This window comes from Lissotriton vulgaris, chromosome 8, assembly GCF_964263255.1.
Source record: "Lissotriton vulgaris chromosome 8, aLisVul1.2, whole genome shotgun sequence".
In the NCBI taxonomy this organism is placed as follows: domain Eukaryota; kingdom Metazoa; phylum Chordata; class Amphibia; order Caudata; family Salamandridae; genus Lissotriton; species Lissotriton vulgaris.
The window spans coordinates 974,949,914-975,022,002 of NC_141696.1; the positions used below are offsets into that span (position 1 = coordinate 974,949,914).

Below are 72,089 nucleotides of genomic sequence, written 5' to 3' on the forward strand. Positions count from 1 at the left end.
GGCGCTGGTGCGCAGCGGGACCCGCGAAGCGGGTTCCGCAAGTTGTAATCCTGGCAGAAGGAAGAAAGGGGTCCAAGCAAAGTCCTCGCCCCACGACAAACGATCTGCTACAAGTGCTGAGGTATCCCACGACGGTCAGCCCTCTCGAGCCTTTTGAGGGTTAGAGGCGGGGCGTGTTGTCCAGGGAGAGCGGCCTGGTGACGAGAGGCGCGGTGTGCAGGGGCTTCTGGGATTCGAAGTCCTGCCCCGCACGCTCGCTGCCCTGGACCTTCACACGCTGCTCCAAAGAAGCTCCCCTGTGGCGCTGGTGCGCAGCGGGACCCGCGAAGCGGGTTCCACAAGTTGTAATCCTGGCAGAAGGAAGAAAGGGGTCCAAGCAAAGTCCTCGCCCCACGACAAACGATCTGCTACAAGTGCTGAGGTATCCCACGACGGTCAGCCCTCTCGAGCCTTTTGAGGGTTAGAGGCGGGGCGTGTTGTCCAGGGAGAGCGGCCTGGTGACGAGAGGCGCGAGGTGCAGGGGCTTCTGGGATTCGAAGTCCTGCCCCGCACGCTCACAGCCCTGGACCTTCACACGCTGCTCCAAAGAAGCTCCCCTGTGGCGCTGGTGCGCAGCGGGACCCGCGAAGCGTGTTCCGCAAGTTGTAATCCTGGCAGAAGGAAGAAAGGGGTCCAAGCAAAGTCCTCGCCCCACGACAAATGATCTGCTACAAGTGCTGAGGTATCCCACGACGGTCAGCCCTCTCGAGCCTTTTGAGGGTTAGAGGCGGGGCGTGTTGTCCAGGCAGAGCGGCCTGGTGATGAGAGGCGCGGTGTGCAGGGGCTTCTGGGATTCGAAGTCCTGCCCCGCACGCTCGCAGCCCTGGACCTTCACACGCTGCTCCAAAGAAGCTCCCCTGTGGCGCTGGTGCGCAGCGGGACCCGCGAAGCGGGTTCCGCAAGTTGTAATCCTGGCAGAAGGAAGAAAGGGGTCCAAGCAAAGTCCTCGCCCCACGACAAACGATCTGCTACAAGTGCTGAGGTATCCCACAACGGTCAGCCCTCTCGAGCCTTTTGAGGGTTAGAGGCGGGGCGTGTTGTCCAGGGAGAGCGGCCTGGTGACGAGAGGCGCGGTGTGCAGGGGCTTCTGGGATTCGAAGTCCTGCCCCGCACGCTCGCAGCCCTGGACCTTCACACGCTGCTCCAAAGAAGCTCCCCTGTGGCGCTGGTGCGCAGCGGGACCCGCGAAGCGGGTTCCGCAAGTTGTAATCCTGGCAGAAGGAAGAAAGGGGTCCAAGCAAAGTCCTCGCCCCACGACAAACGATCTGCTACAAGTGCTGAGGTATCCCACGACGGTCAGCCCTCTCGAGCCTTTTGAGGGTTAGAGGCGGGGCGTGTTGTCCAGGGAGAGCGGCCTGGTGACGAGAGGCGCGGTGTGCAGGGGCTTCTGGGATTCGAAGTCCTGCCCCGCACGCTCGCAGCCCTGGACCTTCACACGCTGCTCCAAAGATGCTCCCCTGTGGCGCTGGTGCGCAGCAGGACCCGTGAAGCGGGTTCCGCAAGTTGTAATCCTGGCAGAAGGAAGAAAGGGGTCCAAGCAAAGTCCTCGCCCCACGACAAACGATCTGCTACAAGATCTGCTACAAGTGCTGAGGTAGACATTTCCTATTGTTTTCTGCATGTGTGGAATTAGCCTGACATGAAGGTGCTTTGCTTCTTTTTTTCCTTATGTCCATTGTGTTGCATTGGTGGCACTTGGCTCTTTGTATCTGATTGGCATACATGCAATTTGAAGGCATTGAGCTATTTGCAGGGGCAGACATATTTTGGTACTTCGTCATCAGACCTTACCTGGGCTAATGTCTGTGAGGAAAGCTTACTGTGATACAGCTAGACAAACTTATAAAGATGCTCTTACGATCTATAAAAAGGCGATCCTGGCCCGAAAAACAGTCTTTTACTCAGCACAAATTGAGACTGCTGCCAACTCTGCCAGAGAACTTTTCGCCGTTGTCACTACCCTGTCCACCCCTTCCACTGGACCCGGAGTGGAGCCCTCACAGACTTTTTGCAATGAATTGGCTATCTTTTTCACTACTAAGGTTGCAGATATCTACGCGTCATTTGGAAACGATATTAGAGCTGAACATAGAGGTGACAGCAGGAAAGAAATACTGTCACACCCTAATCCCAACTCCTTCTCCTGTTTCTCACCTGTCTCACATCAGGATGTGATCAAAATCATTTCAACCATTAAATCAGGCTCTCCTTTGGACCCCTGTCCCCCGTCCGTGATGCAGAAACTCACAGAAGTAATCTCACTCCCATTGATGGAAATCTGCAATAACATATTCCTAACAGGCCAATTCCCCAGTATATGGAAGAAGGCTGTCATTAAACCCCTCCTAAAAAAACCGTCCTTAGATCCTACTGCTGTCGCAAGTTATAGACCTATTGCGTGCCTGCCCTTTCCTGCCAAAGTATGTGAATATCTGATGAATCAGCAGCTCTCAGAGTTCGTCGAGACTCACCAACTCCTCGACGAAACACAGTTTGGATTCAGGAGAGGGCATGGAACAGAGACTGCCTTAATAAAGGCCTCTGATGAGATCAGGACGATTATGGATCAGGGAGGGGTGGCTGTCCTTATCCTTCTGGATTTGTCAGCAGCCTTTGACACGGTCCACCATGTCACTCTTGTCGACCGTGTCGCAACCCTGGGTATAAATGGTCGGGCTAAGGATCTTATTTCATCCTTCCTGGCAAACCGTACCCAGACAGTAAGGCTTGGAGACTATTACTCTCCCATCTCTGCACTCCCTTGTGGAGTCCCACAAGGCTCCTCGCTAAGCCCCATGCTCTTTAACATCTATGTAGCGGACTTAGCGAGGATAATAAAGGCCTATGGGATACAGTTAACATCGTATGAAGATGATACCCAGCTGGTGCTGGGTATCCATAAGGATGGCCTTACTGTAGCAGCCAACTTCCAGAAAGCTATGCTCGAGGTCAGTACCTGGATGGCCTTGAACTGCCTCAGGCTTAACTCGGACAAGACCGAGATCATGACCTTCGGAAAACTCTCCCCTGAATGGTCTCTCGGTTGGTGGCCAGATAAGCTCGGCCATCCACCTGTCCCAGTGGAAAAAGCCAGAAACCTGGGAGTGACTTTCGACAACAAGCTGGTCTTTGACCACCATGTTAATAAGGTTGTGTCATCTTCATTTTACATCTTGAAAAAGATTAAGAAGCTGCTACCTTATCTCCCTCCGTCAGCTGGGAAGACTTTGGTTTCTACCTTAGTCTTCTCAAAAATAGACTACGGGAACGCTCTCTTCCTCCACACTCAGAAGCGTGTCATCTTGAAGCTGCAATCCATTCAGAACGCGGCTGCCAGGATTCTTCTTAATATCCCTCGCCGCAAATCTACCACCTCTGCTATTCGCCAGCTGCACTGGCTGAGAGTTGAGAGCCGTGTCAAATTTAAGGCTCTCTGTATTGCCTATAAGGCCATACATGGCACAGGACCCAGATTCCTGATCGAAGCCTTTCAGCTCTATACCCCCAGAAGGCACCTTAGATCGGCCAACTCCAGTCTTCTGCCGGTGCCACGTACAAGGTCAGTTACCTGGGGTGATAGGCGCTTTCTTGTGGCCACTCCAAAACTTTGGAACCTTCTGCCAACTGCCATAAAAGCCGCTCCGAATCTGATTAGCTTCCGTAAGCTTCTGAAAACATGGTTGTTTAACCAGTGAAGAAGACGGTAGGATGATGAACTCTTGTTGCACCACAGCGCCGAGACACCTTCGGGTATTTGTTACGCTATAAAAGTTGCGTAAATAAATAAATAAATAAATGAAAGAAAAAAATGTATTAAAAAAATGTATTATTAAATGTTTTGTGAGTGTTTGATTGATTCAGATGCTCCGTCCATCACCACCCCCTTTTGTACCGCTTTTGGCCGCCATGGGTGTGGCAGGGTATGCTTAGACGTGAGTCCCTTGCACACTTTGCCACTGGATTCAAGCAAGCCGGGCTGAAGACGGCTGGAATGCCAGAAACCGGTCCTCGGAAGCTTGTTTCCGGTCCAGGGAAGACATGGCTTGGCAGTTCGGGCTGGACTGTTCCCATGAGGCACAGGGTCAGATTGATTTGCATATAGCCATGTCTGAACTGGGGTGGCAGAGTGGGCTAAAGAACAGTGATGGATTAAACCCAGATCTTTTGACTGGGTGTGAGGGTTTGATTGATTTAGATGCTCCGTCCATCACCACCTCCTTTTGTACCGCTTTTGGCCGCCATAAGTGTGGCAGGGTAAGCTCAGACGTGAGTCCCTTGCTCACTTTGCCACTGGATTCAAGCAAGCTGGGCTGAAGACGGCTGGAATGCCAGAAACCGGTCCTCGGAAGCTTGTTTCCGGTCCAGGGAAAACATGGCTTGGCAGTTCGGGCTGGACTGTTCCCATGAGGCACAGGGTCAGACTGATTTGCATATAGCCATGTCTGAACTGGGGTGGCAGAGTGGGCTAAAGAACGGTGATGGATTAAACCCAGATCTTTTGCCTGGGTGTGAGTGTTTGATTGATTCAGATGCTCCGTCCATCACCAACCCCCTTTTTTACCGCTAAATGTTTTGTGCACACATGCCAAACTCAAATGTATTTTCTGCATATTTTCCAGATTTAAACTGATTCTAGATAAGGTAGGCCTGCATTTTAAAAAGGACTTGTGCTAAGTGTTACTTTGCTTGTAAGACGTGAACATGTATTTTTTTGTTAAAAGCTGACGCAACATTGAAAACATGTAATGCTTATTTTGATAATTTCTAATGCAGGAAAGAACGTTTTGTTCTTTGAGATTTAGGTGGACTTTCTTATTTCAATAGAGGCCTTTTAGCTGCACCTGTAAACGCAAGCAGCCCGTATGTCTTATCTAAGCCTGGGCAAAGCACTACGCTATGCTTGCCTAGTTTGCGCTACTTTGCACTACGCGAATTGCACAGTGCAAACACTCATAGCGTAGTGCACCGGTCATTTTTTGCTTGCTCGCGGTCCTCAACTTCAAGTTGGCGACCGCGAGCAAGCAAAATTACATCCCGGCAAGACTCTTTCCTCTTTCGCGATCAGCAACATCAAGTTGCCGATCGCGAGCGTGGAAAATAAACCTCCTGGCGAGATTCTCAACGCGGGGAGGGCAGGTTTCTTATTGCGAGTGGTCGCCTATGCTCGCAACCACTCGCGATGAGAAACTACCAGTCTTCGTTGAGAAAGCTGCTGCTAGAGTAAAAATCCACTTGAGCGGCAGAAAACGACAGCTCGCACTGTGCAAGATGCCGTTTTCAATGATTGTACAGTGCCGACAAGCATCCGGCACTGTGCAATCATCGCGAACAGGATACTACGCAGTTCACGTATTGCTACGCGTAGCTCGCGTAGTGCACTTCACGCGTATCTACGCGTAGTGCTACTTCGCGAACTATGCCCAGGGTTAGTCTTATCTGCTTGTCTGAAGGTGACAGTCAAGCGTGTGAGAAATGTGTTTATTTAAATGAGACTACAAGTGTATCTTTCCTGTCTTCACTTCATTGGTAGGCTCGTTGGAGAAATTACTGTTACTGATGCTGGAATTCTGTTGGTTTAAGAATGCGTCTGCAGCATTTTAGATTCAGATTCCTATCTAGCTTCCTTGGAAGCATATTCCCATTTACATCCTTTTATATTCGGATCCCTTTTAGCTTCCTTTAGAGAGATTCCTTTCTAGCTTCCTGTAGAGCAGATCCCTTTTTTCTCTTGGCTGAAGACGTTTAATTGACTTATGAGCAGACTCCCTGCCCGCTTGCTAGACAGAGCTTTATTTAATTTATATATCTTGTCTTTCAGAGGCTTTCCATGCTGACTCCTTTTGCCTGACTTCTTCCAAACGTTCCTGAACTTTTCCTAGCTTAAATAAGTAGGAATTTCCCTTCTATTGGAAAACTGAGTCTGCTGCGATTTATTTTGATACAACTTTATAACAGTTTGCCTTTACATTTATGATTTGAATTGCTATGAAATATATTGGCGAATGCATTCATTTATTGGCTATTGACTTACAACTCATTTGATGATTTGAATTTTTAACTTTGTTAATCTTTTTAGTAAAACCTTCATGGTTTGCAAATCCAGTGCTCTTTGTCATCCCTGTGGGTCCAAACATGCTTTGCATTCATTAATTGTATTGATTGCTGTGACAGCCTCAAACCGGAACTAAAGGGCAGCCTGGACCTGAATTTCCACAAGAAATTTGCATGGTGTAAAATGCTGCAAGAACTTTCTTCTCAGATACAGACAGATGGTGCATGGTGTCCACGATACGCAGATACATGCCGGACAGCCTCCCACCAGGGGGTAATGCTGCCACAGGGGCACTAGCAAACTGGTTCTTCACCTGCCTCCTCTCATCCTGCCACTTTCTTTCTCTCTCTCCCACCCTAGGTGTTTCCACCACCATTGGTTCACCTTATCGGTGACTGTCTAACATGAGGCCTGTTTCTCTGTTCCATTGTGGACCTTTGGAGGCATAGATAAGAGTCCACCACATTGTTTGGCACAGTGCCTGCTTTCTGCTCAGTGAAGTGTGTAATTGTCTTTAGTGGTATGGTTAGGGAAACTGGACCAGTTCTGCAATGGATGACTAAATAATGCTTCAGGGTTGACTGATTCATGCAGCAGGATGAAGCAGATTATGTGGCGCAATGTGGAACCTGTGGAAATTGTTAAATTCATTGGGGCATATTACCAACAACTAGCGATAATTATCGCTATGTTGGTTTAGCGGCGATATTTTTATCGCCGAGCTGCGGCGATTTTTATCACTTAGGAACCTTGCTATTATCAAGGTATATCTCCTAAGCGATAAAAATCGGCCGAAATGCATGAATATCGCTGAAAAGTCAGCGATATTCATTCATTACCGAGCTAATGCTCTTAGCCATGTTATCCACCTACCATTGGATAACATGAATAAGAACTGCTCAGGGGCAGGTGTTAGCTTTTGGAGATATTCGCGCTTAGCGCAAATATCTCCAAAAGTTGGTAATAGGAGATAGCGATGTTAGCGACTGTTTCCAGTCGCTAACATCTTGGCACGCCCACTTTGCATGTCATTAGTGATAAATATCACTGACATGCAAAGCGGGGCCCAAGATGGTCGCTATCTCCTACTAGCTGTCGCTAACTGGTGTTAGCGACAGCTAGGTAATAGGGAGATCATTTTATCTCCGCTTTCTTGGCTTTTAAAGCCAAAAAAGCAGAGATAAACCCCCTTGATAATATGCCCCATTATTTTTATACTTTAACGAACGTTAGTACACTCTGGACAAAAGTTTCACCTTATTAGTATTGATTCAATGAGCTGATACTGCAATCAACAACTAAACACTGACCAGTTAACCTTTGCAGAGGGTCTGCTACTGCACATCACCAAGTGGGGCATTTTTGATTACCTTTCGATCAGTGTGACCTAGAAATAAAATGTGTTTTGTTGGATTTTGCAGGCCATGAATCAGATCATAGTCCATTGATTGGGTGGCAAGTGAGGCAAACCATAATTACGCGTAAACCATCAGGGTCAGAGGAGTGTACAATTTCCGTGGACTTGGGCATGGTGTATGTCTGGGCAGCCTGGCTTCGTGGTGATGTGAGGCTCAAGTGGACAATAGCAGGGCTGGGGAGGTGCTTGTATATGTATTCAAATTATTATTTCTAACTTGGGTCTTACATTTGGGTGAGTTGTGGCTGTTTTGCTGTCCCCCAGTTCTCCTATTCAAGCATGCGGAACACCGCGTTTCGGGGTTTCGCAAGCACAACTGCGAGTCATATTTGTTCACTAAGGTAAGTTAAATGTATATTAATCACCCCTGATATTTACGCACAAATGACGAGCCAGAATGCCGCATGCCAGCGTGCATCCACTAATTAACGGGCATTCTTTGGGTATACTGACGTTGCGGAATTTTACGCTTGGTTTACGCATGGGTAAGTTTCCACTCGGAATCTTACCTCTGTTAAAGGGGCTATGGATGTGTGTGAGCGGTCTGTCTTGTACATACCATGTGCGTCAGTCCTGAAAGGAATCCCACGTTAAAAGAGATTTATCATCTCTCGCGCTTATATCGCGAGAGCTCAAAAGCCGAAGGTGGCTCGGTTTGTTGAGTGCTTGCTGTTGAAACAGTCGGTGAATTGCAGCTGAAAATGAAATGTGGGGCAAGTTCAAATACCCGGATCATCCTTCCTTTTTTGGGTAAACTGGATACCATCAAGTTGGGTAATGACATTTATAGTGCTTTTAAATGGCAGCTGTGTGGTACGAGGCGCTATATCAAAAAATAATAGTAATTCACAGTAAAGTGCAGATAACTTAGTGGGAAAGCTTATTAATTAGGACTATCCGGTGAAAAGAAATACAGCTCTGATGCATCCGTTCAAACACCCCCCCCCCCCCCCGGCCCTCCCCCCCCCAGTCTTTATTTGAGTGTGGGTAAGTTGTGAGACCTGACGTGGCAGCTTTTACTGCATGGCCTCTTTAAAGTCCGTGTTCAGTAAACGTTTGTCTCCTGTCGCCCCTCTTTGTCTGGTGGCGGCTCCTCCTCCCCGCCCACCCAGCGCCTCGTGCCCACCGCCAGCCGAGCTGGAGCTAACAGAGAAGCTCCACTCTCCACCTTAACCTTGCGCCCAATCCTTTAACAAATTAATTAACCCTAATGAATTAACACTTCATTTATTTAAACGCGCTACAGTTCATGAATTAAATTTTCATGCAGTGATTAAAGCCTGCTAAAATATGCATGATTTCGTTAAAATTTTATTATAAATCAGGGCAATGTGTTACATGACAAGGCAACTTCTGCTTCTGGGGCCCCTCTGTGTGTGCCTTGGTTTGCAGGGAAGGGGAATGGCACTGTTTTAGGGAAGTGTTTTTATCCGTCGTGTTTTTACCGCTCGAATTTCACACTGTGCTCCTTCTCGGGGCTAACACGGCTCTCTCGCTGACGCTCTCATGCATTTGCTTTCAAAATGTGCTAATGTGAAATGGACGCATTAGTTATAAGATTTCTCTGTTCTGAATCATTACGCTGTCAATGTAGAACAGGGGATTCCGTGTTCTAATCCCGGCTCACAATGTACCCAAAATGTGTGATCCTGGTCATAGCACTATCTCGCAGTACCTCGGTGGCCCTACCAAACGAAGCGCTTAGAATTGGTTTAACAACGTTAAATGAAAAAAGAGGCAAATGTACTTTTTGAATTAAGGGCACGTACTAACGCCATTTGGGGCCGAGAGTGACTCAGCCGGCCATTCCATTTACGTGGTGAGGGAACTCTGAAATGAAAGCGACTTGGGACCTAGACTTGGCAAACACGTAGGCTTTATTCTCACCTAAGTACCAACGTCACACGTGTTTTGATTAAAAACCTGTGCTTGGAATGGGCAGGTAGGTCAGAAACGGAGCACCTGTGCTTCAGTAATTTGGAAGGGAGGACACCTGGACACCCCAGCCAGAGCGCTGTGCCTTTAATAAGAGAGTACCGGCACTTCTCAAGTGCCCTGGCACATTGAATAACAGTACTATTCTATGTTCGCCAGTTTGCTGCAAAATAACTCCTCTTTGGATAAAAGGACTATAGCAGGAAATGCGGAGCTGCAGCAAAGCATGTTTGTTAAGAGTTGTTGTTTGTTTTGCTCCCACGGGTGGGTGGGTGGGGGGAGGCTCCCTTCGCCTCGTGTTCCTCCTCCCCGAATGGGGGCTTCGGTGAGAGCCGCTCCGGGACCCCGCCGCCATCAGAGCCTTCAATTTTTAATATGACAACACTCTCCACTTTTGCTCCGAAGGCAATTACCGCAGCCCGTGCCTAGGCAATTAGCAGGTCTTTGCTGATGCGGGGACAGCCCCTCATTAGGACACGGAAAGCCTCTTTGTGCGGTGAGCCAGGGGCCTTCAGCGCCAGGGCGGGCCGCTCCAGAGAACTGGGCGCCCCTGTCGGGAGGGGGCTCTAAAAACTTCTCCACCCTCAGCTCTCAACTTTTACACCTTCCGACAAAGCGTCTGAGGGACGCCTCCGGTTGTCTCAAACACACACCTGCACAAGGCTTGTGATTTTTGGGTTCTGGTAAGGTGCTTGGTGCGGGGCTCTGCGGCTTCAAGGAGCACTATAGCCTGAAACGGAAGTGGCGAGGCATCTTGAGAGCAGGGAAAGGATGAGGAATAGTGGTTGTGTGGAGGCTGTGATGCAGTAGATGAATAAAATTCTAAAGAAGCAGGAAAAAAGTTCTCCCCGTGCCTCTGATCTGTTATCTGACAATAAAAACGCGGCGCTTAGAAACAGGCTGGGCGCTATAAATGGCATGATCCAGTTTGATTGACTTGGAAGTCCCTGTACATGTTGACTCTAGTTCAGCCAGCATGTGTCCCTTTTCCATATTTAAAGAGGTTTATTCAGTGCATTGTGAAACGCGCGTTTTTACCCATGGTTAACTTATGCTGAGAGGTGATGCATGCTCGAGGCCTAGCGCTGGGACTCCGGGGTCAGAAGGCGGAGCGTGCCCCGGGGGTGCCCGCTAGATCCTCGTCCATATGGAAGCGGTTCATGGAGTGCTAAGAGGAACACATGGGGATCTTATCGATTTCTGTCACCGGACACTATGGGGCTGCTGCTCTGGGCCGGCTCAGCGTTTAATAGGAGCCGGTCCCGCGCGACCTCGCAGCCCCCGTGCCCGCCTCCCACTCACCGTCCAAACACAGACGGCCCCCGGCAGTTTATTACCACCGTGGCGCCGCCACGAGGGCCCGGATACCACCACAGCACTGCCGGTCGGGACAGCTGGTTGTAGAGGCCTGGCACCGCATAAACATGGCAGCTGCTGGAGTGACTTACACGCGAGACCTCTGTTTCCACTCAAATGTCCCTTAGTTGGTTATGCGACTCAGCTATATTTCTATTCCCCTTGATAGTGCGATGGCGGTACAACATTGTTACAAACACAGAGCGAATACCACACCTATATAAGCATACGTGCAGCAGATAAATCAGAACCGCACAACACAACCGATGTGTGTACATCAATGATAAGACTAATGGAAAAATGCATCATATGCACCCCACTCGCCTGTCACATGCAGCCCTGACACCGGAAACACGCCAACACAAATCATGCAAACAACAGGTACGGAACAACATACACGGAGAAACTCAAACACACCCAGGAATGCACACAAACCACACTCATCCACATATCCAGTATATCACTCTGACAATTCAGTTTCACCTGATAGTAATACACACACACAATCAGGACTAACTGAGACACACCGACCCAGCTAGACGCTAAAACATGCCAGACCTCTCCCTGCCTCCCCCTCCCAAAAAAAAAAACACATCACCCACAACACACAAAAACACTTCCACTTAGTGCACGAACACCAGCGGCGCAGGCTGTGTCCAATATACACACACCACATCACAACCGAGCCGACCCCACTTGAATGGCACGCACAAACACCCCCAACAGATCCACAACCAGTGCTCATCGGGTGATCACCCGCATTCCACACTCACACCTGCGCACACACCGGAAAGCGCAATATACAAACACGGCATGCTCACCTGAAACTCACAAAAAAAGCACGCTCAGTGCAAAAGGCACCTCGCCCACACATACAAAACCCATACAAACAAATACCAAACACAAAACACTCCCAGATTGAGGAATACATCTTGCCTCGAACCGCAGCACAACGTGTAGAAAATTCACACGATTCACACACACGATACAACACACCAGATGCACACACACGTGTATCATGCATATCTGATAGTGCATACTTGTTCAGATTACATGCACACGCCCTCTCAAGGCGGGTGACCCGGTGCCATCGAAGACGGGTGTTGTCCAGGCCCTCTCTTGCACAAAATGTTGCGCACGGGGTCCCCCACCCCCTCCTGGAGACGAGCTGGGCTCAGGCAGACGGGTGGCAGATGTGCCCTGCCCTGGAGATCTCCCTCCGAACAATGGGCCGGGAAGTGCAGGCCGGAGCCTGGGCGCCAACAGACAGTCTGCCCAACAGCAGCCGGGCCGGCACACCGTGCCTACCCCCTGAAGGCATCCGCGGATCCTCCGTCATCTGTTCGAGTGCCGACAGGCAGTGGCGTAGCATGGGGACCACTCCACCCCCATGCAAGAAATGACTCCCCCCTCCCCCCCCCCCCCCCCGCTCCCACACTTACAAACCGCTACCACCACCTAGTGTGGGATTGAAAAAGACACCATTTCTTTGAAAATTGCCCATCACACCCCTGGGCCTTGGTGCCACTGCACCCGCTACACTATTCACAGCTACGCCCCTGCCGCCTCCCTAGTTCTCCCATTAAGCTATACAGAGCAAGTGATGCGCGGTGTAGTGGTTGGGGGACACTGGTTGCCTCGCCTACATAGGCGCTACAGCCACCCCCTAGCGCTGGGGAAGGCTAACACAAGGGGGCAGGCGAGCTGCCACCACCTCTTTACCCCCGCAGCAAGGAGAGCAGGCGGCGAGAATCGATGCGAGAACGAAGTGCCATTCATCAGCGCACGTTACGGTGTCTCGGCCATTAATTATTTGTACGGTCGCTCCAGGCTCATTTACATCCTCCGCGCCTGCACACAAACAGAGCCCTGCGGTGGCTCGTGGCCGCCAGCCCCGCCGCTGTCCGTGTGTACAGTGTGAGGGTGAAACCTCTCGAGGAACGTGCCTTTCTACAAGGAGGGCGAGTGGGACCTGTTCTTCGGCCCCCAGGTCCCCCATGCAGGCCAGTGGGCCGGCCTGGTCCGCAGTCCGGCCCAAGTACACAACAACAATATCATATTAATAGGTTTTCTGGAGGATTCTGGCCGGCAGTGAGACTATGTTTCCAAAGAAAGTTGGCAGCTGCAAGTGCGCACCTGGTAATCAAAGACGGTGACCATCAAGGATAAAGTAAAATCTTTTATATACAGCGCCTTAGTGCGGTATGCAGCGCTGTATATAAAAATATAATTAGAATTGCTATGAAGCATTTTGTCCTCGAACAACCCTATAATATATGCAAAAGGAAACAAAAAAGCTAAATGCACCCGATACAAGTTATATGAAATGTATTTTTTTCATTTTTATTGTGCGTGGGTGCATTATAACATAAAGTATGTTTGTGCATGCCCATGTCACATATGCAACCTTACAGTAGGGGTGTTGTATCTAATATACACACAATAATGCAAGCCCTTGTTTTTTGAACATGTATGTTACAGCCTGCAAACAGGCGTATGTAAAAAGTACAAGAACCTACATTTTAAAATACAGTTCAGTTACATTCCGCTACTTCTTCATAAGAGGGTAGGAAAGTACGAAAGTGAGTAAAGCAGCCCTCACCCTATGCGTACCAGCCCCCACAAAATAGTGTTTTTACAATTGTATTGATCCGCATATTCTGTAGAGGTGATGTGTTACATAAATAAAACTATAAGAAGTAATACGGAAATTCCACAACGTTGGTCTTTTGAAAGGTTAACATCCGTACACAAATAGAAACGAAACCACCTTGCAGGGGAAAAAAAGCCCATAGACATGTTCGTGCACTTTAATACAACATGGTCATATTTGTAAACAAGTCCTACTCTGGACGCAGTGCTGTTGCCCAGCAGCAGGTGCTGCTCACCGCGCATGCGCACGGTTACAGGTGCTTCACCTGCCTCGCGCCGCCCGGCGGCCGTTGGAAGAGTCGCTCGCGCCCTGCCTGGAACTGAGCGTGCGGCACGCGGTGGGCGGGCGGCGCGGCTGTCAGTCAAACCCCGACCTCTCGCGAGAAGCCGCAGGCTCTAGCCAACGAGATCGCGGGGTTCAGGTGTAAGCGTGCCGCGCGCCGGGGCAGTGCAGAGAGCAGTGACAGCGGCTGCAGGCAGGCAGGCAGGCAGGAGGCGGAGGCTGCGCCAGAGCAGCAGGGCAGGTTGCGGGCGGAGCGTGGCCGCACAGGGTCCCTGCCCGGACCGGGGACCGCCAGGCCGCCGACCCGGTGCCCTGGGCTGGGAGTACACGCACAGCTTCAAGATGATGTCCATGAACAGCAAGCAGCCGCACTTTGCCATGCACCCCAGCCTGCCTGAGCACAAGTACACAACGCTGCACCACACCAGTTCCGAGGCCATCCGGAGGGCATGCTTGCCCACCCCGCCGGTAAGCGAGCCCTGCACCCCGCACACCTGTTCCTGTCATGCAGTGCCTCAGTTTATACCCTTTCTACACATGTACACCTCCATGTCTTTTCATTTGTCTCTTCATCCCTCTGTCCCTCTTCACCTATGTCTCCCTGTCGCTTCACCTCTGCTTTCCGCTATTTCCTCGTCGCCACCTGATAGTCCTTTTCACCGTTTACCCATGTGTTCCACCCTATCACGTTCCTTTACCCTCTTCACATTTCACTAGTTCAATTATTCTCATTGTGTTCCTTCTTCTCACGACCCTCGCTTTTATGTATCTTTTTTCTCTTACTTTCACTTCTCTTCAGTTTTACTTCTTTCCTCTCTCTATTTCTTCATCCGTATCTAGTTCTGTGAAATGGTCCTTTAGACTTTCAACTCGTAACATTCTTACTTCTCCCCTAAGCTTTCTCCATCTCGTTCTCTAAGCCTGGAATTCTGTCGCCCTCTCTCTCATTTCTTTTTCCATCCTTCATTCTTCTCTCGCCTTCCCTTTTATGTTCTTCTATTCCAATTGTTTTACCATTCTGTGTTTCCTCCTTAGTTACCTCTTCATTTCACTCTTTTATCTGTCACCCTAAAATTCACACCTTCTGCAGTTCCACTTTTTCATACATGATTTCTCTCGTATACTCTCTGAGACTAATCTGTCGTCTTTTTTCTTAGCTTTTTACACCTTCTTTCCTTTTTCACCAAACACTCTTTCTGTTATGTTTCTTCTTTCCTCTGCATATTCTCTTGCTCGGTCTCTTGCTCTTTTCCTCTGCGCACTCTGTGCATCCTCTCGACTTTCTTTAAGTCTCTTTTTATTCTGTACTCACTCATTCAGTGAAACTTTTTAAAACATTTTTTTCCTTCGAATTGTCTGTCCTTTTTGTTCAGACATTTCGCCAACTTCTGCCCCTGCTTTTTCTTGAGTTCTGTTTTCTTATCTCCGATCACTATGCACCTCTTTCTACACATCTTCATTCGAGTTTGCTTCTTTCGCCTCGGGCTGCCTTTTTTCACCCGGTCTCATTATCTTTGAAGTTCACACAGCTGTCCGTTTTATTCATCCTTTCACTCCCGTAATATGTTCCTGTTTCTTTCTTGATTGTATTTCTTTTTCATTTGTCTCTTTTATCCTCAATGTTCTTTCTAACACTCCAATTCATTTGTATACTTTCCGAGCCTTTAGTCCTTCTGTGGTTTTTTTTAATAACTTTTCTCCATATATCGCCTATTCTTATTATCAAATCGTGTCTTTCTACTTTCTCTCTGATATTCTTCCCCCTTTGCACATTGCTATTTGCTGACATAGACTATTTCCCTTCGCAACTGCTCTCTTCTTTCTTCTTTATAGCCATCTTCCTGCCCCTTCACTCGCATCTCCGTCTGTTCTCTGCTCTCATTCCCTTTCCTGGTGCCCCTTCCCCTCCCCGTGCACCGCATGCACGGTGTGTGCATTAATAAAAGCGCTGCCGGGCACATCCTGACAAGCTGCGCCTAATGTTTTTTTCATGTCTCCCTCTGCAATCATCTGAGCGCCTGTGATCTCTTTTGAAAGCGTGTTCACACCAGTCTCCCGGACTTCACCCACTTTCTCTCTGGTTCCTGTGTTTTCATTTCTGTGGCTCGTCCCCTGGAAGAGTGTTTTCCATTTCTCAAGCACTCTGTGCTTGCCGGATTCCTCTGTCTGATATCCAACCCTTTGCCTTCCATCTTGCCACCCCCCAACCGCTATGTTTTGTGACAACTCCCTGTTCACTCTCGATTCTGCGTTTTATCATATCATAACCCCAGTCTAGAGGCCCCTGTCCATGTCTTTTTTTGATACACACCATCCTCAAAATCTGGCATTTCCTCTTTGTCCCTGCTAGTTCAGTGTTTAATCTGTCTCCCCTCCCATCTGAGTTCCGAGCTGACAGCTAGCTAATACATTATTTCTGGTTTCCCATGTGCTTTTCCTCTATCAATGTTTCCTTTACATTCTTTTATTTAATGTATTTTCCCCTACTCTTTCTCTCTGTTTTGTCGATGTTCTCTGTGCATCACCTCTCACTCCACCTGCCTGTCTTTGCCACCGTTCCTGACCCCTTTCCCCGTCATGTCGCCCTGTGTTTCCTGCTCTTCGCCGCCTGGTTGTTATTGTCACACGTTCATCTCTGTCTCTCTTTCCAGCTGCAGAGCAACATCTTCGCCAGCCTGGATGAGACGCTCCTGGCCCGGGCCGAGGCCCTGGCGGCCGTGGACATCGCAGTGTCCCAGGGCAAGAGCCACCCCTTCAAGCCGGACGCCACCTATCACACGATGAACAGCGTGCCCTGCAGCTCCAACTCCACCGTCCCGCTGGCGCACCACCATCACCACCACCATCACCACCACCACCAGCCCCTGGAGCCGGGCGACCTGCTGGACCACATCTCCTCGCCCTCCCTGGCCCTGATGGCCGGAGGCGGCGGGGGCCACGAGGGGCAAGGGGCAGGCGGTGGACCAGGCGGAGGCCCCGGGGGCCCCGGCAGCGGCGGCCTCATCTCCACCTCCGCCCACCCGCACAGCCACATGCACGGCCTGGGCCACCTCTCGCACCAGGCGGCCATGAACATGAGCTCGGGCCTGACCCACCCGGGGCTGATGGGCTCGCACCAGGGCCCCCCCTCCGGACTCACCTCCCTGTGCGACTCGGACACGGACCCCCGCGAGCTGGAGGCCTTCGCCGAGCGCTTCAAGCAGCGGCGCATCAAGCTGGGGGTGACCCAGGCCGACGTGGGCTCGGCGCTGGCCAACCTGAAGATCCCGGGCGTGGGCTCGCTCAGCCAGAGCACCATCTGCCGCTTCGAGTCGCTCACGCTGTCCCACAACAACATGATCGCGCTGAAGCCCATCCTGCAGGCCTGGCTGGAGGAGGCGGAGGGCGCGCAGCGCGAGAAGATGGCCAAGCCCGAGCTCTTCAACGGGGGCGAGAAGAAGCGCAAGCGGACTTCCATCGCGGCGCCCGAGAAGCGCTCCCTCGAGGCCTACTTCGCCGTGCAGCCGCGGCCCTCCTCCGAGAAGATCGCCGCCATCGCCGAGAAGCTGGACCTGAAAAAAAACGTGGTCAGGGTGTGGTTCTGCAACCAGAGACAGAAGCAGAAGCGCATGAAGTTCTCGGCCACTTACTGACCGGCCTGGCTCTGGCCGAGGACTCGTTGGCGAGGCGAGCCTGATCCGCGGGACCATGGACAGCTCCGGGAGAGGCTCGGACCGGGCGGCCCCGGCCGGCGCCGCTGGACTCCCCGGGACTGTTGAGGCGGAGGAGGACTGCTGGGCCCCGGGCCCCGGGGAGGTGCCGGTGGGTTTACTGGCCCATCGCACCTGACCTGCCATGTGACAAATACAAGGGGGCTCTGAGCCCCCAGGGGACTGCTTAGGCCCGCAATCTGTATCGTACACTTTAAACTGCAGTATTTTATTTATTTATTTATTTACCTGTTTATTTGTGAGTTTTATAGAACAGAGAAAAAAAGATGGAAAGGCATGCTGCAGAATAGAGTATGTTGCATATTTTACAAGTATGTATGAACTCGGAGTGAAATGAATTCTTTCAGCGCTGTTTCAACATCTGGGCATAGTGCTATAGACAGAAGGACAGAAGATAGCACCTTATAGCGCGTAGAAGACAACACTGTATATTACAGTGAATTAAATAAAGCTCACTGCTGGCATAGCTGTGATCTGCGTGTCACAAGTCTGCATGCAGGACGGGTCAGCTCAGCCTTCCATTCTTCCAGGTCGATCATTTTGCCACAATTAAAATGACTGATACCAACACCTGTTATGTACAGTGCTTGGGGTTTCAATCCTTAAAGGGCCAGTTCAGCTTTTACCCCCTTCTTAGTCCATCATTTGAGGGCCATTAAAGTGGAAATTAGTAACACCTGTAATGCACGACATGTGGAGTGGGGGTGAAGTTCTATACAAAAAGCAAGTTCCGATTCAGTATTATGCTATGAATATGTATGAGCTTTTGAATCACACAATCTCATTTGTGGGTGAAATGCTGATATGTATTTGCCTTCTCTGCACAATATGTAATGCATTGCCTAAGCAATGCGATATATTATAAATTATTGTGTCTCACACACACATTCACTCTCCTCTCTTTTGGGTATTTTTGTTGCACAAAAGTAGCGTTGCTTTCAAAATCTGTAACACACAGGCATGGTCACGCACCCATTATTTATTTCCCATACGTAATTTGATTAATATAATTTAGCCAGTGACGAACCTAAAAAACAGCCTATTATGCTACATAATTCAATAACGGTGTCTTTAATAAATCAATGATTTCTTGAAAACCCATATAATAATGACGTATGTGTGACTATAATATGGTCCAATAATGCTTCCTTTTGACGATGGTGAGGTTTACAAACAACAAGGCTAAATGACCCTGTCTCCCAAATACCTGGGCCTAGAAGTCCTATGATAAACGTGATTTTAAAGGTGCCCCGCGGTAGTTTCAGAGCGACACATAATCTGAAATGCACACATATTTGTGTCATGTGTACATTACTCTCATTGGTTCTTTCAATGTGGCCCCGGTACCACAGAGGGTGTCCTGCTTGAAACATTAAACTTGTGCTTGGCGTGAAGATAATGTGAAACGCCCGCTGTTTTTTCAGTTAGGTTTCTCATTTTCTGCTATTGGGTGCTTTTTTTTTTATCTTGTGGGCTCTGTGGTGGGTGGTGGCTGGGTGACATGACGTGTGTGCAGGTCCCAGAAGGGGTCCACATTATCTAGGGCCTTGTGGGATTCCAGGGGGTAAGCAGGGGCACAAGCCCCCACCTCCATCATCCTGACGCATTGTCTCCCAGGAAGGGGCTGAAGCTCCTTCCGGTTTTGAATGTCAAGAAGACCGTTCCGTGGGCGCTTTGCGCCTGCAGTGAAAAAACAGATTTTAAAAAATCATGAATCTGTCAAAAAGGGTAACCCATAGTCGCTTCCCTTTTACGCTTGGATTAAAAAAAAAGCAAGATAATTCATTATTCCATCAAAAATGGTCTTCATAGTCGCTTCCCCTTTTCACTTTCAAATTCTCATAATTTGACTGCAACAGGAAAACTGTAGTATTCCCATACCCAGAATGGTGCAGGCCATACAATATGGATCTGCTTAAAAATGCAAACAGTATTAAGATATTTTATAATCTGTGTTTTTTTTAACTGACATTTAGGGCTGGGGTGATTTTTTAAGTGTTTCAAATAACAGTTCTATGTTGTACACCGCCCACTCCACTCCACCGTCACCCTCCTCCCCACACACAAACACACGCCCCCACCCCCAAATAAAACCAGTATTTGTTTTTGTGAAGTGTAATTCTGGGCCAGAGAACTCGTGTATAATTTGCACTATTGCACTCTCCTGAGTTCGAGGGCAGTGTTTCACATTAAACAGGTGCGTGCTTCCGAGATTTGTGGGAATGTATACAAACACACACACCAGGGTGCAAGTTCACTCCTACTGAATCCGGACATGTGGGCCATCCAAACAGACTGGCATAGCGCATGCCCAATGGGGGCACTTCCAGATCCGAAATCAAATCTCTACTGTTAATAATATCAGTATCTCAATACGAGTCTTGTTCATTGGTTTCTGTACGTATTTATTTATGTATTTATACTTGCATCATTGTTTCCGGGTATTGTATTTATTTTGATGTCATTGCCTGATGTCCATGTATTTATTTTTGTACCATGATCTGCTGTTGCTGTCTTTATTTCAGTACCGTTGTTTGCAATGCAAACATTCTATGCATCTTGAACCTGAGCACTGACTGGACGAGCGTGCGGCAGACATTTCTCGAGGATGTCTTTTCACTGTTCGATGCTTGTTTTCACAGCGAACACCCACACACTGGTCTTGTTGAATACAAGTATTAATGTGCGTTGAGAAATTTATAATATTGTAAATAGTGAAAGCCAAGAGGGTCTCACAGGATTCAACCATACTCGTTTACCCAAATGGTTACTTTATTTTCTCCACCTGTTAGTAGATGTTTCTTATAATTTCAGGTTTGGACTGGGGGTATGACGTATTCTTATCAAAACATTATTTTTTTTGTTATCATTTCCAAACTATTTAGCCCGCAAAACGCAGAGAGCAAACTCCTGCGCCCCTGTACACTTTCCAAAACAAAAGAGAATGCCGATAAACACCTCATTGTGATGATTTTGATTTTCCATTCTTTGGCTGGTAACTTGTGACATGTTTTCTTTCTGCCATCAAAAACAGGAACGGCTCGAATGTGTTTTTATTTTTCAGTACGCCCATTGTTTTACATGAAACATGTTTAAAAAGCATTCGCAAACAACGGTGCTATTGAACAAAACGTCTATGTGTATATTACATGTTTTTAGAGAGGAGCTATGCGCCTTAAAAGATGTTTATTCCATATGAATAAATGGGTTAATAAATAGCGACGGGAGCGCCTGCCTGGGTTGCTGTGCCTCCTGGGAGTCTGGTGTTGCCCCGAGGGGCAGCTGGCACGCAGTGACACATGAGTTTGGGTGCACATATGTAGTAGCACTCAGCTGCCCAATATAGCGCCTACCTTCGTGTTTGAGTTAGTACGTCAAAAACAAAAAACAAACAAGCGCTGTCCCAAGTTTAAATCAAAGTTACCATTAACTATTCACCCTTTGCTTCACACTAATAGTATACCCTTCCTCGTCATGTGCTTGACTGTGACCCGAAAGATGCCAAATGTATAAAAACAACATAAATCGCCCCTCTTTCCTACCACGTCCTAACAGCATCCCCACACTTGTTTTTTTTTTATTTCACCGCCGAACCTGTGAAGGAAACTCTCACTAGCCTGACACTTTGAAAGGAGTCTCTTGGTTGAAACAAAAACTGTGATTTTTAAATACATTTATTGTCGATGTTAAGAATATGCACAAAGGTTATTTTTAAGAAAATAAAACTAATTTTCGTTAACTCGAAACTGGCTGTTCCTTCCGTTGTTATGAACGTGTGATTGGCGTTGTGTGTTTTAAACTCGGCTGTATGTTTGAAGAGTTCCTTATCTGTGATTGGCATGACGCATCAGACAGAAAGACTAAAGGTGGGCCAGTTTGTGTATCTTAGTAGGAAGAGAAGTAGTTTTCATAAAAGTATTTATGACAGGAACAGACACACAGCTAAAAAAAACACAGAAATTGACGCGCGCGCAAACAGACGCAAAGCACGAACACACACACTAAGGGATACACAGATAAAAAAGACACATAGGTACATTAACACACAGATACACACAGAAACACACATACGGTCAGGCACACAGGTGCACACAGAGATACATAGACAGTAAGAAACACATAAATAAACCATGTTAAATATATGCACCCCATACACATACTGGCGAGCCCACACGCGCAAATCAGAGATAGACACGAAGAAACACATTCTAAAAAACATACCGAAACTTCAAAGTTAGACATACACGCATACAGACACACACACACACAGAACCCACACATATAGACATGCACATATATATACACACCCTTACTGAAACCACTGAGATAGGCATGCACGCATACAGGCACACGGAACGCTCACATATAGATATGAACACACACAGTCAGGAACCACAGAGATAGCCAGGCACGCATACAGACCTACTGAACCCACACATATAGACATGCACATATATATACACACCCTTACTGAAACCACTGAGATAGGCATGCACGCATACAGACCGACAGAACTAACACATATAGATATGAACACAGACAGGAACCACAGAGATAGCCAGGCACGCATACAGACATATAAACCCACACATATAGACATGCACACACACACACACAGAAACCACAGAGATAGCCAGGCACGTACACAGACACAGAGAACCCAAACATATAGACATGCACACATACACTCACACAGACAGAAACCAAAGAGGTAGACATGCACACACACGTAGACACACAGAAACCACAGATACACATGCACACATACGGAAACCACAGAGCTAGACATGCACGCATACAGACACACTCACTCACACACATAAATCACACAAACAACCGTACACATACTCACACAGATAATGAAACTACAGCGGCGGGCATGCATGCATACAGAAACCCACGCACACCACAGATACACATTTAAGTACACACGCACCCTCACATACATACAGAGATCACGCAGATACACATGCAAACAGACACACGCAGATAAGCATGAGCACAAACACACCCACACACACACGGAAACCACAGATATAGACATGCACGCATGCCCGCACTCACATAGACACAACACAGCCAGACACGATCAGATACAGACATCCTCACATACCTACACAGAAACTAAAACTCAGTGACAGCCGAATACACATACGCACACTGAGGCACACACCCTCAGTCGGTGGGGTTTAAAGGTGTCTTTAAAAGTTTAAGCATCCCACAACCGCTGAAAACTCTAAATGCATGTCTGCATAGCACGGATCATTACACGAGCAGCAGTTACAGATGTACCGGGCAGGCCTGGAAATCAGCAAAGACTGCTTGAGCGCAGATTAATTTTTAATGAACGGACTCGATGTACTAATGAGAATTGCAGAGGAAACGTCTAGTGCAGGCGCACCGGGGGGCTGAGAGCACCTCACAGAGAGTGCCTGCCGCCGCCTGACAGCCTGCCTTAAAGAGGCCGGCGGCCTGAACCGACCAACGAAGAGACTGCTAGAGACACCGGAATGAAAGCAATGTAGGGCTCCGTCGTCATGGTAGAGAGCTAAGAACATGTGTTACATGCGAACAGCAGTTTATAAATATTGGGTTTGTTCCACGTTTGGAATTGAAGTGCGAAAGTGCAAAGAGGTGCAGAAAAACCGAGGTAAAAGCGCATTTTCTGTGTGTAGCATGTGCTGCTGGCGAGGGGCGCGCGGCACTGTCAGGAACACCCTGGTCGGAGTCCCGCCCGCCTGGTCAGGGGCCCCCACCCGCCCTCTATACCCAACTTTCTCTAGGGCGCTTCCCTGCCCGCCTGGCCCCCCATGCGTGTCTGTTTTTGCCCTGACAGCCAGGGTTGAGCTGAGACTGAACTAGGGCCACAGCACAAAAGTGTCCCAGTCACTCACCAACTGCGAATCAGCACTTTTCGAGACATATTGTTACGACAGTACTGGTAGCAGACTTTTTATAAGGGTATGACCAATTGTGCCAAATGACTATAGGCCATCTACCCGAAAGGGACCTGGTTTGTGCTGGGGGGCGGGTTTGTGGGCCACGTGCCTCAACTCAGCGGCCCCTGCGACTGCTCAGCTCAACTACACTCCTTTCGGTGTACTGCCCACTCCATTAAGAAACCTGCCCGCCTTGGTCACCGAGTCAGTCCATGTGGCAACAGACAAATAGTCCTTCTGGCACTTAGTTAATGGCAGCTAGGCCAGATCAAGCTTCCTGTCCGGCCTCTCCACTGCATTGAGGTTAGGTTTGCGCTCTAGACATCCGTCATTCCCACATGCATGCCCCCACACCACCTAGGACGCTCTCCCGGCCATCCATAGTCCCTACCCACACACCTTTGCACTCTTTGCCTACTTCCTTTACTCTCTACCCCAGCTCTACCAGCACCCTGGCTCCTTCTTCCAGCACCCTCTCAAGGCCACCTCTGCGCCCATTTCTAGGAAGTCTGCTGTCTCTGTCCAGGCCGGACCCCCTTCCCTTTCAGCTCCTCAGCTGCTGTCTCACCCCCTAGTATCCACTTGCTTTACCTCCACCCTACCCCTTCCTGCACTCACTGCCCACTTCCCTTACTCCAGGTGGTATCTGTCCAGGCCGGACGTCCGTCGGCTGCTGTCCCGCCCCCTGGGGTACACTTCCTCTTCCCTCCTCTGTCCAGGCCGCCCCCGCCCTCTCCACGGCTCCTCGGGCGCTCTCCAGTCCTCCGGGTGCTGAAGCCTCAGCCTGCACCCGCCCAGGCGCGCGCCTCTTGCTTTAAACGTGCACTGAGCGCCAGGAATGAGTAATGGAGACCACTGCCAGGGGAGCATCGATCCCTCTGCAGCCCCCTTCTGTCTAGAAAAGTACTGAGTGATCCAGAGCGGAAGCTGCTGCCGGTCCGAAGGCAGCGACCGGCGGGACGGGGAGCAGTCAACATCCTACTGAGAGACTGGAGCAAAGTCAGAGACAGGGAGGAAGTGAGGGGGCGAGGGCAGCTGCTCTAAAAGTTCCCACTTGTTGATATCTATCTATCTATCTATCTATCTATCTATCTATCTATCTATCTATCTATCTATCTATCTATCTATCTATCTATCTATCTTTCTAAATCCGTCTCTCCCTGTCGCTCTATTTATCTGCCTGTCTTTCTTTGTATCGATTAAATGAGGTATGGGTCGATGTGTCCATCCCTTCACGTATTTTAGCCTGAAGCTCAAAGGCGCATCAGCCCTGAATACCTGATACTCTTTCACTTCTCCTCCCTGCGTGAACATTGGGCAGCGGGCGCGTTGCCGGTCCGAAATCTGTTTCTGCCCCGGAGTGCCGCCAGCTCCAGGTGAACCTTCCTCCGCGCGGGCAGCGCTGGGCAGCAGCCTCCCTCGCGCGCACCGCCGGGCGAGCGCTGCAAATACAATTACACGGGCCGCTTAAATAATTCATGCGCTGAGATTTGGGAAATTAATAAAAATGAATTATAACAAGAGGCTAATTAAAAACTTTAGTAATTGTTGTCAAGATAGCACGGGGGAGGCGTGAGAAGCAAAACAGTCCTTCAAAAAACACGAACCGCCTAAGAGATAAAATACAATATATGACGTGGCTTGTCCATACTGTCCACGTTTACCCCAGTTCATTTCACTGTCCATTTTTTTATATGCCATCTACAAGTACTAAAAAAACCCATAGATAGACAGGTAGATAGACAGTTAGATAGACAGACAGACATATAGATAGATAGATAGATAGATAGATAGATAGATAGATAGATAGATAGATAGATAGATAGATAGATAGATATTACTAAAACAGACACAAACAGAAACGTGCGCAGAAATACAGAGGAATACGGGACCACATGAATATACTGCACGCTATTAGCATACATGCACACATATACAGCACCTATCTAGAGAGATGTGAAGAACACTGACATATGCACAGTCCAGCTAGAGGAACGGAGAAGAAGTCTGAGCGAATCAGAGGGATAAAGAGGAAGAGAGGGAGAGAAAGAGAAGAGAGAAAAAGAACAGAGAGTGCAGTAGAAAAAAGGAGAGAAAAGTAAAGAAGGAGCAGAAAGGAGGAGGAGCTAAAGAGAGAAAGAAAATGAGCGACGAAAAGAAGAAAAAGAAAGAGAAAAAAGAACAGAGGCAAATAAAATAGAAGGGTGCAAGTGATAGAAACAAGGAGAAAAAAGGACAGCGAAAGGTTAAAGAGGAAGATACATTGAATGAATGGAAAAGAAAAACGAGAGAGAGAATGAAAGACGAAGAAAAAAGTGAAGTAGTGACATTCGTGCTGAAAGGAAGAGAAGGAAAGAGAGAAGAAATAGAGAGACAATGAACAGAGGGCGAGAGGGAAAATGAAAAGGAGAGAAAAGAGGGAAAGAATGGAAGAATACATCAGAGAAAGAAACTTAGAGATAACATGATTGAAAGAAAGACAAAAAGAACGTGGGAAAATGAATGGAAGGGAGCCAGATAAAAGAAGAGGAGAGAAAGAAAAGAGAGATGAAAGGAAAGAGATCGAACAAGAAGAAAAAGAGGACAGTAGAGAGTAAGGGAATATGAAAGAAAGGAAATGACAGAAGGAGAAAGAGATACAGCGAGAGAAAGAACGAAAGAGAAAGAAAAAGAAGTGAAGTAGAGATCCAGAGAAGAGAGCAGGGGAGTGAGGGGGTGCGGACGGTTGCAGAAGTGAACTAGGGAATATAGAAATCCTTGGCATTAATTATAAGTTATACTTGAATTAAAATGAGAGCAGGGAGAAAAGGTAAAATGAGAGAAAGAAAGGAAAACTATTGAGGTCGGGAGAAAGAGTGAAGAGTAAGTGGAAGACAGGGCGAATGGGAAAGAGATACAGAGAGATAAAGTGAGAAAGAACAGCAGAGAGAGGGAGGGGGTGAAAGAGTGAGAGACGGGGGATTTAGTAAGTGAGGAGAAAGACAGCGGAAGAATAAAGTGAGAGAAAGAGGCAGGTATAAGGCTGTGAATGAAAGAGTGCAAGAAGTCGTGATGTATGTAGTAAAAGGCATGCTGCCCTGTATGTAATACATCTACGAGATCCGGAATTGATTGTGCGGTGATTTTGTGTTCTCTTGATATGTTCATGTGTTGTAAGCGAACACTCATACAGGCGGAGTGATGCGCCAAACAGCCAATCATATGAGGTGATAGGGTCCTGTGGAACCAAACCCACTCTGTGTACACTTTGAAGAATGGATAAGAATAGTGTTTCGGACAGCGGCTCTGTCAGACCCAGACCAAAAAGAAGAGCTTGAGGGGGATATATAGAGAGAGATGTAAAAAGTGCTGGGAATAAGAAAGACATGGAGGGGAGGGGAGGGAAAGAGGGTCCTGGGACGGGGAGAGTGTAGACAACGTACCTCACTTCTAAATGTGGGAGACAGAGCGCCTTGAGCGGGTGCTCCAGCTGCCAGGCGCAGTGTTTTAAAGGCGCGCAGGTGTCTGCCTTGTGTGAGCTGCACGTTTTGCCAAGTGCAGGCCTCAGAGTTTCACAGGGGTGTCATTTGACGACATGTGTCATTACCACCAGGGCACGACAAAAAACAGCATAAACCGTGAATATAGCTCTTTGTTAGTACACAGGCACTCTTATTAGAAAGCGGCAACAAAGTGTGCACTCCTGCAGCCTGTAAGACATGGGCGTCCTCTCCCTGAACAGGGACATGCATATATAATATATGGCATATATTACACCGCCTACTCGTACATAGGCGCATCTTCGAAAAGGTGTAGGGACCAGGACCATATATATACTGTATATTATCACATATAGATGGGTTCTGCTGGGGTCGCTGGTGTCGTGTTTCATGTACTTAGATAGAAAAACTGAGGGAGGGCCGGGCGAACAACAGTACTTAATTTGAGCCGGTGGTTTCCGATGCTGTATAGATGAGCACAACAAAAGTTGTTTATGAATTCAATTTAGAATGATATTCAATAACAGATGCCACCCTAGCCATGCTTATAGCTTTAGGGGGCTGTGATGGTCTGAGTTGTCACACTCGCAGGAGTGTGATGGTTGGCACTGGTGCTGTCATTGGCAGTGCTGGCAGGGGCAATGGGTGGTGCAAGCTGCAGTGGCCTCTGATGACGGCCCTGCCACTTATTTTGTTACAAAATAAGCACTTGTGTACGGACAGGTGGATGGACTGATGTATTCTGATTGGTATATAAATAGCTGGATAAATGAGTGGGTGGATGGATGGTGAATGCATGAATGAGTCAATGGATATTCATGGACGTTTGTATGGGTTAATGAATGGATGGTGGTGCGCAGAAGGACACGCCTGGTTCTAGATGTATGGATGGAAATTAAGGTATGGATGAGTGGAAGCATGGATAGATGAATGGATGAACGGTTGGATAAATGGGTCGGTGGATGGTCAGTGAGACAGGAAACAATATAAACAGATCTGAAATGTACAGCTATTTTTTTATATACCATTTACATGTGCACACGTGTCTGGCATTTTAGTACACGCACGGACAGAACTGATCGGGTATTTCTGTGCAATGTGTTCGCTTAAAGTGCGTAGGACATGCACATTTTCAGATGCAGCGTTGTGCTCGTGCTAGTGTGCAGACACCATTTGGATTTCGTGCGCACGCCCTCGCTGGCTGCAGGGGGCGCTCGCATCTTTGTTTTTTTCCCCTTGTTTTGAACCTGTTTACCTGGGAAAGTGGCGGTGGCCTGGTTAGCTAGATGTAAGCTCAGACACAAGACGGAGAAGCCACCAGTTGACAGTGTGAGCCCAGAAACAGGACAGAGCAGACACCCGCTGATAGTGTGAGCCCAGAAACAGGACAGAGGACAGAGCAGACACCCGCTGATAGTGTGAGCCCAGAAACACCACGAAGCAGACACCCATTGATAGTGTGAGCGCAGAAACAGACCGGAGCAGACGCCCACTAACAGTGTGAGATCAGAATCAGACCCATCAGACTCTCAAAGATATTGGGAGCTCACAGACATGAATAAGTAGATACCCAGAGACAGTATGAGCACAGAAACAGGACGTAGCAGACACCCGTTGATAGTGTGAGCCAAGAAATAGGACGGAGCAGACACCCAGTGATATTGCAAGTGCAGAATCAGGCCGCAGCATACACCCGTTGATGGTGTGAGCCCAAAAATCAGGATGGAGCAGACACCCACAGATAATGTGAGCCCAAAAACAGAAGGGAGCAGACAACCGCTGATTGTGGGAGCCCAAACACCGGACGAAGCAGATGACCACAGATAGTGTGAGCCGAGAAACAGACCCAGCCCACACCAAAATATAGTGGGAGCTCACATACAGGAAGTAGTAGATACCCAGAGAGTGTGAGCACACAAACTGAACGAAGCAAACACCCGGTGACAGTGTAAGACTAGGAACAGGACGAAGCAGACGACCACAGATAGTGTGAGCCTAGGAACAGGACGAAGCAGACGACCACAGATAGTGTGAACCTAGGAACAGGACGAAGCAAATGACCACAGATAGTGTGAGCCTAGGAACAGGACGAAGCAGACGACCACAGATAGTGTGAACCTAGGAACAGGACGAAGCAAATGACCACAGATAGTGTGAGCCTAGGAACAGGACGAAGCAGATGACCACAGATAGTGTGAGCCTAGGAACAGGACGAAGCAGATGAACAGATGGTGTGAGCCTAGGAACAGGGCGAAGCAGATGACCACAGATAGTGTGAGCCTAGGAACAGGACGAAGCAGATGACTACAGATAGTGTGAACCTAAGAACAGGACGAAGCAGATGACCACAGATAGTGTGAGCCTATGAACAGGACGAAGCAGATGACCACAGATAGTGTGAGCCTAGGAACAGGGCGAAGCAAATGACCACAGATGGTGTGAGCCTATGAACAGGACGAAGCAGATGACCACAGATAGTGTGAGCCTAGGAACAGGACGAAGCAGATGAACAGATGGTGTGAGCCTAGGAACAGGGCGAAGCAGATGACCACAGATAGTGTGAGCCTAAGAACAGGACGAAGCAGATGACCACAGATAGTGTGAGCCTAGGAACAGGGCGAAGCAGATGACCACAGATAGTGTGAGCCTATGAACAGGACGAAGCAGATGACCACAGATAGTGTGAACCTAGGAACAGGACGAAGCAAATGACCACAGATAGTGTGAGCCTAGGAACAGGACGAAGCAGATGACCACAGATAGTGTGAGCCTAGGAACAGGGCGAAGCAAATGACCACAGATGGTGTGAGCCTAGGAACAGGGCGAAGCAGATGACCACAGATAGTGTGAGCCTATGAACAAGACGAAGCAGATGACCACAGATGGTGTGAGCCTAGGAACAGGACGAAGTGGTCCTAGGAACAGGACGAAGCAGATGACCACAGATAGTGTGAGCCTAGGAACAGGACGAAGCAGATGACCACAGATGGTGTGAGCCTAGGAACAGGACGAAGCAGATGACCACAGATAGATGACCACAGATAGTGTGAGCCTAGGAACAGGACAAAGCAGATGACCACAGATAGTGTGAGCCTAGGCACAGGACGAAGCAGATGACCACAGATAGTGTGAGCCTAGGAACAGGACGAAGCAGATGACCACAGATAGTGTGAACCTAGGAACAGGACGAAGCAGATGACCACAGATAGTGTGAGCCTATGAACAGGATGAAGCAGATGACCACAGATAGTGTGAACCTAGGAACAGGACGAAGCAGATGACCACAGACGGTGTGAGCCTATGAACAGGACGAAGCAGATGACCACAGATGGTGTGAGCCTAAGAACAGGACGAAGCAGATGACCACAGATGGTGTGAGCCTATGAACAGGACGAAGCAGATGACCACAGATAGTGTGAACCTAGGAACAGGACGAAGCCGATGACCACGGATAGTGTGAACCTAGGAACAGGACGAAGCATATGACCACAGATAGCGTGAGTCCAGGAACAGGACGAAGCAGATGACCACAGATAGCGTGAGTCCAGGAACAGGACGAAGCAGATGACCACAGATAGTATGGGCCTAGGAACAGGACGGAACAGACTTCCGTTGATAGTATGAGTCTAGAAAGTGGACGGATCAGACATCTGCTGATAGTAAGCGCCCAAAAACAGGACAGAGCTGATAATCACAGACAGTATGAACCGAGAAACAGATCCAAACAGACACCCAAAGATATTGGGAACTTAATGACAGGAAGAAGTAGACATCAAGAGACGGTGTGAGCACAGAAACAAGACGAAGCAGACATCCGCTGATAGCGTGCGCCCAGGAACAGGACGATAAAGTCATCCACAGATAGTGTTAGCCTACAAACAGGAATTCTAGTCAACCACAGATAGTGTGAGCCCATAGACTGGTCAGAGCAGACACCCTCAGATAGTGTCACCTTATAAACAGGACGAAGCAGATAACCGCAGATTGTGTGAGCCCACCGATCGGAAGAAGCAGACACCCATCGACAGTGTGATCTCAAAAACAGGACGCGGGAGGCGCTCACCGAAAGAATGGGCCCAAGCAGACACCCACAGATATTGTGAGCTCACAGGCAAGAAGAAACAGACACCCACAGATTGTATAAGGCCAGAACTTGGACAAAGCAGACACCCATAGATAGTACGTGCCAAGAAGCTAGTCCATGCAGCGGTCCCTTGACAGTGTGAGCTCAGAAGGAAGCCCATCAGATTCTCACAGATAGTGTGAGTTCGCAGACAGGAAGCAGTAGACACCCACAGGCTAGGTTAGCCAGAAACGGGACCTAGCAGCTACGAGCAGATAGTGTTGCCCCACAGACAGAACAAACCAGACACCCGGAGATAGTATGAACCCACAGACAGGACAAATCGCCCACCCGCAGATAGTGTCAACCCACAGACAGGACAAACCAGACACCCGCAGATAGTGTCAACCCACAGACAGGACAAATCTCCCACACGCAGATAGTGTCAACCCACAGACAGGACAAACCAGACTCCCGCAGCAGATAGTGTCAACCCACAGACAGAACAAATCGCCCACCCGCAGATAGTGTCAACCCACAGACAGGACACGGCAGACACCCGCACCCAGTGTGAGTTCTCAGACAGGACTAATCACACACCCATATACTGTGAGAGCACACAGAGAGGAATCGGGGCCCACCCACAGATTTTGTGAGGCCACAGAGAGGACGAAGGAGACACCCACAGCTAACTTGTGCCCTCAAAGAGGGTGGACCAAGTTCTCAGAGATGCCACCTTTCTGCCATAATAATAATAACAACGTGTTTTATATAGCGCCTCCTGTCATACTTCTAACTTTTCTTAGAGCTGTAAATAACAGGCACCACTGTTACCCAATCTATGCTACTCGATTTACCGATCTTCAGAGGATGAAATGCTGAGCATTCCCTGCTGGGAAAGGCAATTGATGACCTTTAATTAACCCTATTAGCAGCTCACTGAGCCACCCAACGAGCCTTGCAAGCCACTGCCCCGCGTGCAGTAGTCACCAAGAGATAATGCCAGGCTAACAGGTCTCTACCTCACCCCAAAGACCGCCACTGTGCAGAAACACTGCGCACAAAAGTAGTCCCTGGCCCCAGCAATTACCGGAGCAGCAGCGTCGCTTCCGCGCAGCCACATAATGTATACAAACTTTCACACGCATTGATCAGACCGAAACAGAGAGCTGACAGCACCCAGCCGAGGAAATTCACTTACAAGAGACTTCTTCCCCCTTCACTGAAGTGTTGACAATAAACATTTAATGAAGGCAGCTCCGCGCGCGTCTCCAGACAGAGCCAGGAAGCTTTAAACAGACCCCGAGCACAGGCGCCCCATCAAAGACCTCTCCCCGCACCGCCACATTATAACACAAAATCAGAAACAAAACAAAAAAAAACACAAGCCTTTTCTCTTTTCTTTAAACCGTGCGCACGTTCAGCTCGAGCACCGGCGCCCCGGTCTCTGCAGTCAGCACCGGAAGCCTCCCCGTTTCCGATCACCGGTGCTTAAGAAAATGTTAAATACAGTTAATGCAATATTAATCGCCTTTGGTGATATAAAATGCAATATTTGCAGGCGGCTATCGAGCTGTTGTAGAGGAGAGCCGGCGCAAACAGCCGCAGCCCGTTAGTGGGGAGGACGAGCCCGGTTTTTACGGCTTTTGTGCGGATTTTTGGGGGCCGAGGCCGGCGCAGAGACGGGGTAAGACTTTATTCCCTCAGCAGTCCCGCGCCGGGCGGCAGGTGGGCCCGAGACCCGTCCGGGCCGGGCTCAGAGAGATTTACGGGGACCCCTGCTCGTCCAGGGAGGGGGGCACCCTGGCAGAGACGGGCACGCAAGGGGCGGGAGGTGGGGGAAGGGTTTCTGGCTTTAGAAAAAGAGATTCCATGTTTATCCTTCTGGAACTTTCGAGCCAATGGGAACAGCAGTCGTAGGGCGATCACTTTTCCGACTCATTCTAGTCTCCGTCAGTGAAAATGATTCGAAGCAGTTTGTGCCCCCAAGTTGTAACATAAAAGTAGAATCGGGGGATATTTCGAGTAGAGAGCCTGATTCCAGTTCTTAGTCGAATATTTCGTTGTATATCCAACCGAATGCTCCACAAAACACAGGAATCACAGCATTAATGGAAACCTCACTAAAATGTGCAGTCAAGCGCTCGTGTCTCCGTCCCGCGCTTTGGCATTTGATAGTTTTTATTTTTATGGTTTTCTGTTTCTATTTTTACTTTTTTTTCGCAGTTTCGTTATATGTGAACGCGGTGTTTGGGGGTTTCGGTCTGCTGTTGCGGTTGTGTTTCTGGGAGCTATGTTTGAGCGCCACTCGCTGCAGGGCCAGTAAGGTGACCGTGTTTGTCTATGTGTGTGTGTGGGGCGGGTTTGCTGGTGATGTCTAGTGCTCGGTGGTTGGGGAGGGGGTCTCCTTCGCTCCTGGCACTTCCCCGGCTGCTCTCCACTCCCTGCCGCCCGAAGGCACGGCTTGTGCCAATAAAACACCATCAAAGCGGCGCATTAGCGGGACCTGCCCGGGATCAGACGGGCTGGTGTTGTGTCTAATGCTTAATGGGGCGGAGGATCCCGGGCGGAGGGGGGCGCGGAGCCGGGAGGGGACGCACTGGCGCTGGCTATGGGCACATGTGCGCGTGCTTCGGGCACAGTCTCACCCTGGCACAAGTGAGCCTCGCTCCCCGCTCCGGTTCCTTCCGGTCGCCTTTGAACACGAGCAGTTTCATTGGCTTTACCTTCGGTATTCTTTTTTGTCATAATGTTTAATTTACATTTTATTTTTTACCAGAAGACGCACTGCTATATTTTATGTAAACGTTTTTAAGAATATTGGGGCATATTATCAAGCAGGGCGTTAACATTATCCCCGTTTTAGGGACAGAAAACTGCCGCTAAAGCGGCGATAATGGGCTTGATAATATGCCCTGGAGAAGAGAATTCCAATAGAAGCCCATGTTCACACCAGAACATGGGTTTCTATTGGAATTCATAAGGCCATATTATCAAGCCCATTCTCGCCTCTTTAGAGGCAGTTTTCTGCCGCTAAAACGGCGATAATTTTTAACGCCCTGCTTGATAATATGCTCCATTTTTTTAACTCTTCTGAGGTAGAGGCCTGGGAGGTTGCGGGCACAGAGGAGTGCACAGAGGGGGCAGAAGGGTGAGTGTGAAACAGGAAAGCAAGTATGGACTATTCGAACATACAGTGAAAGGGCAGATTGATCAGACCCAGTCCTTATTTTACTGACACATGCTTCTTGAGGTGTGAGTTTCTGACACCAAGTTTTGGGGTCTCTGTGAAGTGGTGGTGCTGCGGTGTGCCGGTTCTCTATCGGGTTGTGGCGTGCTTCCAGCCGTGGCCTGTGGAGGGAGTTCTGTGGGGCAGACAGGCGGGGCGGTGGAGGGGCAGGGTGGGGGTGGTAAACACCGGAATATGGATGATTGCAGGTAAGTAAACAATGAAATTAATAAAACGAATTTCGTAGCACGCCCTGCATCACAAAATGCGGTGCTTTCAAACCTAACTGTGGGCTGTGGTGTTTGTGTGTGTGTTGGGTGGTGCCCGTTGTAGTGTTTGGCTGTGATGCGGTAATGCAGGTTCAGGTGTGTGTGCTCGCTCTTTGGAGTGTCCCTTTGAGTTTATGGCGCAGGTTTCTTCCTGCCTGCGTGGAGTTTCACTGTGGGGTTGTGGGCCGGTGTGTAAAGGAGAGTCAGTGTGAAGCTCTGCTGCGTGTGTGTGTTTTTGGTGTAGTGTCATTATCTCCCTGTGAGGTGTAGTGCCAGAGTCTCCTATGAGGCGTAGTGTCGAGATCTCCCTGTGAGGCGTAGTGCCGAGATCTCCCTGTGGGGTGTGGTGCCGCGGTCTCCCTTTTAGGTGTAGTGCCGGGGTCTCCTTTGACAGGCAGTGCAGGCGTCTCGTGGGGTTTGTATTGCTAGGGTCTGTCTGTGACGTGTCATGCCGGGATCTCCTCGTGAAGTTTAGTGCCAGGGTCTCCTCCTGAGGTGTAGCACCGGGGCCTCACAGTGCTGTGGCGGTGTGTGTGTGTGTGTGGGGGGGGGGGGGGGGGGGGATGCGCTACAGCCCCCCTCAGATTCTGCCTCCTTGCAGTGTGGAGGCCGGACCCCTGCCCCGGGGCTGATCCCAGGCAGGGTCTCTGCTGACAGCACAAAGCCTCTAATATGTTCATAGCCGGAGGGGAGGCCCGCGGGGCCAGCACAGGCCGCGCGCGCACCATATGCCAGCCCGCGAGCCACATGGAGCTATTAATCACAACAACGCCGCCCCCGCCGCACCGAGCGCCGGCCCAAGTCCATGGACGGCTCCTCGTGGTTGTGTGCACGCCTTTAGTTAGGACACAGCCGGAAATAAAAGCCTTCTTTACCCGCCCCGCCTTTCCCGGTGGGCGGATCTGATCTACATTATTTTATTTCGCGAAGGAAACATCCCACAGATGAACGGTAAATGTGTTTTCTTCGATGATGCAATCTTGCTTGGGACAGGACTGCGTAAACCCAGCTCAGATGAATTATGTAACACACTTGTCTCCGAGGTTGCATTTAATACCAGGTGCCTCAAAGCGCTACAATAAAAACCCGCCACTGCAACTTATTTTTCTCTGTCCTGCGTCACAGACACCCCAAGTGTTCAGATTCATCTTTTCAAGGCAGCAAAATGTGTTGTTTGAAAGAGCTTAGGGGCGTAGCTTCCATTCGTGTAGCGGGTGCAGTGGCACCGGAGCTCGCCGAATGCTGATTATGGCTGCATTACTGTTCAAACAAGGGGTCCATTTAGTCCTCCCATAACCCCCCCCCCCCCCCCCCCCCCACACACACACACCTCCCACACTGGCTACGCCGCCAGTTTCGAAAGTTATTCAAATGTTTAGGTAGCATTACGTTGGAGAGTCGCTTGAAACGTCCCTATGATGCGGTTATTTTAATAACCCCAAATGATATACGTAGAAATGGCAGAAGGAAATGGACTAGGAGTGAACGCGTGAGTGAACGTGCGAGCAGAGAGTGGCTGGGTGGATGCCGGAGGAGAGAGTGGACTAGTGGTCGAGTGAACTAGCCTGCGAGAGAGTGAGTTCTCTAGCAAGAGGTGGATGAGTGGGAAAATGGTTCGATTCATGAAATTAAGAGGAATAATAAACACGTTTAAAAAAACCGAGGGTGTGTGAGTGTGGATGAATGAGTGTGAGGGTGGCACGGGAATTAGTGATTTACAGCGCACACAATACCTCGGCGTGCTTCTAGCCGCTCTACGCCTGTATAAAAAGCTAGCTCGAAATTAAATCCAAGACAGGAAGTGCACACATCAAAATAGAGGCCCTTTCCAAGGTTTGTCTCATGCGGCAACAGGCGACTCCCACAGGCCATGGAGGGAAACGCAGGATGCAACCATATTCTAAGGGCGTTCTCTCTGTGCCAACTGTGCACCTTGAAAAAATATATATGCTTCAAGGCACCTAGGCGTGTCAAGATTGAAGCACCGAATTGTGCAGGCTTTGACCATGTGAGAGGTCCAGCCCTTGCGAAGTGCAGTAATAAGAATATTACACAGATATTACACAAGCGTAATAAAGGTTTTGGGAGTTACGCCAGCGTGTTTGCGCAATTTATGCCAATTTTTTCGAGCATGCACATTTCTTTCCCTGTGCTTCGAATCTTTGTGACTAATGACGCTTGGCGCCTTATTATTTCTAATGTCTTGAGTGCTCGGTGGTTAGTAACACGTCAGAGCATATGTCTCTCAGAAGGGGTGGGCCGCCCTCTGATTGGGCCCTCCGTGTTTGGTGACAGGGATGGTCTGTGGGTGTTTAGCGCCCCTCCCCCATGCTCCTCCAGCCACTCTGCTGCCTCCCGCTGCAAGATGGGGCCCATATATCTGTCGCGTTGGCTTCCCGAAGACTCGTAACTTCATTCCTTCGGGCTATTCATCAGCGCAGTAATTAAAGCAGCAAATGGATGTAAATAAAGTGAAATTGGTTTCATGACAGATGAGCTGGAGAGGCCCCTGACATGAAACAAGGCAGGACAATAATGATTCGTGCGCCGGGCTCGGCAAGGCCTCTGGCGCGATTTATGAGCTGCCCTCGCGCTGCTGCGAGCGGACAAGACAGGCCGCTCCCCCTGACAGAGTCTATGCCTCCTGCAGGGGTGCTGGGAAGAAGCCCGCTCGGCGCGGGGTTATTAGGGAGGGATATTAACACATCCCAGACAATGAGCTTCGGCGGTGTGGCCCTTGTGTGCACCTGGGTGGGGTGTGAGGGAGGGAGCTTGTGTGTTGTGTGTGTGAGACATAGTATATGTGAAAACATGTGTGTGAGAAATAAAGCGTGCATGTCCTGTGGGAGTGAGAAGTGTGAGGGAGCCTGAGTGTGCTCTGTGCGAGAGACAGTGCATGTGAAAAAGTGTGTGCGAGAGTGTCTGCTTAAGATAGAAATCGTTGTGGTGTATGTGTGTGAGTGTGAGTATGACAGGGACCCTGAGCCTGACATAGCATGTGAGTGCGCGAGAGAGTGCCTCAGTGTGTTGTGCACAATACGAACGTGAATGTGAGAAAGTGTGTGTGAGTGTGCTTGTGTAAGAAATAAATCGTGCAGGTCCTGTGTGTGAGAGAGTGTGAGGGAGTCCCAGTGTGCTCTTTGTGCGAGATACAGTGTATGTGAGAAAGTGTGTTTGAGGGGGTGTGCTTGTTTGAGAAAGAAAACGTTGTGGTGTATGTGTGTGTGTGAGAGAGTGAGCGAAAGTGTGTGAGTATGACAGAGAGCCTGAGCCTGTCGTACCTGACATAGCATGTATGTGCGTGAGAGAGTGCCTCAGTGTGTTGTGCATGATACAAACGTGTATATAAGAAAGTGTGTGTGAGTGTGTGCTTGTGTAAGAAATAAATCCTGCAGGTCCTTCGTGTGAGCGAGTGTGAGGGAGCTTGAGTGTGCTCTTCATGTAAGATACATTGTATGTGAGAAAGTGTGTGTGAGGGGGCGTGCTTGTTTAAGAAAGAAAACGTTGTGGTGTATGTGTGTGTGTGAGAGAGAGTGAGAGAAAGTGTGTGAGTATGACAGGGAGCCTGAGCCTGTTGTGCGTGACATAGCATGTGAGTTCGCGAGAGAGTGCCTCAGTGTGTTGTGCACGATACAAACGTGTATGTGAGAAAGTGTGTGTGAGTGTGTGCTTGTGTAAGAAATACATCGTGCAGGTCCTATGTGTGAGAGAGTGTGAGGGAGCCTGAGTGTGCTCTTCTTGCGAGATACAGTGTATGTGAGAAATTGTGTGTGAGGGGGTGTGCTTGTTTAAGAAAGAAACGTTGTGGTGTATGTGTGTGTGTGTGAGAGAGTGAGAGAAAGTGTGTGAATATGACAGGGAGCCTGAGCCTGTCGTGCGTGACATAGCATGTGAGTGCGCGAGAGAGTGCCTCAGTGTGTTGTGCATGATACAAACGTGTATGTGAGAAAGTGTGTGTGAGTGTGTGCTTGTGTAAGAAATAAATCCTGCAGGTCCTTCATGTGAGAGAGTGTGAGGGAGCCTGAGTGTGCTCTTCGTGCGAGATACAGTGTATGTGAGAAATTGTGTGTGAGGGGGTGTGCTTGTGTAAGAAAGAAAACGTTGTGGTGTATGTGTGTGAGAGAGTGAGAGAAAGTGTGTGAGTATGACAGAGAGCCTGAGCCTGTCGTACGTGACATAGCATGTGTGTGCGTGAGAGAGTGCCTCAGTGTTGTGTGCACGGTACAAACGTGTATGTGAGAAACTGTGTAAGAGGGGGTGTGCTTGTTTAAGAAAGAGAACGTTGTTGTGTATGTGTGTGCGAAAGAGTGTGAGTATGATAGAGAGCCTGACCGTGTGGTGCGTGACACAGCATGTGAGTGTGTGAGAGAGAGTGCCTCAGTGTGTTGTGTATGATACAAACATGTAAGTGAAAAAGTGTGTGTGAGTGTGTGCTTGTGTAAGAAATAAATCGTGCAGGTCCTGTGTGTGAGAGAGTGTGCTCTATGTGCGAGAGACAGTGCATGTGAGAACGTGTGTGAGAGTTTGTGCTTAAGAAAGAAAGCAATGTGTATGTGTGAGAGAGTGCGAGTATGACAGAGCCTGAGCGTGTCGTGTGTGACATAGCATATGTGTGTGTGAGAAAGAGTGCCTCAGTGTGTTGTGCAAAATACAAAAGTGTACGCGAGAAAGTGTGTGCTTGTGTGCTTGTGTAACAAAGAAAGTGATATTGTCATGTGTGTGACAGAAAGTGTGTGAGACGCAGAGTGTTGTGCGTGAGATAGTCTGTGAGTGTGAGAGAGTGTGTTTATGGGTGAGAGAGAGACAGTGTATGTTCGAAAGTATGTGAGAGTGCGTGCGCTTGTGTAAGAAAGTAGACGTACATGTGTTGTGCGTGGGAGAGTGTATGAAAGAGGGTGCAGGGTGCTGTGCTGAAAGAGAGAGTATGTGCGTGAGCCCACGTGTGTTGTGCGTGAGCGTGTGTATAAGAGATTGTTTGTGTAAGAAAGAAAAAGTGAATGTGTTTATGTCAGTGTGGCTTGGAGAATGTGTGAGTGGGAGAAAACATGTTTGTGCAGTGTGTGCAAAAGTTCTTGTGTATGAGATACTGTGTGAGTGCGGAAAAGTGTATAAGAGCATGTTGGATGTGTGTGTATGTGCATGCTTCTAATGTGTGAGTGACAGAGAACGAGTGTGTGTGTGTGAGTGTGGGGGGCCTTTGCTTTGTGTATGTGTGCTCATATTAATGTGAGTGTGAGAATCTGTATCTTTTTGTGCATGTGTGTGTAATAAAAACCCAAAGTGGAAAAACGCCATCTCATTGGATGATGTAACTGTGAGAAAATTGCTGTTTGGATCTTGATACCAATGTTTTCTGTTTCTTACGCTGGAATTGTTTTACAAATGAAGTATGTAATATGCTCTTTGTTGCGAGAACATGATGCATGACCAGATTAGTGGTTGTAGAACCAATGTGCTGTAAAATGCACATATTACACTGCCACCTGGTTGCCATATGAAACAAAAATGGGTTAATTTTTAAACGGGTCTATCTGTCTACATGGATTTCTGAAGTTTGTTATACTATACTATGGTAATAACATGGGATTTGACCATCGTACATAGTCATACATGCGTGAATCTGCAGGCGTTAATACACAAATTAAAATGTTTAGGGCCACATTCAATATAATTGGCAAGTCTCTCCCCCTCCTTCTCTTCCACTCTCTATCACCCCTACCAGCCTTTCTCTTTTCTTTCTGTGGATCTGCATACATGGGTGACAAAATGAATAGATATGGATCAAATTTGTTGTGCTATGGTCATGACATCCAATTAGACGTGTCCACTGTAGTAATACATGTGTCAAGGCCTGGTTGTAGGTACAATTATGCTAAGAAGGAGTGTTCTTGGGCCACATTTATTTTGAATAGCTTGATGCATGTGCCCGCACAAACACATATACACACACACACACACACACACACACACACACACCCACAAACACACACACACACACACACATACACACACACACACACACACACACATACATACACACTGTCGCTCTTAAATGTTTAGTAAAATAGTACGAGAACTTCTATACGGTGCTACTGGTTGTGTGTAATACAAAGAAAAAAATAAGGATTGTTTAGTTTAGAATGTAGAATTTTAGAATGAACAGCTTTACTTCTTTAAAACTGCAGACTGGAGAAATTGTTGAATCTGCTCTATACACGGGGCAGCTAACAATGAACACTGATTCGGATTAGAATGTCCTTCCAGGACCCGAGTGGTGATTAAACAATGCACAATGTTACAGCTCTGTAGTCTGGTTGGGGCTCTACTTTTGTAGTAACTTTTTTTGCAAAACCACTGTTGTTTATGTAATAATGACAACTGTATATGGTACACATAAACATCCACACAGAAATAAAATAAAGGCATTAATACAGATAGTAGCTAGTTGAATGAAATCAACCCTTACCAGCAAAGGCTTGAGACTGTCTGCTGGCCAATTGTACAAAGACACAATGCGCCACATCTGTGAATAGGAGACACTTGTGCACCAAAATACCATGTGCTATACCACTGAAACTCGGGGAGGAAGTGTTTGTGGCGAGCCAGTCACAGCCCCAGTCCTTTCTCCACTCGCCTTTGACACAACAATAAAACTAGATACACAATAAAGATACGTTCTCATGACGCTCACTGTCGTACCAGCAACTTAACCTGAAATACATTATTTATATTGTATTTGTTTATGGATCGCTATTTACCCTGGAGCCTCAAACACGCCCCCACTCTTGCGCACGTGTTGTTCATATTTGTAAACAATCCCACTCGGGGCTGGGAAAACGTGACATTTTTGCAGACTGCATAGCACGCTGCCAGAGAGTTCACGCAATGGCACATTGTTGCCATGCGAACATAATGTATTATGTTTATTCTATGTTCTTTCTGGAACAAGGATGCACCCGTGTTAGTAAACGGCACTGAAAGTAGGCACTACATCTCACTACAAAACGACAGTTTGTGCAGCGCAGAGTGCTCTGAAGACTTCACGGGCCACTAAGACGCAAATTCATAATGACCGTGAGCTGGGCCTACCCCCCTGTAAAAACTTCACAGCGCTCTGCTGCCCCCTAGAGGCGGATCCATTATTGGAGGGACGCTTGACAGTGAATAGGTAGCGCAGAGAGCAGAATATTTCATGAGGTGGCGCCAATGCGGGTCCCTGAGGCTCAGCACAGTTGCCCAGCAGCTCCCCTAGCGCCCACTGGAGGAGAGGCCCCACAACACGCAAAGAGCACATCACGAACGTACTGACAGCCTTTGCGCCGCTGCGTAACATAACTGAGCAATCCAAGAAAGGCCTTCGCCTTGCAGGATGGTGCTTTCAGCACCACGGAGAGCTCCTCGCCCAACCTTCAGGCCTAGGTGCCTTCAGCAGCACGGAGAGGTCGCTGCCAAACCTCTATTTGGAGAAGTGTGGCATCCGAAACTCCAAGAGAGATCCCCGAAAATATATAGTCCTGGAGAAGTGTATCCAGCACCACGGAGCCGTCCACCAAACGTCTGCGCCCACACGAGGGTGCTATCAGAACCTCGGCGAGCTCCTCAGAAAAACCATAGCCCCAGAGGAGTGCACTCAGCACCACGGAGCTCTCCACCAAATGCCCTGGTCTGTCTATGTGTCCTCAGTACCATGGAGAGCTTCCCCACAACAAAACCTGTACCGAAGACTCTCCACGAATCGTCTAGACCTAAGTGCCTTCAGAACCATGGTGCTCCCCACCAAACTCCTACGCCTAGAGGAGAGTGTCCGCTTAATCTCGTAGAGCTCCTTGTGAAAGCTGAAACCAGGGAGGAAGGCCCTCAGCTCACACAGAGCTCTCCGCCAATCAATCAATCAGTCATTTGTTAAGCGCACTACATACCCGTGAGGGTCTCAAGGCGCTGGGGGGGGGGGAGGGGGGAGAGGTGGGGGCCACTACTGATCGAACAGCCAGGTCTTTAGTGTCCTCCTGAAGGTCAGCAGGTCTTGGCTCTGTCGTAGGCTCAGTGGGAGGGTGTTCCATGTGTTGGCAGCGAGGTGGGAGAAGGATCTCCCGCCGGTGGTTGTTGTTCAGATGTGCAGGATAGTGGCGAGTGAGAGGTCGGCATAGCGTAGCTGGCGGTTGGGGATGTAGAAGGAGAGCCGTCTGTTGAGGTAGGCTGGGCTGGTCTTGTGGAGTGCCTTATGTGCGTGGGTGAGGAGCTTGAAGGATATCCTCCTGTTGACGGGGAGCCAGTGCAGGTTTCTCAGGTGGGGGGTGATGTGGCCGTGTCATGGTACATTGAGGATCAGTCATGCTGAGGTGTTTTGGATGCGTTGTAGTCGATTGATGAGCTTGGTCGGGTCTCCCACTTCTCAGCCGAGTTGTCCTGAGACTGAGGCCAAGGAGAGCTCTCCACCAAACGTCTAGGCTTAGCTTGGGGTAGGGTGATCCCAGCACCACGGAGAAACCTCCACCATTCCCCTGTGTCTGGAGGAGTGTGCTCTTAGTACCCAGAGGAGCTGTCAGGAAAAGTCAGTGCCATTGTAGGCATGGGCCCTCAAGTCTCCTAGAGAGATACCCAAGAACCCCTTGGACCTATTGTGGAGAGTTTCAGAGTTTTTTTTGGGAGTTGTGTCAGTTATGCTGCAGGTGACAGTGGTTCTGCTTTGTTTTCTGCGTGGCATCTTACTTCTTGGGCACAGTGCAGTTACAGACAGATGTTGAGCCGCTGGGCACTACAAGAGCCGTGTTGCATCTTCTGCTTTGGTGGAGCTGGCGGAGATGCTTTTGTGTGTTGACAGTGTGAATATGTTGTTGTTGTATAAGCTTTATTTTGACAACTCTTGTCATAAAAACTATAAAAGATGCCAGTTAGAATAAAAGAGAAAATATAAAAATGAACAGTTCATTCAACGACTTGTTACAGTTAAATACATACAAGCAATTCAAGTTCAAGTAGTCTTTATTCGATTACATAATCATAAAAGACATTTACATTTTTAAAACAATAACCATAAAAACATTAGAATTCATCCTTACAATATGCAGATCCCCATAGAAATGATCCAAGGTTACATATTCCCGACATACATAAATACAATAAGTTAATATAAAATTCTTTATGAAAGGAATAATTCCATAAAACAGCCACCATCTATGAACCCGGTATCAGTAAAACCATTTATACAGTCACATCTCTTATATTCATTGATTACTCATGCCATGGGCACGGATTATCCATATGCCATGTAAAAATTTAGCAATAGCGATAATATTTAATTCATTACCATCTGTTTTTAAAATCCTTAAGGCTTCAGTGCCGGTAGTAAACCCCATCATATGACAAATCGGCTTTAACCATTTATGCCTCAAATTCCTATAGACTGGGCAAATAAAAAGTATGTGGGAAATGGATTCCCGATGAGTTGGACAAAACGGGCAGTCCATACTGGAACCTGTACCCCATTTACATGTAAATGATTTGATAGGAAGAGCGCCTATCCTAAATTGGTGGTACCATTTCCTATCAAATGGAACTGTTATAAGGTCCCAGTACTTTTCGTAAGCGGGTACATGTTTGGGCTCTAAGAAGGCCCTTGACAGGGACATACTCGTCATGGACGAAAAGCGTTTCATCATAACCATGTTTCAGTATAGCCCCATAAGTTCTTTACGGGACGGAAATGTAACATTAGTGGGATTTTGCCACAACATATTCAGCCCCAAGTCACACAGTGTTGTCTTAACCTGCTTCGACCACAAATTTTTTCCCACACCAGCTGCATCCCTGACCTCCAAGAGAGCATTGGCATACTCAGAAAGCTCAGGGGTAACCCAGAGCCTCCTCCAGTAGGTCACGGGTCTAAAACGAGCCACATCCTCCAAATACTGGCTTCCCAGATCATAATAAAGCGGTAAAAGAGGAGTGGATTGGGGTAAGCCCATGATTGCCCTCATAAATTTGTTTTGCGAGGTCGAGAGTGCGGATAGATTACTGCAACCCCATAATTCTGCCCCATACAATACAGATGCTGTAATTTTTGCATTATACATTTTCAATATAGGGGCAATCGGCTTGGTGTGGGATAGCTGGTGTTCTTTTAACAAGAGCACCAGACAGTTGTGCATGTCTAAGCAATAACATACCAAATGTGGATTCCACTTAAATTTAGAGCTTAGTGTAATACCAAGGTAAGTGAAAACGTTTGCCTGCTCAAGTATAGCATTGTTCATGGTAACTATCCCTTTTACTATTTTCTGCTTATGGAGGACCATGAACTTAGTCTTGTCTCTATTTATTATGAGACCATAGTCCTTACAAAACAGCTCAAACCTTGCTATAGCCATCTTCAGGCCTTGCTGGGTTTTTGATATTAGCAGGGTGTCGTCGGCAAACATTAACAAAGGTATTTTACTACCATTTAAAATCGGGACATCAGTAGGGTGGTTATCAAAGTACTTTGTCACCCTATTAATATAAAGTGAAAACAAGGTCGGTGCCAATACGCACCCCTGCCTAACCCCTCGTTCGACCTGGAATCTGTCAGTCACTTGGCCATGCTGGCCCCAATGGACTGGGCAAAGTTTGCTTCATGTAGTTTAATCAGAAAAGTCAACAAGTCCCTGGGCAAACCCTATTCGGCTAAAACATCCCACAACCTGGCTCTAGGGTCCAAGTCAAAAGCCGTTTTTAGGTCTACAAAAGCGGCATATAATCTCCCGCCATTAAGGATTGCGACGCGCCAATAAATTAAAACAAATCTAAAAACCCGGTCAATTGTACTCTGGTGTGAGCGGAACCCCGCCTGTAAAGGGGATAGGATGTTACATTCATTGATCCAGCCTTGGATACGGCTCAACACAAGCCTAGCTGTCACCTTTTGTAAACAGTCAATTAAACTGATAGGCCTGTAGTTACTCGGATCTGACCTATCCCCTTTTTTAAAAATAGGTAAAATATTCGCACCTTTCCAAGACTCAGGGATTGGGGAACCCTGTGCAATTGCGTTGCTAGAGTCTGTATATATTTTACCCAAAGTACCTTATTATGCAGAAACAAATATGCAGGGACACAATCAAGCCCAGGAGCTCTGCCACTTCGTACACTATTTAGGTCGGCTTCTACTTCCTGTTTGGTGAAATACAGTATAGGAATATCAGCTTGAATATGCAAGTGCCCCAGTGGTAAATCACAGACTCCATATTCTACGGCAAGTTGTTTGTTAAAATGCGAGACCCATTGCTCGGGCGCTACATGATTTGTAGGTGGTTGGCTAGTTCTACCCTTACCCCACTTCAACAAGTGCCAAAATCCAACCATATTCCTATCTAAGCTGGCAACATTCTACTCGTGCCAATGGTCTTCATTCCATTCTTTCTTGGCTTTGTATTGAGCCAGCTTATAATCTGCTCGAGCTTGGTGGATGCTATCCCTATTCTTAGATCTAATTGCCAAAGCTAATGCTTTGTAAGCCACCCTGCATGTATTCCCATACCATGAATCCACGGGTACCTTTGCGGGTTCTTTCTTCTTTAATATTTTGGAAATAAAATAACCTTTCAACTTGTTAAAAAAATTATTATGTACCAGTGCAACTTTGGACTCATTTCCTATATTATCCTGACAGCTTTCGAGGTCTGCCGTAGCTTTGGACACCAAGGCATTTATAGCCTCCAACTGGTCATGTTCTAGTATTATTTTTGACCATTTTACTCTTCTGGTGTCATTGCTTAAATAGGTTTTAACTCCCGGTCGGGGCACCTGGTCTAAATTTTTACCCACACATACCGTTTTCAACACCAGGGGGTTATGATCACTTTCCACCCTCTCCACAATGGTCATATCGATTAAATTTGGCCAAGATTCCTTATTAACAAGAATGTAGTCAATACGGCTACTTCTTGTCCCGCAACTATAAGTTAGGGACCCATTCTTATCCGACAGGGTCCTCCCATTGGTTGCGCTAAGTCCATGCTCCAGGCATATAACTTTAGTTGTATGGCCACCTCTGACCATTCCTTAATCGGGGCCAAGGATAGTTGGGGGATTTCCCATAACAGATCTTCTTCATAACCTAAGTCAATATCATTTGTGCCTAATGGCTTGAAAGTGCAATTGAAGTCGCCAGCGACCACTATGTCATTCACCCCTTTATACATATTAAGATAGGAATCTAAAAGGGCGATAGTACCTGAGTTTTTCCCTCCGGGTAGCCCTCTTGCATATACATTGATAATTATAAGTTCCTTAGCACCATTATTTCTTATCTTAATTACCAATATATCATTAATTTTTCCGTATTCAGCTGCTGGACCGAGTACCTATCACTCTGCCATACCCAGATAATAAGCCCCCCATCAGTCTCCCCCTTTGCGCAGCAATGGCAGTTTTGTAAAAAGTAATATAACCAGATCTAAATACTGGGTCCACTAACCAAGTCTCATGTAAAGCCACAATGTCATTAGTATCGATAAAGCACCTCCAATCCATTGACTGTAGTTTATTTTTCAAACCAGCTATGTTCCATGAAATTAAACAGAAGTTACGCTCTTCATTCTGAATAACTCCACCATTATGCCCCACACTAGATCTTTCCTCGTCACATATGTCAGCGCTAACTATTTGTAAACTCATTACCTCTTGATAATTTTTCCGTATTCAGCTGCTGGACCGAGTACCTATCACTCTGCCTTACCCAGATAATAAGCCCCCCATCAGTCTCCCCCTTTGCGCAGCAATGGCAGTTTTGTAAAAAGTAATATAACCAGATCTAAACTAGATCTTTCCTCGTCACATATGTCAGCGCTAACTATTTGTAAACTCATTACCTCTTGATAATTTTTCCGTATTCAGCTGCTGGACCGAGTACCTATCACTCTGCCTTACCCAGATAATAAGCCCCCCATCAGTCTCCCCCTTTGCGCAGCAATGGCAGTTTTGTAAAAAGTAATATAACCAGATCTAAATACTGGGTCCACTAACCAAGTCTCATGTAAAGCCACAATGTCATTAGTATCGATAAAGCACCTCCAATCCATTGACTGTAGTTTATTTTTCAAACCAGCTATGTTCCATGAAATTAAACAGAAGTTACGCTCTTCATTCTGAATAACTCCACCATTATGCCCCACACTAGATCTTTCCTCGTCACATATGTCAGCGCTAACTATTTGTAAACTCATTACCTCTTGATTTGTTGCTAGGGAACTTTCATCAGCCTCAATAATAAATTAATTGGGAGGTTTACCCCCTAAGGGAGTATTTCTGCCGATTGAAATGCCCTCTTTTGATCACTAAGTTTGATGGGGCCCATCTCTTCGGAATCCCTGTTAACTGGGTGCACACAATTCCAATCTTGAAATGTGTAACCCAGTCAGTCGTTTTCTTCCAGAGAACTCAAAGCCTCCCTTTAGGCCTTTTTTCCCTCTGCTTCTGTTTCTTTTAATCTGTTTTTATATCACTGTGTTGTGTTTATTCTGCTACAGGGCTCAATAAAAGCGCCGGGACACTCTTTTTGAGTAGCCGTGTGCTATACAAGACAATATATAACATATATAACATAACATAACATATCTGTTACGAGTTGGGACAGTGTTGTTATTTGGCCCCATTATTTGACCCTGATACCTATGGGTACCCCCTCTGTTAGATAAGCTAGCTCGGTAGAAAAACCCCAACGGTAGGACGTTTATAACGTCTTCCCTAGTAAAGGGTGATGTTGCTCTTTCCAGAATACACCTGACTAGTTTGGGAGACCTAAAGCTAATAACTATGTTATCCCCGGCCATACCTTTTACAGATTTACCCACCCAGGCCACCCTTCTAACCATCAAAAAACCTGACAGCTGTTAAATCCACACTTTGTGTAACCGACACCACTAACTGGGTGTCGTCCCCATACAACACTAGCGCAAGACCATGATCTTTACTTAGTCTTGCTAAAGCTATGACATATAAGTTAAACAGTGTTGGGGACAAGGCCCAGCCCTGTGGGACTCCACACGGGAGGTAAACATTTCCTGATTGAAGGCCATCCAGTGAATCTGTTGTTCCCGGGATGCCAGGAAAGATGTAAGTAGAGTTAACCCCAAATCTCTAATACCTGCTGCTCTCAGATGCCCCAGTGGCACCGCATGATTTACGGTGTCGAATGCTGAGGTCAGGTCAAACATTATGAAAGCAGCTCTACCCCCTCCATCCATCACTTCACGGATCTCTTTGGTGGCCATAATCAAGGCTTATTTGGTGGAATGCCGAGATCTAAAGCCATGCTGGGTGGAGTCCAGAATGTTATTACAATCCAAATAGTGTGTTAATTCTAAATTCATGGCTTTCTCCAGAATTTTTGACGGTAAAGGAAGGCAGGATATTGGGCGATAATTTTTCGCCTCCGTGGGGGTCTAAGGAAGCTTTTTTTAGATTATATTATACAGGCCTTTTTCCAGGAATGCGGAAATTCCCCCGGAGCAAGGGATCTCATTTAATAGAGGAGTCAAGTAAATGCTGACTTCCTCGGGAACCAAATGCAATATGTGCGGATGAAAGGGGTCCAGGGGAGAACCTGACTTGGTTTGTAACAGCAAGTTTGCCACTTGTTGTGACCCTAGAGCAGAAAAATGTGACAGACTATGTAGAGATGAAAGATCCTTCGATAGATCTTCACTGTTCCCCACAGGATCACTTGTTGAGTTCAGTAGTTCATTATAGACTGTTTTGACTTTATTTTCAAAAAAGGAGGCCATTTTGTACACAAAATTTTGATACGGCAAGAATAAACTATCTCGCGACCACTTTGATAGGGCTGTCACAGTTTTGAACAACTCCTTAGAGGAATTATTAGCCGCCTGAATTTTAGGGGTAAAGTATACTGTTTTGGCAAATTTTATAGCTGCCGTATATTCCTCTAAGGTGATATTATAGTCCTTTTCATGATCCACACTGTAATCCAATCTCCAAATATGCTCCTTACATCTACATTTGACTTTAAATTGTCTGAGCTCAACCATACCAAGGTGAGGTGGCTTGTTTACTCCGAGAGTGCTTAGTGATTTTGGAAGCAAGTGTATTTACTAATGAACTAAGCCAGATTTCAAAGTTTCCTACTGCAGCGTTGGAGTCAGATGCCGTATCCGGGGGATTCCTCGCCAAAGCTGTTATCAGATCTTTTTTTGGATAGATTTCCAAGAGTGTGATTTGACCATACTGGGTCTTTTTCAACTGCACCTACTGATTTGAGGGGTCTTTATGCTGAAATATACTGCGGAATGATCCGACCATGATAATGGTTTCAAGCTAACTATCGCAAGGGGTTGGTTATTGGTAAAAACATATGGCCAGCTAGATGTTTTGGCTAAGATACTATCTGTCTCAACCCAAAACTTTCAAGGTTGTCTATCAGGCAGGAAGTATCAGAATCATTGTTTGCTTCCAAATGGAAGTTGGAATCCCCCAATACTGTAAAAGTGTGGGTATCCAAACAAGATTTCAGAAACGTCTGAAGTGAACTACAGAAGGAGGATCTCATCCCTGGTGGCCGGTAAACAAGTAGCCCCTGGAAAACTTCAAAGTTGTTCATTCTGACACTAAATGTCATTGCCTCAGCCTGTAAAGATAATGCAGGCAAGATCCTAACTGTGTAGCAGGATCGTTGCATTATGGTTATCACTCCCCGTTTTGTCCCAGCCCTGTCTATACGTGCTACGAGTTAGCCTGTCAGAACTGCTGCATTCCAGTCTGGCTCGGAAGCACTGTTTGCCCAGGTTTCAGTGAGGAACGCAAGATCGGGATTCGAAACTTGAATCAGGCATTCTAGGTCGTATTTGTGCTTACTCATCGATCATGTGTTTAATAGGATGCAGCTGATTAGGTCTGAGCTGAGGCTCATGAAACTCATATCCTGGCAAGGAGAGCCCTTCAGGGAGGTTCCTTGAACTATTGTCGGTACTTGTGATCCCCCGATGTGATGGGTGTTAGCGTTACTATTCATGCTTAGGTGTTGCACAGCACTGTCACAGTCAAGCCTTTCACTTGAAATAACAGTTGAAGTAGATTCAGTGAAATCCAAGTCTGTACTTGATTCTGAATTCTGAACTAAAGGAGCAGGTTGAGACACCTCAGAGAAATGGTTATTACCTTCCATGATAAACCAGTCCTCGTTGTCCTGACCTTTGTGCTCACACATTTTATGAGCTTGTTCAGGAGTCAAACTGACAAGAGCCCTCTTACTCCACCATCCCCTACCACACAATTAAACTGAACCACTTGAAACTTCAGACATGTGAAAAAGAGCGCCTTAAAACCAACGCTTTTTACACCATGTGTACTGTCAGAATACATTTTATGCTTCATCTGAACCGTATCAACCCTTTTGTTTACCAATTTTGCTTTACCACACTGGCAAATCTTTTCTTAGGGTAGAATGTCCTTTACCCAATCTGGACAAACTTTAGATCTAGGTTTCCTTTTTTTAAGCATGCAAAATAGAGAGACACCAGTTGTGGAACGTGGGGTGAGGTGGTATGCCCATATTTTGTTTCCTAAAAACTACCCCCCCCCGGAGCTCTGCAGGCCAAAGCAGATTGTATCCCTTCTTTTAGGAATCTGTTCACTCTTTCCACTAGACCATTCAAGTTTGGTGAGTACAATGTCACCCTCAAGTGAATGATGTGGTGATTATGAACAAATTCTTTCACCTGAGAAGAGACAATGTAAGTCCCATTGCCGGTAAAAAAATCCTTAGGTGGACCTTTATTTTGAAACATTTTGTTCAAAAAGTTTATAACAAATGAAGTACTTGCAGCTGGGACAAAATAAAAGAAGAGACATTTAGAAAAGTAATCTACTAGAACCAAAAAAAATGTATTGTCTGAGGGTGGTAAATCAAAAGGTCCTGTAAAATCTAATGCAACCTTTGGCCAGGGTTTCTGAGGAAAAGAGTCAGAGTCAAAAATACTTTATTCGATTAATTTAAAATCATAAAAGTATTCTACACATACAAATATACAAATATACACAGATATACACAAATCATCAATTCACATCATTATAGAGCCATTGCTGGGAAGTGGAAATATAAAAACTAGTAAAAACAATTAAATAAGAAGCAATTAAAATCATAAAAACTTCATGTTTCCGTAATCTCTCGTATGTACAGTAGTTATCCATAGCTCCATTTTACAAGGTTACTTAATTCCAAAAATTGGCTACTCTTGACAAATAAGATTATACTAGACTTGTAAACATTCCATCGTTGAGGTTCTCAACAGTCTATTTCGTCTAGAACGTATAGACGATACCAAAAAGTTTGCAACCCCAAACATCACTATAGGGGACACCATAAGCTGTAAGTACATCAATGCAGGTTTCACCTGCTTAAATCCCTTGTCCCTCAAAAGTGGTATAATAAATTTCTTTCTGCCCTCGGAAAAGAACGGGCATAAGAACACTAAATGTATCAAGTCTTGATCCGAAAAGTTATCACATTTACATGGATCATTTTCCTTTGGGGTACACCATTTCTTATATCCACCCAATAAAAGATGCACTTGATTAAAATGAAATTTCGTCAAAAGCCATCGATGGTATGGTCTGTTCACAATTGTCAGATAGGGTTGCATTGTCATGGTTGATATTAATGTGTAATGAGCCCTTACTGTTGGTTTCTCGATTTCTTGGGCTTCACAGTAAAGATTTCTGTTATTCGTGAATTGTACTCTTACCCAGGAGATATCATCTTTACTCAGGCTTTCAGGGTTATAATAAAGATCAGGCCGACCCAATTGTGTAGCAATGGATTTAATGTATGTCAGCCATTGTACATCTTTTGCTCTGTCTCTCCCCATACAATCGCTGATAATTTTATGATTTAGTGTTAAGCTTGGGTTTAACCATAGTTTCAGCCAAAGGAGTAATGGGGCCATTTTAAGTGTGTCCTCAATATATCCTATCCCAAGTTCTGTGTGAACTGCGAAGGATGGGGTGGAATGTGGTAAGCCCGTTAATAGGCGCAGGAATTTGTTCTCTTCTTTCTGTATTGGGGTGGGATCTTTAAAACCCCATATCGCTGCACCATATCTTGCTAGAGCCAAAGTTTTCGCTCTAAACAAGGTCAGTACAGCTTCAGTAGGTTTCCCTCCCAACCTTTTTGCGAAACCCATTATGGCAGCCGATGATCTTCGCACAGCCATCGCTTTATTTGCAATCTGAGGTGTCCAGGAGCCCATGTCATCAAATATTACTCCTAGGTAGGTAAATATTTTAACTTTTGTCAACACTACGCCATTACAGCGTAGCGTTTTCGTATTTTTCTTCCCTTTACCTAGTGACATGACATGTGATTTTTCCATGTTCACTACCAGATCTAATTTCTGCATAAAGGCCCCGAAAGAATCAAGGAGCTGCTGTAGGCCGTTTGGGGTTCTAGACATAAGGACCGTATCATCGGCATATAACAATACTGGTAGTGGAATCCCTCCCATGTGGGTATATCTGGAGTAGCTGTACATAAAGTTTTGTTCAATGAATTAATATACAAAGAGAACAGCATGGGGGCCAGAATGCACCCCTGGCGCACCCCTCTAGCTGATCTAAACCCAGCAGTGCATTTCCCATCCGATGTCATACGCACCGATGCACTCAGGTCTCTATGTAAGTAGGCTAAAAAATTTACAAGAGCCCGGTCCATGCCCAACTCCAAGAGCATTGTCCACAGCTTCGACCTATTTACTAGGTCGAAGGCTGTGGACAAATCCATAAATGCCAAATGGATCGACCCCCTAGAGGCCACAGTGTATTTACTAATAGTCAAGTACAAATTAAGGCACTGGTCCTCTGTACCTCTCCCAGTTCTAAAACCATATTGGGCATTACATAAAATTTCATTTTCTTTTTCCCACTTGCTAATTTTTTCTAGGATAACTTTACCCAATATCTTGAAAGACGAGTCGATCAAAGATATCGGTCTATAGCACCTTGGGTCTCCCCTTTGACCTTTTTTAAAAATGGGGATTATAATGGAGTGGGACCACGAAGGGGGTATACTAGATTTGTCCATACATGCTAGGTTAAAAACATTTGTAAGAACAATAGACCATGTGTAAGGGAATTTGATTAGTGAGTCAGTTATTATCTGAGAGTAAACAATTGTTGCAAAAAGAGATCCAATCAAACACTTCAGAATCCAGAGCAGGCCCCCAAAAATATTGTTTTTAGATTTTTGCACGTGGCTTCCGCCCCTAGATTACCCTGGTGAGCAGCTTGAAAGAGGTTGGATCTAACTGCAGTTGGGGGAACTAAGACATTGTTGTGTAAGAGAATTCCATCAACAATTGAAAGCTCACTCGTAATATGCGAGAAAGGTCTGATTGGGGCATCTAATGATCTGTCCTTTGGCCACCTTTTCTTTTTTTACAAATGCCATTACTAATGATAAAACATTATCATCTTTAACAGCAGACAACCATTATTCATTTGAAACCAGCTCAGAGGTACCTAAAATATCTTCCAAAGTAGCCACCACAGACTCAACATCCTCATGTTCCTCTGTATAGTCAATATTCTGGAGAGGCATTAAGGATAAGAAATCTGCCCTAGAGTTTTTGCCCCCAGGAATGTAGTCAATTTCATAATGGTACTGCTGTAATCGTGAGAGTAGTCTGACTAATCTTGCTGCATCTATTCCTGAGCCATTATCATTCAGTAAGTGAATTTGGGGCTTATGGTCTGTGAAAAGACTAAAACTCATACTGCACAAAAATGTTTTAGACTTTTCAATGGCTCAAGAGCAAGCCAACGCCTCCCTCTCAATTGTGCTGTAATGTGATTCAGATGTTTTCAAAAATCTGTAGGCGAAGGCCACAGCGTGTTAAAGAAATTGAGCCAAGACAGCACCTATCCCTATTTGACTTGCATCTGCAGTTAGAATACATTTGCAATCAGGTTTAAATGCATTAAAGCTGATGCATTCGTGATTACAGACTTGTTCAGCTGCATCATTCCAGATAAATAGTACCTTTTTTGTAACACTTTTCTAAGCAGTTGTACAATCAAGGCATATCCTTGAATAAACCTAGAATAATATTCACTCATGCCAAGGAAAGATTGTGTCCTTATCATGTATGGCCTGTACCAAAGAAGATTTAGGATGTATACCACAACCGGATAAATGATGACCTAAATACTTACACTCCTCTTTAGGTAGTTTGCACTTTTCCTTACATACCTCAAGCACTTTATGCAATTTGTGTTTATGATTAGTAATCATATTTGAAAAGATTAAAATTTCCTCTTGGTAAGCTTGTGTACCTGGTATGTCAGCTAAAATGGTGTCCATCAATTTCTGAAACATGCTTAATCGCTGCAGACTCAAGACCAAAAGGTAATCATACGAATTTATCAACTCCAAATGGAGTGACAAAGGTTGTAAGGTCTTGAGAATCTGCAGTGAGTGGGATTTGATGATACGCGGAACCAAGTTCTAACAGAGAGAAAAACTTAGCTCCACTTATATTTGACATTAAAACATTTATCTTGGGCAAAGAAATGAACCGCCACATTTTTGTTCAGAGTGCGCAAGTCCATTCATTCAATTCAAAAAACTTTATTCGATCATTGATTAATAATCATAAAAGTACATACATACATAAGTAATAAAACATGAGGGTACAGCAAATTTTAAGTTAATCACATATCAAAAAGCATGTTATTCCTCAAGCATATCGCTTTTAAAATGAATACAGCAGTAAAAAAACAGATGTCCTGCGAATCAAGTCCAAATAAAAGCCCCATGGCCGATACAATAGTGGATACATTATATTTTTTAAAAAGCGGTTTCAGATATATTTTTCGAAGGTGAAGATAAAGAGGGCATAACAGTAAAAAGTGCTCTGTGCTTTGCTTTGTGGTCCCATCACACGGACAGGGGGCAGTAGTATAGGTCTTCATTACAGGATACGCAACAAGCAAATGAACAATCCCCATCCGCAATCTTGTCAATACATATTGGTGGGATCGGATAGTAACCAATTTAAGGTATCCTGAGAATCCCATTTCTACCTTAGTGTATCTGTCGTAAAAAACATGTGTGGAGAACTGAGCAGTAGCTGCATTACGCTTCACCATGCTAACCCTCAAAAATTCATGTTTAAGCTCACTGTTCGGGATATCTAAAACACAAAAAGGGTTATCACGCACAGTAAGATTAAAAACATCTTTAAATGTTCGAATAATATAGTTAAGCCAAGGGATACAGGAACATTTATCCATGTGGAGACAGTCTAAAATAATCTTTCTTGTGAAACCCGTCTGTTCCTTAATCCATATAGATCTCCATACTAACAGGGGTCTTAATCTGATCAAGTCAGATAGATGTTCTAGACCAACCTCCTGATGGATCAGCTTTGTTGAGGCAGAAGATGGTAAACACAAGAGTTTTTTGACAAATTTGTTCTCCTCCACCTGGAGCATGTTGTTATTACAATGGCCCCACACTCCTGAGCCATATAGGGCCAGAGCAACACATTTATGGCGGTATAGGTACAACATGTCTGGTATCCGTCTTGAGCCTAACTTGGATGCAAACTTAAATATGCCAAAAGAACACTTGGCCATTTTGGCTCTTACATTAATCATTTCAGGTGTCCACATCCCCCCACTGTTAAAAGTGATACCCAAATAACAGAATTTGTCCACCACTTGTATAGTTTGGTCCATAACTGTAAAGGGCCTTACGTTTTTGATTTTCTTCCCACAGGGCATTATAAAAGTTTTTGAATTATTAATTTTTAATTTTCTCCCGTTAATAAAATCTGCAAATTTATTCATAAGTTTTTGCAGCCCAAGAGGGGTTTGTGAAAGCAGAACCGCGTCATCCGCATAAAGCAATATTGGGATGGAAAGGCCGTCAGCGGTCGGTGCATCTGCATTGACGGTCCGTAGTTCCGACTCTATTGCATTAATAAAAAGGGAGAAAAGAAGAGGTGCAAGGACGCATCCCTGCCTAATTCCAGAGCCTACTTTAATACTAGGTGTACACTCCCCCGATTGCCCGTAACGTATCTTAGCAGTCTGCACAGAGCATAATGTCCCCATCTTTTTTGCATACTATAACCAAGGGACTTACCCAATCTGAAGAATCTGTTTGTGCAATTACCTCTTCTTTAACTAGTTTCTCAAGTAAAGTTTTGAGATCCGACCTGACCAACAAAGGTACAGAGCTAACCTTGTGCGAAATAGGAATGGCAGTTTAATTCTCTGTTCAAATTTGTAGATGGTACCAATTTTGTTGGTTAAAGACTTTAGAAAAATATGCATTACACCAGGTAATATACCATCATCACAGTTGTCAATTGATGTTTTCTGCACATAATTCACCCCACCTGAATTAGGTGTGCCCGGAACAAGCATAAGACCTAACCTTGCTAGGTCTTGCCAACCTACCATGCATTTCCCTTTTTTAGCTACATATATTTTTGTATATGTCTCCTTGCCTAAGTATTTCAGATTATCCACAAAGAAACCAACCTTATCTATATCCTGCTCACCATACACTTTTTGGAATACATCAGGAGTGTGCAACGGTCTACCTCTAGCCCAAATGTGATCATACAATGTATCAGAAACTATCGTGATGGGAGCTCCTGAATCAGCCATCATATCAAGCTTAATTTCATCAATGTATGAATCACACAATCGACCCTTCATGGGGATCGCATTCACAGTGTCCATATCAAGTGTAAGAACCACTCTAGACAAATCCAGGGAACAGTCCTCTGTAACAGAGGCTATACTAACAGAACCAATCCGAGAAGAATACCCTGCACTCTTGCAGACACTTGGAGAATGTCCCATTTTGTGACATTTAATGCACCATTTCCTAACAGCTGAACAGGAAGCATGGCTACCAAGATGGGAAATAGAACAACATCTGTCATAATATGTTCTACTCTTTTTCTGTGGAAATCTGTTGTTTTTACCTCTTTAAAACTAATCTTTAATAGAATCTGAAACTTTTAAGAGTGTTCACAAGTTGTGGATTGAGGTCAGCTGAGATACATTTACTCAAAATAATGTAACATTCTATAGCTTTAGCATTATCCATCACTTCCCCCAAGGTGGGATCACGAAAGGAAAGTAAACGTTCCAGTATTTTTCTAGAGTTGCATCCAAAAACGAATTGATCCTTGATAGCAGAGTCCAAAGTGGTTCCAAACTTGGATTTCGAGAAGTCTGAGTGCAGAAACATACTCCTCAATGGACTCTTCTTGAGGCTGTTTCCTTTTGTCAAAACTAAATCTTTCTAATAGGACACTAGGTTGTACAATAAATGTGTTTTTTAACCTAGTAATAGCCTCCATAAACTAATTCCAATCATCACAGTCTACAGATGGATTTTAAACAGGTAGATTGTCAAAGATATGCTGACCCCCACACCCAAATTACTATAAAGATTAGCTTTTTTTTTCTTGATGTGAACTTTTCCATATCAATAGCAACCAAATAATTTTCAAAAGAGTTAAACCATTTTTCTCATAACTAAGGTGGTTTAACTGGATTTTGAAGAAATAGCTGGATCAGAACAAATTGCTGAATACAGATATAATGTGACTCAAAAAGAGATAAAACAAGTACCTTTAAAGATGGTTTGCTCTACGTATAGAAGTATAAATGTGAGATAAATGCAGAAAGTCTGTTGTCTCAGTCATGATATCAGAAACAACTGGCAGATAAATAAACAAATGGAGAACTCAATAATATTACACAAACCAAGATGGGCGCAATTTTTAAGTGACGTGCCACGTCTGAGCATGGTAAAAGTTCCTGCTGCATGTCGGGTAAAAAGCGAGAGGTGCGCATGCACAGCGTTATGTGTGCTGGGTGAGGAGAGGGAGGGATGCGCATGCACTGCATTCTAGACAAACACATGCACAGGCAGGAAAGTTCCCCCAAAAAATCCACAAACTCGCTGTGGCTGAAAACACTCTTCTTAACGAATGTCTGTCAGGGTCCGTCACTGAGGTGAAGTGCCGAGCAGTGGGGAAGCAAGACAAAAACAGCAGAAATGTGGGAAAATTAAGATGACAGGCTCCTGCTAGTTCATCAGTCGTCACCAAATATGATGAGTACAAAGATCCACCATGAAAGCAGTAGGCTTTCAAGAAAAATGTACATTTATTATATAAATACAGGAGCCCAAAACCCGCAGCCTCCTGAGCATCCAAACCAGAACTGCTAAATCTAGGATTGGATGCCATGGAAAAGGAATGCGGTTCGTGAGCTTGGAGAAACAGAACACATTACATAAGCAAGCAAGCAAAAAAACAAGTTTATTTAGAAAATTGTCCATAAAACATTCTAAAAAAATAAATATTATTTAAAACCTTTAAATGAACCCCCCTTCTCACCACCCCATTCAGATTTCAGGTTTTAGAGTCTTTATTTGGATATCAAAATCATAAAAGACAACTTTTAAAACATATTTAAGACTTTTTAACAGCTTAACAATATTCCTTTATAATAGCATTTTACAGTAACAGCAACATTGTCATAATTCATTATAATTAGACTAAAAACTCTTTTGAGGTTAAAAGAGTTATTTGACATCCAAGAAATACAAAGACAAACCTGACCAGAAGATATTAAAAAAGAATTTTAAAAAATACAAAATAAGTAAAACCATCCTAATACAATGTACATTATCCTGCATTTTGGGAAAACGGTTATATTTTAGTGAACACATTGGGAAGCCCTATTAATGGTTTTGTCTGCTTCTTGCCCTGATGGCCCAAGCCCACCCTAAAAATGTGGCTATGCTCACCACGAACACCTCTGAGGTGTTAGTTTTTAAAACCCAAATAGCCTCAGAGGACCTTCTGAAAGGGAGGCGCTGAAACAGAGGTTTTATCCATTTTGTTCGTGGCGCTGAGTAGGTCGGCAGGCAAACAAGAAATGACCCTCGGTTTCCTTATGACCTGGACACCAACTACAAAATTCCGTTGCTCCATTAACCCAATTTTTTGTGAAAGAATTCAGTGGCAGAGCTCCTACCCGAAACTGATGGTAAAGTTTCTTATCCAGCGGTCTGGTGATAATATCCCAATAAGTCTCACGGGAGGGATCCAACTTAATGGTCAGAAACCTTCCTGTTAGACTAGCAGAGCTGGAAGCAGTCACCAACGATTGACGGACCGAGGCCCAGTACAATGCCTTGAATTCCTGTTTAGAGGGAAAGGCATTAGTACTCGGAGATACCCACAGCTGTTCCAGTCCCATTTCGACCAGAATGGTTTTTACCATTTGTAGCCAGGGAATTCTCCCGGAACCCCCGATTGACCTAACTTCAGCCAGTTCCTTCGCAAAGAGGGTAAGGTCGGGGGAGGTCCATATACGCCTCCAAAAGGCCACCATTCTAAATCTTGCCATCTCGTTAATTGGGTTGCACCCCAGATCCTGGCAGAGGGGTATAGAAGGGGAAGATTGGGGTAACCCTACCAAGCTCCGTAAGAACTTACACTGAATTTTGAATAGGCTTGAGAGATCCATGTATCCCCAGAGATCTGCGCCATATAGGATTGCAGCATTATTCTTAGTGTCATAAATCTTTAACGCTGGGGTGACCCGTTTTGTAATCGATCTCTTTTGCTCGCTCAAAAGGCAGCCAGTTAGTCGGGCAAATTTAAGCTGTTGAGCACCTACTTGCTCTATCCATCGCAAGCGACGGTCCAGGGTAACCCCCAAGTACGTCATGGTCTCAACTTGTTCCAAATTGACTCCACTCATACTTACAGAGCTCCAGACAGAATGACTCCTAGTGAGGACCATAAACTTGGTTTTACCCACATTTACCTTAAGGTCATTGATGACACAGAACTCCTCAAAGCGGTCCAAAGCCCGCTGTAAACCACTACGTGTTTTAGAGAGGAGTAAAGTGTCGTCGGCAAAGATAAGCATTGGGAACCTTGTCCCTGCCAGCGAAGGGGCATCAGTGGGAGTGTCTGCGAAGAATTTGACTACTTGATCGATAAATAACAGGAAGAGTGTTGGCGCCAGGACACACCCCTGATGGACTCCTCGAGTCACGGGAAAGGATTCTGTCACTTGTCCCTGGCCTCCCCACCTCACCCTTGCATAGTTGTCCTCATGCATTTTAACTATTAGATCAAGTAGTTCCATTGGTGATCCTAAGTCCCTCAAAACACACCACAATGTATCCCTCGGCACTAGATCGAAAGCGGATTTCAGATCAATAAACGCGGCAAAGATGGTTCCACCGCCGAGCAGAACTACCTTCCAGTAGATTAGACAGAATCTAAACACCTGGTCGATGGTGCTCGTACCCGATCTGAAGCCCGCTTGCATAGGAGATAGAATATCCTCTAGTTCAATCCAACCTTGAACTCTGCCCAAAACCATACGTGCAATGACTTTTTGGTGTGAGTCAATGAGACTGATCGGGCGATAGTTGCCCGGGTTGGACCTGTCGCCTTTTTTGTAGATTGGGAGAATCTCAGCCCCCTTCCACGACTTGGGGATTCTAGCCCCTTTAGCTATTGCATTTGCGATCTTGGTTATGTACGGCACCCATCCCCATTACATTTCATTTTTTAAAATCATGTTTAACAGATCGTAGGAACCGAGCAATCTCAACTGCCATATCTAAATATCGCTTCTCAGATAGTAACTCCACCGCCTTGTTCCTACGAAGAGCATCATATTTAAAAAACAGAGGTCTTAAAAACCTGATCTGATTTGCAAGAAAAAATGCGCAGTCCATAAGAATATGCGTAATAGTGCATTTGGCTTTCAGAGGGCAGGGACAAAGACCACTATTATTTTGCACCCCTGTCTTATATGGGTGGGATGAATAAATTGGATTACATCCCACCCAAACCCTTAGGATTTCTTTTCTCAAACCTGGTTCTGGTAACTGTGATAAGTAAGGGGAAACACCATCCTGGCCAAGTGAATCTGACGAGAAGCTAATGGATGATTTCTTATTTAGATATAAAAAATCTAATTTTTGTGACGCCTTAGCAGCAGATTCTCTCAATTTTCGTTTCCCAGGAAAGGTGAGCCAAGACGTGACTGTACCACTATTTAAATGACAATTCTTCATTGCGGTCAATCTGATTCTAATGGCCTTTGCCCACAACCTTTCGCTGCTTTGGCTCTCCTCCCAGCACAATCTGGATACTTTAGCCACCTCATCATTCTCCAACAAAGTGTTGAAGTATCTTACAGCCTGATTCATGAAAAACGGGATTTGCGATTCTCAATTAGCGAAAAATTGCGAATCGCTATTGAGAAATCGCAAATCTGAATTCATGAAGATTAGCGATAAAAAAATGCGATTCGCACGCGGGCGCAAATTCCGTTTGCGATTAACGATAATCGCAGAAAAATCACTATTTCCGGCTACCCGCGTCAGGATTGCGATATCGCAAATAGCGATATCGCTATTTGCGATATCGCTAATTGCGAGATCGCAAAATCGCGAGATCGGGAAAACGGGAAGTCCCATTTCGAGCACAGTGATGACATCACAACCAGGAAGCAGCCAGTTCCCACCCCCATTCACCACAGAGAGGCAGACCTCGAGTGAGCAAGTAGGAGAGCTCCTGCTATTCCACTGGTGATTCCTACTCTGCAACAACATTGCTGCCATGTCTGAGGAACCTGTTCCTGGCCCCAGCAACACCACAGGGCGGAAGAGGAAGCTCAAATTCTCAGAACAGGAGCTGGTGCATTTGATCTAAGGGGTGGTGGCCAACCACGCCAAACTGTTCGGCAAAGACTCCAGGAGGGTCCCGGAGCAGGAAAAAAGGAGGATCTGGCAGGGAATAGCCTCCACCGTCAACTCCGTGGGTGTGGCCGATAGGTAAGTCGACGAACTTAAAAAAAGATGGTACGACCTCCGAGGTCGTGCCAAAGAGAAGGTGGTGGAGCGCCTTGGAGAGGCATCGGGCACTGGAGGTGGCGGACCCACAGTCCCTCCAAACACAGCCTTGGAGGACCAGGTGGAAGACACCCTTGAGAGGGAGGCGTGCATTGGATTCACACGTCTGGACTCATCCCGCCCCACCCAAGACACCCAAGGTAAGTGGCATGCGACTGCGACCCTGTCCCCTATGAATGTCCATGACCATATAGGCTCCCATAATTTTCCATAGTCATGCCATTGTTGCACATCAGGGAATGCCCTGAAGCATTGTGGGACATGTAGTGTGGCCACAATGTAGTAGTACCACAATGCAGCCAGACAGGTTTCAAAGTACGCGAAGCCACAGCCAGTCAGGGAATGTCACCCAGCATGCATGTAGCAACTGCACATCTGACAGATACATGCAACTAATGATCGTCCACTTACCCTCACAGGTGGCGCTGAAAGCAGCGACAGCGAAAGGCTGCTAATTGATGAGGAGGCCCAGGAGGAGGAGGAGGTGCCACCACAAACACAGGCACCAGCCCCTGCCGCTGCAACAACACCAGCAGCCAGGTCCACTAGCAGTGTGCCCCCTGCGTCTGGTGCACCACCTACAGCCACAGACAGGCCCGCGACTAGTGTGCCCCCTGCGTCTGGCGCACCAACTACAGCCGCAGCCAGGCCCGCGACTAGTGTGCCTCCAGTCCCTGCCGCACTAGCAACGCCTGCTGTGACACCACCAGCAGCTGGTGCTACTACATGTGGGCCCGCGACAGCGGCAACACAGCGGCCAGCCACAGTGTCAGGCCAGCAGAGCAGGCGTGGCAGGTCTCGCCAGCACACCACTGCAGCAAGCAGCAGGAGGGGCAATGGACAGGGGCTGGCGCGAATGAGCATCGAAAGATGCATGTTGCGTATCCATCAGCGCCAGGCACGGCAGCAAGGTGCCATACAGCTCCAGCTCTACTAGATTGGGTGCAATGTGGCCGGAGTGGGTGACCACATGGACCGCATGACGGCGGCCATGGCAGGTGTGGAGGTCCGCATGGACAACATGACTGCAGCCATGGCAGGTGTGGGGGAGGGAATGGCCCGAATGACTGCAGCCATGGAGGCCAACACTGCAGCGATGACAACTCAGCGCAGCGCAGCACGCCGGCGCCACCATCAGCTCATGAGCCGGCTGGCCGCCTACAGCAGGTCCAATTATGTTGCAGCCAATGCAACTTCACAGTTGTCGCGGCGGTCCCTTGCACAGCAGCACCAACTCATCCAGTGCTGTGAGGATATGACCAGGGTCCTGGAGCACCTGACCACGGCGGTGACAGCACTACACCCTCCTGCTCTACCTGCCACTGTTGGGGGTGATGATGTCAGTGAGGGGACATCCAGCATGAGCAGCCACTCTGCCTCACAAGTCCCGCCACTCAGGCGCAGCACCAGGCCCACGGCAGGTACAGGTGCCCCGGAAGAGGATGAGCCTCAGAGGCGCTTGGGTGGAACGCGCAGGAGGCGCAAATGACTACATATGACAATTACATGCACAGGCTGACTATAAGCCTGCCCTGTCCTTTGACACAGCAGTATGCAGTAATACTGTTAGTAGAGAAGAAAGTTGCAGTGGTACCATTATTGTGATTGAAACAATTATATTTATTTTTGCAGCACACATTAGCGTTGTGTCATTATTACATTTTGCATGCATTTGTGATTTGTGGGGTGAGGGAAGAGGGTGCACTAGAAACTGTTCACTGTGATGTGGTTGCGACGTCTGTGGCCTTCAGCTGGGTTCTCCCCGCGTGCATGGCGCGCATATGCAGGTAGCCGGTTGTCCCCTTCAGATTCACTGCCAGAGATGTCGACAGGTATCCGGCGCTTGGTTGCAATGTTATGTAGTATTGCGCAGACAGCCACAATGCGGCAGCACACTGCAGGACTGTAATACATGGCCCCACCTGTCTTGTGGAGTATGCGGAACCTGCTCTTGAGCAGGCCAAATGCCCTTTCTATGCAATTCCTTGTCCGTATGTGTGCAATATTGTAGCGCCGTTGCTGGGGTGTAGCAGGGTTGAGGTATGGGGTGAGGAGGTATTCACGGAGGGCGTAGCCACTGTCACCTGAATGAGAGGAGCAGAGGGTGATTGCCTGTGCTGCGCTGCTACCTAATAGCAATGTGACATTGTCGACAAAGTGTACTTACCAAGTAGGTGTCCTTCCCCAAAGTCTCCCCTGGCCAGTCGTGTGTGGAGGCCGCTGTGCCGGAATATGATGGAGTCATGGCTACTCCCTGGGTACTGGGCCACAATGTCAGTGATGTATGTCTTAGCATTGAAGACCATCTGTATGTTGAGGGAGTGGTAGGACTTGCGATTGCCGAACATAAACTCCGTGGCAGCTGGTGGGCAGATGGCGATGTGGGTACAGTCTATGCATCCGAGTACATGTGGAAAATGGGCTACATTGTAGAATTGTAGCTTGGTCAAGTCCAAATCCTGTTGGCTGGTGGGAAATGTGATGTGATGGTGTAGCTGGGTGAGCATAGCGTCAACAAAAGTCTGGAGGCAGCGTGACATGGAGGGCTGGGATATCCCCCCAGCAGCCGCTACTATCCCCTGGAAGCTCCCGGAGGCCAGGAGGTGCAGGCTACACAATACCTGCACATGTGTAGGCACCGCATTGGTACGCCTTGTTGGGTGCTGCATCAGGGGGTCAAGGTCCTGTATTAGCTGCATTATCATTTCCCCATTCAGCCTGTATTTGGCATATATCTGCTCTCTCGTTTGGCCCAGCAAGGTGACCCGCTGGCGGAAAATCCTGTCCTGGATCCTGCGTCTCCTCCGTGCTGCTCGCTGTAGCCTTTGACGCCTGACCATCATGTACATTCCTGGCATTGTGGAACTCCTAATGCTGCTGCTGATTGTCCTTATGTGTGATTGGTCAGGCCTGTTCCTCTTACTGATTGGCCACAGTTTTTTAAAAGGAAATTTTTGATGGCTTTTATGGTTACCACCTGCTTTGAGTTGTCCTTAATTTGCGCTGCGCAAACTGCGATTTTTGGGTTTTTCGCTATTTGTGATTTTTCATGAATGCCGATTGCGATAGTATTGCGAATTTGCAATTTTTTTCGCAGAATCCGTGGATTGTCGCATTTTCCGATTCGCTAATGCTCTCCTACCGGGATTCTGCGATTTTAATTGCGAATTCGCAATTATGGGTTTGCGAATTCGCTATTTTCTTGTTGAATCCCGATTACGGATATTGCGCCCGCAATTGCATTTTCGCAGCGATTGCGGGCGCAATTTAGCTTCATGAATCAGGCGGCTAGAGCCCGGATGGTGGCCGCCATGTTCCAAGATACCAGACTGAACTCTCTCCTTATAGCCTCGACCATGGTACCTTGTGGGAGTGATAGAAGTCTTTTAAGTACTGCCCCTTCCAGTCTATCCCATTCATAAGTTGGATTAAGAGAGAATATCCCTCCTCGTTACAGGCCTATTGGTGGAATCTTCCCTTCATAGGCCTTTAATAATGGGATATGGGATAGGCCCCCAAATCTACCAAGAAATCCAGATAAACAGCTTGCCTGCAAAAGGGCCTTCTGCCTAGTAGCATCCCAATGTGCGCCCCAAATCAGATTTTTCCTAAAAGTTAGACCCAGGTATTTATACTGCTCCATTTGTTCCACCACCTGAGAATCAAGATATCAGGAAAAACTATGCACTTTTTTCCCAAAAATCATAATTTTAGTCTTTTCCAGATTAATACAAAGCTTGTTCTTCTTACTATAAGAGGCCAATGCGTTGATTTTCCTCTGCAGACCAATTGGAGTGTAGTCCAATAATACCAAATCATTTGCATAGAGCAGACAAGTAATATGCTGATCCCCAATTTTAGGCGAAAAAGACTTTGATTGGGAAATAGCTGTTGGGAGGCCGGCAAAAATAGACTAAAAAGTAGGGGTGCTAAAACGCACCCCTGACGCAGGCCATTGTCGATAGAGATTCTTTGGGACAACCGTCCTGTCTTGTCTAACTCCACCTGAGCCCAATTGCCAGAGTGCAGGGATTGAAGGGCCCCAAGAAGATGTAGTGGTAATTCCCAAGCGGCAAGTTTTCTCCATAAAATATCCCTGTCAACAGAATCAAAGGCTGTCCGGAAATCTACAAAACAACTGCACAGTCTTTGATTTTACTCCACTGCCTTTCGAGTAATAGCCCACAAGGCAAAGCATTGGTCTATGGTTGAATGGCCCTCTCGAAAACCCCCTGTACATTACATAAGAAAACATTACATAAGAAAACATTTCATTACATTACACGAGACGCTGGTGCGAGGCAATAAAGGCATAAACGCTAATGAAGGACTAAGGGGCAGATTTATGTTAACTGGCGCATCCCCAGGGATGCGCCAGTTAATGTGCGCCACAGTGCGCCACAGCTCTGCCACCTATGGTGCGCCGCATTTATAATGCGGCGCACCATGGTGCAAAAACGGCACAGATGCGTGACGCATCTGTGCCGGAATGGTGGCGCATTGCTGGAGTTGCGTCGCAAGCGCGACGCAGCTCCAGCAAGGCTCGGGGGTGCCCCATCTTCACAATGCTGCGTCAAGACCTACGCCTGCTTCAAGCAGGCGCAGGGTTTTGACGCAGCATCGGCCTGAAAGTGACTGAGTGAAATCTCATAGATTTCCCTCAGCCACTTTCAGGAGGCGTTCCTGCGCAGGAACGCCCCCCCCTCCTGTGCAGGAACGCCTCCTTATGGCGCAGGGCTTTACAACGTGACGCATCTCCTAGATGCGTCACGTTGTAAATAGGGCGCATTGTTTGCGCCACCGTTGCGCCAAATAAAGTGACGCAATTGCGGCGCAAAGAGGCGCAAGGGCATCATAAATCTGCCCCTCGTGTACAGGCTAGGCAACCACTACACCCGAGCTCACAAACAACACAGAAACAGAGCAAGAAGGGTATCTAGCAAGATAATCTGTCATCAAATGTAATACTCAGATTTTTCAGTACATCTTTTTGGGATCCGGGGGGGGGGTGCATCATCTGGCCAAAAGGTTTGCCAAAGACCCAATGGAGTCTTAACCAAAGAAGAGAATTTCAGTTTTCTCTTCATTACATTTAAGTTGAGCAGTTGCTAGCCCCTGGTAAACAGCTGTCAGGTAGATTTTAATCTGACCACCCTCTAGCTCAGTATATTTGTCCCAAGTAAAGAGCAGTTGTGTATCATCTGCATAGGAGATCACTTTCGCTCCCAGCACTTGTGCAAGTTGCGCCAGGGCGTTAGGCATATATTGAAAAGGGTAAGACTCAGAGCAGACCCCTGAGGGACTCCCACCAGCATGTCCCGAGGGGTGATGGTGTAAGGAGGTATCCAAACTTGCTGGCTCCTCTTAGCTAAGAAAGATGTTGCCACGTCTAGTGCCTGTCCTGTTACTCCAATAGCCAAGAGACAGTCCAACAACATAGAATGGAGGACTGGATTGACAGCTGCTGATAAATCCAACATAACCAGTACCACTGCTCCTCCTGCATCCAAAGTTCCTCTAATATGTTCTGACATTTCTATCAGAGACTTCCCCATACTGTGTTTAGCTCTAAAACCTGACTGACCGGGGTGAAGTCAATTATTTGCTTCCACATAGCAAAGTAGCTGCTTATTCACCTGTTTCTCCAGAATTTCTCATAAGGCCAGCAGAAGAGATATTGGTCTATAGTTAGCAGGGAAAGCCGGATCAGGTTGAAGCTTTTTTAGAAGTGGGAGAATCTTTGCCTGCTTCCACCGACTTAGAATTATGGCCGTCTTATTGAAGTATTTAAAATGTAATTAAACATCGAATTGACAATATCGGCGTCTGCTACCAATAATTTAGGAGGACAAGGATCAACAGGTGACTTAGATTTAATGATCTTCAGAACCCGCAGGGAGCACTCTAGAGAGACAGGCTCAAAAGAATTTAGCTTTACCTTAGATGGAAACATCAGAATGGCTTGGTGTCTTAACCCAGAGTCTTCCTCTGGTCTTAAATCCTCTGACAATCTGGCTTGCATACTTGCGATCTTAGTGTAAAAGCATCCTGAAAGCTGTTCTGCCCATTCTACAGAAGCTGGATGGGAGCTTACACATGCTGAAGGAGCCATAAAGCTCTTCACGATCGAGAAAATCTCTCTAGGTCTGTTTCCTGCTGTTTCAATCCATTCTTCATAGTAAACTTGTTTAGCTTTAATTATTAAAGGTTGATATTTTTTTAATGCGTCTTTATAGGCCTCCTTATCCATCCCATTAAATCCTTCCTCGACTTTCGTTTCAGTGTCTTGCAATGTTTTTTCTACTTTAAGCTTATCCATAAACCACAGGCCAGAGGGCTTTTTACTGCTTGCTTTACTCAGGATAGCCGGCACCACCTCCTCTGTAGCCTTTCTAATCCAACTATCCCACTTTGAGACATCATCCTGCAGCTCGCTAGTCAAGTCCAGGACGTGTGGTCCAAGGGCCCTCAAAAACTCCCCCAAATTAATGTTATTCAAAGCCTTTCCCTTACAGGCTGTCCTCACCATTGCTGGGTCTACTTTTTCTGGAAGTTGTCAGGCTAATCTAATTAAAAAAGGATCTGACCAAATCAGGGTAAGGTCTTCCACTAGCAGATCCATATTAGAGCATACTTGATCTAGTATGCGTCCACCCTGATGTGATGGTTTACCGACAAAAAGTTGTAATCCAAGAGAATCCATAATTTCTTTAAATTAAATTCAATTGCCTCTGTGTCAGTCCAATAATCTAAATGTAAATTAAAATCCCCTAAAGGCATAAAATGCGAATACCTCAGTGCTAAGTGAGTGATAGCTTTATCTAAAGACTTCAGAAAGGAACTAGCCGACCCCGGGGTCTGTAAATTAAGATTCCCGCCACAGAACTTTTGATTTGAGCCACTGCTCAAATCAAATTAATTTCATATTTCCCTACTCTAATTCAACACTAATCCTTTTTGGGTTCCAGAGTAGCCTGTTACTAACCGAAAAGTGTTACAACACCTCATCATGGGTAGCAAGCGATAACTAAATGCAAACCTTTTACTCTTCTATTCATCCACTATAATCCAAATAACAGACTAACATATCTACCGCTCAAATTAATTTCATATTTCACTATACTAATTCACCACTAATCCTTTTCTGGTTCTGGAGTAGTGTGCTACTCACCAAAAGTGCTTGAACACCTCATCAGGGGTAGCAAGCGCTGTATAAATGCAAACCTTTTACTCTTCTATCCCACCACTATCCTTCTCAATCTAAATAACAGACTAACATATCCACCGCTAAAATTAATCTCACACTTTAATATACTAATTCACCACTAATATTTTTAGGTTCCGGAGCAGCGTGCTACTCGCCAATAAAGCACTTAAACTCTTGTCAGGGGTAGTAAGCGCTATATAAATTATCCATGGCGAATTTTGCAGATTCGCGGTCCGCAAATTCATGCAAAATCGCTAAAAAAATCAGCGAGTTCGCGTGAAGATCCGCGAACTCGCAGATTTGTGACCAGGTGTGTCTGTAACTTTGCCACCGCGCCCATAGGCGCCGAGGTCCCTCGAGTGAGCTGTCCATCATAGTGAGGAAAGTGCAGAAAGACGTTGCATACCCTAGTGTGTGTGGGGCGGGCCAAACGGGCTGGGCTTCCATGCGAGTTCACATGCCTTGTTTATAAAGGGTCAGATACCGATCAGAACAGCAGATGAGAAGGAACCGCCTCCTGGTCACAGGAAGTACACTGGGATTGCGCTCGAGAAACTCGTGGATGTAAATACCTCCATCAAGGATTACATCTAATTGTAGGCTGTAGATATGGGGAGGAAGCAAACCTGCCTAGTCTCGACCGTGCTCACTAGTTGTTGGGGCTGATTATAATGCGTTACTGAATTTGAGCTTCAACTCGGGCACCTTTATAATCTGTAAGTGCTTCCTGTTGAGGTTTAATTTTTGTGACAGGAGCATCGTGCCAGAATGAATCCTGCCTGCATATTTATCCGCGAAGATGCCACTGTGTTGATATATTTACTGCAAAAAAAATAAAAATCCGCCTGCGTGCGGATGTGCGGATTTTTCGGCAATTTCGCAAGATTCGCGTTTCGCGAAATTGCCGAAAATCCGCTAATTCCGAGAGCGGAACGGATTTTGTGCCCATACTTAAGTACCCACCCACTACCAGCTCTAGAAGAGTGTTTACCCAGTGCCAGACCTGCTCCAGCTCTGACATTTGTTCCACCCCCTCACAATGAACAGCTGCGCTTCCCCCAGTCCACGAACAGGCCTAGTGGGGCGGGGCGTTACCACAGCCTGTGCCAGCACTGTCTGCAGCCCTGTGTACCTCAGCAGCGAGGTCAGCTTCCCTCCTCTCTTCGCCACCAACTGAGGGCGCCTCAGCGGGACGGGTTTCTACCTTCCCCGCCACCAGCCCAGGCCCCTTCCAGGGCACCAAGGCAAGATTTCAGGGTTTCCCGCAGGTGCAGAGAAATTCGCCCTCTCATCACAACCCGCTAGAGTCTGAGAATTGGAGGGTTGGTTATGATTGGAGCATTTACCCACAACTTCCGCGTGAGGGGGCATAAAGCTGTCTCGAGAGAGCCACTTTAAACACAATGCGCGCCACGCAACAGACTTCCTTCCAGCAGGGGGCGTGCTCTCGCACTTCAGCCCGCTCCCTCACTGAACACCACAAGCCCCTCTCTAGTACCTCCGAACTAAGGGCCATGGTGACGCAATGTCCGGAGCGAGAGCTATGACGTCAAAGACCAACGTCTGCTCTCACGCAGAGGCTCTGCACTCAATAAATCCTTGCCCTTCCAACCACTTCCGCCCCAAAAACAAAAAAAGTTAAAATAAAGGAATAATGGGTGAATGTGGTCCAAGTCAACATACCTATGTGTCACCTGCAGGCCAGAGGATTGGACTCCTTCCGGTTCTCCTCCTTTTTCTTGCCGAGGTCGATAAAGTAATAATAATAATAACAATCATCATGATGATAATAATAATAATAATTACAAAAACAATAATAATAATACATATTGTATTAGTGTTACCTCACCTACTACCACTACTAAAACTAGAATGAATAACGAATACTAGTAATGTTTCCATTATTATTACTATTAATTTCCATTGTAGTAATAATATTAATAGCACAAATATGTATACGAAATTGTAAAACTATTAAGATGAGTTACTGTTATGCGCTCTTTAATATTATAGTTATTTACTAATAATTAATACTGGAGTTATTAACGTTACGCATATTATTTGTATTACAAACCTACCTACATAAGGTGCAGCCGCTTAACACGACTTGCAGGTTTTCGTCTCCTTTACTCTGAAACCTGCCAACATATTCGAGTTCTACAAAGCCCAATTAATAGACCCGTTGGGGGTGCGCTGGTGGTTAATTTCGAGGCACATTGAACTGTTCTTAGAAGGCGGCCGGTCCCGTGCAGGCCTGTTAATAAGGAGGGGGAGGGGCACACGGAACAGAGCCGGAGAGGGTAAGGAAGGAGGGGGCTGTCCCCCACCCCCGCGCTCTCCACCTCCTATTTGCTCAGTAATCTCCGCCATCCTCGCTAAGTCTGGGAGCGCTCGTGCACTTGGAGTTGTTGTTGACTCAACGTCAAAATTCAATCACTGGGGGTTTTGCATCAGCCGGGCCACTTATTTGTCTAATAAATCCGTCATTT

General features: G+C 46.7%; 1 protein-coding gene across 1 annotated transcript; it reads left to right on the forward strand.

Annotated features, from left to right (window-relative positions):
• The first annotated feature begins 13,934 nt into the window (after nt 1-13,934).
• On the forward strand, nt 13,935-21,143 carry POU4F1 (POU class 4 homeobox 1). The gene is made up of 2 exons (XM_086934822.1): nt 13,935-14,202; nt 16,386-21,143. Exons 1-2 carry the CDS (start codon nt 14,077-14,079, stop codon nt 17,364-17,366), a joined length of 1,107 nt encoding a protein of 368 aa, XP_086790948.1. The 5' UTR covers nt 13,935-14,076; the 3' UTR covers nt 17,367-21,143.
• Nucleotides 21,144-72,089: the final 50,946 nt, after the last annotated feature.

Excerpts from the sequence above, each read along its gene's own strand:
- POU4F1 (XM_086934822.1), top strand. The coding sequence starts at position 14,077 with ATGATGTCCATGAACAGCAAGCAGCCGCACTTTGCCATGCACCCCAGC. Across the intron at positions 14,203-16,385 it reads CATGCTTGCCCACCCCGCCG|CTGCAGAGCAACATCTTCGC; the intron begins GTAAGCGAGCCC and ends CTCTCTTTCCAG.